The sequence below is a fragment of the Haemaphysalis longicornis genome, unplaced genomic scaffold (genome assembly GCF_048455015.1).
Source record: "Haemaphysalis longicornis isolate Haplotype H1 unplaced genomic scaffold, Haemaphysalis longicornis Haplotype H1 scaffold_3, whole genome shotgun sequence".
NCBI classification, from domain to species: Eukaryota; Metazoa; Arthropoda; class Arachnida; order Ixodida; family Ixodidae; genus Haemaphysalis; species Haemaphysalis longicornis.
This window is the reverse complement of record NW_027526335.1, coordinates 221,221,060-221,293,148: the sequence shown is the minus strand read 5'-3', so window position 1 is coordinate 221,293,148 and position 72,089 is coordinate 221,221,060. Positions and strand designations below refer to the sequence as shown.

The 72,089-nt window shown below is 48.9% G+C and overlaps 1 protein-coding gene across 1 annotated transcript; it reads left to right on the top strand.

Moving 5' to 3' along the window:
- Positions 1–13,765: 13,765 nt before the first annotated feature.
- LOC144175723 (endothelin-converting enzyme 1-like) lies at positions 13,766–50,722 on the top strand. Its single transcript, XM_077704756.1, has 7 exons — positions 13,766–13,847; positions 32,929–33,120; positions 33,616–33,733; positions 38,271–39,281; positions 40,634–40,959; positions 45,784–46,115; positions 50,233–50,722. The coding sequence occupies exons 1-7, from the start codon at positions 13,766–13,768 to the stop codon at positions 50,602–50,604; spliced, it is 2,433 nt and encodes an 810-aa protein (XP_077560882.1). The 3' UTR covers positions 50,605–50,722.
- Positions 50,723–72,089: the final 21,367 nt, after the last annotated feature.

Genomic DNA, 72,089 nt, shown 5'->3' with positions numbered 1-72,089 from the left:
GCCGTTTATTTGGGGAATCCCAAAGCATGCGAGCACAAGGCTCGACGGCGTTCACGAATCACGCCGTCCGGGTCGTGACCGTCCGGGTCGTGGCAGGCACTCACGGCGCGCGACAAAGCTCCCACCTGAGATGCATGTATCCACCACCGCCGCGTTCCGCCGATATCGCCCCGACCGGGTCTCCGACGAGACTCTCCCGACTCCCGCGCCGCCCGCGCCCGCGCGCCTATCCCCGCACACATCGGTGGTGCCACCTCTCGGGGGACGCCGACGAACCAGCGGAGCGCCGGACCGGTTTCAGCGCTCAAGCGTCTCTCCCGAAGCGCGCGCTGGCTCGGGATCGCAGGTCGCGGTTCTCCACGATTCCCACAAACCATTGGACAAACGGCACCCTCCCTCCGCAATGGCGGCACGCAGATATATCACTAATTCCTAAGCCCAACAAGCCAATCCAGCTCTCCAACCTTCGCCCCATCTCCCTCACCTCCTGTCTCGGTAAACTCTTTGAACGCATGGTTCACACCCGCCTCACTACTCACCTTGAAGACAACGACCTATTCCCTCACACCATGTTCGGCTTTCGCTCACACCTCTCAACTCAAGATGTTCTCCTACAGATCAAAGAGCAAGTCATCGATCACCTCAGCAAAATTCATCCCAGTGCCATCATAGCCCTCGACGTAAAGGGCGCTTTTGATAACGTCACCCATCAGGCCATCTTAGAAGGACTTCGAGAAACCCAGTGCGGTGCGTGTACATACAACTACGTGCGGGCTTTTCTAACCGACCGAACTGCCACCCTTGGCATTGGACCACTTCGATCTGACACATTTCGCACTCCTCCCAAGGGAACCCCACAAGGATCAGTTATATAACCCCTCCTCTTCAACATCGCCCTCCTCAAGCTCCCACCTCTCCTTCAAACCATTCCTGGCCTCCACCATGCCCTATACGCTGATGATTTAACTCTTTGGACGACCACCGGATCTCCTGGCGCACAACAAGATACCCTACAACAAGCCATCGACACCATTCTCGCTTATCTTCGCCCTCGAGGCCTCACGTGTGCCCCCAGCAAATCAGCCCTCCTCATCCTCCGCTCCCGAACTCGTGGGCGATGTCCAGTTCCCACACCCGATCCTGCTCTAACAATCGGTTCCACACCCATTCCTAAAGTACACACCCTTCGTATACTCGGAGTCCAATTCCATCAAGATGGCTCTGGCGCTGCAGTTCTTCCCCACCTTCAAGCCACTGTCACCCAACTTACCCATCTCATCAAGCGCATCACAAACCAACGTCAGGGCCTCAAAGAAGACGATACAATACGACTAATTCAAGCACTTTTAATTAGTCGCATCACATATTCCACCCCATACATCGCCCTCAAACCCACAGAACGGGAGAAAGTCGATATGCTAATTCGAAAAGCTTTCAAAATTGGACTTGGCCTCCCCGCTCAAACCTCTACCTGTCGTTTCTTCCAACTCGGAATCCACAACACCCTCGATGAACTCCTGGAAGCTCAACGCAACAGCCAACTCACCAGACTCCTCCTTACCAGCACCGGCCGACACGTCCTCCAGGTTCTCGGATACCCGACCCCACCTGCTTCACAAGCCCTTCAGCGCATTCCATCTTCAATCCGGTCCCACAGTACTGTATCCAAAATTCCGAACAATATGCACCCAGAATTCAACCAAGGTAGAAGGCTCTCCCGGGTTAAGCATCTGCGTTCACAATTCCACTTTCACCCCGATACTCGCTACACCGACGCCGCCCTCTACCCCGCACGCCAGGCTCATGCTCTGGCGGTTGTAAACTCAGGAGGCACACTTCTCACCTCCCTCACAACTCTCTCGACATCAACCACCACTGCCGAAGAAATTGCCATAGCCATCGCCGCTACAACTGGCTCCGAATACCTTACAATAATAACAGATTCCCAGCAAGCCTGCCGTAACATTCAACGTGGACGCATCTCACTTCCTGCATTACGCATACTCGCATCAATCAATCCCCTCCCCGACCTGTACATCGTCTGGACCCCTGGCCACTCATCCCTCGTGGGAAATGAGGCGGCTCATGCCGCTGCCCGCGCCCTTCCACACCGGGCATTTCCCTCGGGAACAGAACCTACGGTCCAGCCTCCTCCAACTCCCGCTGTTCCATCACGCTACCACGACATCCTGCACCATTATCGCAACCTTCGCCTAACTTTGCCTCAACCTCACCCTCAACTAACCAAGGAGGAAGCAGTCATCTGGCGTCGATTACAAACAAACACATATAACAACGCACCCATCCTCCATGCTATATCCCCTACCCAATACACCCTCACCTGCCAATTCTGCCCCTCTCTTAATACTACCTACCACATGGTGTGGGCCTCTCAAAACACCCCATCGCTTACCCCCAATCCAAGAGCTTCCCCAGAGCAGTGGGAGGGCCTGCTGACCAGCTCCCGTCACGCTGACCAGATCTTTCTGGTCACCCGTGCCAGGGCTGCAGCCAAGGCCCAAGGGTACCTGGACTGAGGTAAACCCACCCCACCGAGTGACAGCTCAACCACCACCGTCTGCTCTAATAAATGTTTCTTCTCTCTCTCTCTCTCTCTCAGGGGTGGATGGAAGATTGGCACGCTCATCCTTTTGACGACCGAGACTTCTTTTTTTAAAGCGATGCAACCATACAAAGCTTAGACTCCTACTTTCACCAAAATTTGATCCGTCATCACACAAAACGTTCGTGTCAGCGGCGCAAAGATATCTGCGCGGAGGAGCGCCAATAAACCAATCTGTGTTAAGAAAAACAAAAGCTGAAGCGATTACATGACTTGAAAAGCACATCGACTGCATAGCTGAGTTTTTTCTAAGTTTTAAACTAATTTCATTTATAGTCTCCTGTTCTAATTCTGTTGAAAATTTATTCTTATGTTCTGAATCATCTTTAAACGCCCCCGAGTTCTCGAAGGTTGCTTCGCGATCTCCTTCCACCTCCCGGTTACAAATGCATTCGATCAGTCTCCTACACGTTACACCGCTGCTTGTTTCCTTAAGCCACTGCCGGGTTAAAGCGCGTGTTTCAGGAGGCTTCGCGCTTCAACGCATTTGGAACCTCTGAAGTCGCTACGCACGCGAACAAAAAATAGGCGCACAGCCATGAACTTCTCGCTTTTTTGACGCCTCGCGCTTTAACATGCGCATAAAGTTGGCTTTGCCGCATGGGGTCTTGATGCGAGGGAATCGAGAGAGAGAGAGAAAATAGGAAGGGGGGGGGGAGGTCCATAGGGCCGCCGCGACGTCCAGTGCCCGCGAGGAAGGGCACCGAAAAATGTATGAAATCGTTACGTAATACAGCTATGCTATGAAAAAGTACATATCATTCTGACCTTAAGTGCGGCTTAGGCATCTTGTTCGTGCGCTGCATGCATAAGAAAAAAACCAAGATGTCCCACAATGAGATTCGAACCCATGAATGCTGGGTTGGAAGGCGGACACTCTAGCCGCTACACTACGTCCCATCCAGTATTCCGCAGCGGGCTTCAATTTCCCTGTGCCGCTTTTGGCACTGTTCCAATATTCTAGTTCACTGTACCGCTAGTATCACGTGTTTTATTTTTGGTGCAAAAAGCACCAAAAAGAAAAAGACTTAACAAAACATTCCGCGTAAGCGCTTATCAGGACGCGAGGAGCACTTGCGTAAAAGCCTTAGCAATTTTCACTAAATTAGGCCGCAAGTGCGCCATGTAGACATAGAATTTCTTATAATATACAGTGTAAAGAAACTCCGTACTTTTACGGACGAAGCATACGTCAAAAAACGTAAACTGCTTTTGTATTTGAGAAAACGTAGGGAGTGTCCATTAAAAAACGTAAACACCTTCCGCATTTGGGAAAATGAAAGGAATTTCCGTAATTCGACAAAACGAGCGAGGGAAAGAAAATTGAATCTGGCTTAACTGAGGTAAGATGTTAGCAGAACGCAATTGCGTCACCTGCAGTCGTGATGGAGACCTCCTAAATTTATTGTCATGTAGCCAAAAACGGCTCGGTTGTCTTGAAGGCAAAACATGTGTATTGGAGCGAACTTGGGCTCCCCTAACAACTCAATACACAGGTGGCGAAGCTGCAGTCAACAAGGGGACATGTGCAGGAGAGTGTCGGCGAATCTAATGCCGCGGCGTCTGCTCTTCGCCATTTATCTTTTGGCGAGGGTATGGCTCGAACCGTCGAATTACATCGAGAACCCTGTGTATCGTGTTCGTCGTAACAGGCGAGGAGACCAGTAGCTGAATAAACGACCCATCCGTCGTTTATTCAGTCGGTTATATAGCTGCGTGGGCAGCGAGGGGAAGGGAGAGTTGGGCAACAAAGTGAAAACTGCTATCGGCGCACATGCGCGATAGCCCGATCTGATACATCTTTTCTTCACACAATTGAGAGACTTCCCTGTCACCAAATAAGCTAACAAACTTGCTGAAAGTCTTCGTCGTAGCGAAGGCGTTGCTGCTGCATCCGGGCTCTGGTTGACCGGCGGCTTGCAGGCAATGCGGATTGGTCCACGGGAGTCTCTCATTGCCCAGCTGTATCCGGAATCTTCGGACTTGAGTGGTCTAAGTCCCCGGCCGATGTGCCACACGCGTAGTTTACCGGTTCGGGGTTTTCGATTGGTTGCATTGTGGCATCCGGTTGCGCCCCAGTGTCTTCCAGATTTCTCCGGTAGTCGTTCTCGCTGGTGCAGCGTTCATCTGTTCGCAGCAAATCTTGTCGATTGCGCCTCAGCTCTCTCTGGCTGTCAGTTCGGACAAGATACGAACGAGGCGCTACTTCCTTGAGCACCGTTGTTTTGCTTAACCAGTTATCCGTCTTGACCCTAACAACGTGTCCGGCTTCGAGAGGCTAGATTGGCTTACCCATCAGTGATTGCCGGTGTTTCGATACGGCGCATCCCGCATCAGCGCTGACCTCGGGAACGGTTGTTCGAAGACGGCGGCCTTGCAGCAGCTCTCCGGGAGAACGTCCGTCTTCTAAAGGAGAAGAGCGATACGCCAAAGGTCCCAACCAGAAATCTTCACGGCACTCGGTAGTTTTCTTGAGAATTCGTTTCACAACCTGCACACCCTTTTCAGCTGGTCCGTTTGGCGGGAAAAATGAGGGCTTGATGTGATATGTTCAAAATCGTAGCGTCTTGCAAAGGCAGCGAAGTCACGTGGCGCGAACTGGGGTCCATTGTCAGTGCATACCTGCACAGGGATACCATAGCGAGCGAATATGGCAGATGTCATCGAAATGGTCGCCGTTGCTGTTGTGCGCGCCAGCCTTTCGACCTCCGGAAAGTTCGACTGGTAGTCGTTGACCACCACGTACGAGTCCCCTGCAAACTGGAACAGGTCAATTCCGACACGGTACCATGGTCGCTCCGGGGTAGGCTGTAGCCGTAGGGGCTCGCTCGGCTGGTTGTATGAATATTTCTGGCAAACATGGCACGTTCGTACTAGGTTCTCAATGTCACTTCCAAGACCTGGCAAGAAAACTAGACGCCGTGCCCTCAATTTGCACTTGTTCTGTCCAAGGTGACCTTCGTGTATCCTTCGCAAAAATTCCGCTCTCATGGTCTTTCGTACAATAATCTTGCTTCCTTTCAGCAGTACGCCATCCACTTCCGTTAGCTCCGATGTGAACGGTTTCAGCTCCCCTTGAACGTACAGTCATGGACAATTGAAATGCGAACCGCGGAGCGCGTGGCCGAAGATACCGGTGCCGTCACCTGGCAGCGGCCGCGGAAAAGTCACGGACATGCGCAGTTGAGATGAAGGGAGCGAGGCTGCGTGTCCCACTCCGATATGTTGCCCTCTGCTTGCTCGCATGCTTGCTTTGTCGCCGCGCCGCAAGAGGGCTGAAATCTGAGCTGTTAGCGAGGCGGCCCAAGACCAGTATTTCTTTCTCTATGGGCAACTGCGGTTACTCAGCGCTCAGCGCCCACGATCGGCCGCTCCCCGCCTTTGCCAGCGTCACATAGCTGCGCGTGCGTGGCGCAGTGACTCGAACCGACGACGACCATTGGGACTGGCCCAAAGCCATGTTTAGTGCAGTCAGGAGTTGATCCTGAGGCGTCGCATGCATGCCACAAGGCCAAAAGAAAATGAATTAGCCCATTGGCAACGACGTCGTAACTCGGTTTATTTCGGCCACGTAGCAGCCGCACAGTGCCGAGGCATACAGATCGCAGCATGTGCTTTGTGCCAACAACAACAAAAACAAATGAGATGACGGTGAGCGACAACCTGAAAACTGCCAATTAGCCGTGGCATTATTCCAAAAAAAGGTTAAAGATGCAAGTGTCATGGCAAACAGTTGCCGGGATAGGCAGCAGCCCCTGGACAACAAAGGCAGTGGCGGGAGCCTTTTTGAGACACTTCAATACTTGGTGAAGTCCCCCTTGGCCGACACAACAGCCGCCACACGTCGAGGAATGCTCTCGAAAAGACGCGCCGCGAAGTCGGTAGCCCGGAGGCGCTGCCACTCCTCTTCGACAGCTTGCCACAACGCGTCACGCGAGCCGCCCTGTAGCTGTCGGCTGCTAAGGGACTTCTTCATTCTTCTGATGGAGGCGAAAAGCAAAAACGCCCGTGTGTACGAGATTTCGGCGCACGTTAAAGATCCCCAGGTGGTCCAAATTAATCCGGAGCCCTCCACTACGGCGCGCCTCATCACCTGCGTTGCGTCGGCGCGTTAAACCCGACAATCAATCAATCACTTCTTCATTGCTCCCCACACGTTTTCAATTATATTCATGTCCGCCCCATGCGGTCGCCACTCGATCACCATTACGCCTCGCTCTTTCAGTAGGCGTTTTACTGACCGAGCCATGTGTATCGGGCTTCGGTCATGCTGCAAATAATACAGACCATCCGCGAATGGACGGACCATCGAGGGCGTAGGGTATCACCACGCTGTCAACGATGTCCTCGTACGCAGCCGCGTTGAAGCGGCCCTCGATACGAACTAACGGACCGAGGCCATGGCTTGAAATCGCACCCCACATGCTAACGGCGCACCGGCCGCTACTTGAAATCCGCTGCAGGTTACACGACTCGAATCTGAGGAAGAAAGAAATCGCAGTAGGTTAGTGCCGATATCGTTCAGACGTTTGTTTATCTCTGGGCCATTGTCGACAAATGCACCCGACGCACAATTTCGCTCCGGGAAAGGCAGTGCTGTAGGCAGCTAAATGACTGCATATGCTCCGCCGTCGTTTTTCCATTGTGAGTCACAAAAGAAACTTGGCGCCCAAGCTTGGGAGCGCAATAGTTCTGACTGCTGGCGAGGGCTGCGCAGAACAAAGATATGAAATGACTGCACTACAAATCGCGCGGTGAGTGGCAACAAACCTTCACATAAACGAACATGCAAGCAACACGAAAGCTTGTCGTGGGCTCGTTTGCCTGGTCTATCTTTTAATTATATTCGCACTATCGCTGTGTATTCTATTACTATGTTGTTTTAAAAGAAAATGAAAAACATTTGCATCACTCATACCTGGTGTTCACGGCCCTCCAAATGCGTTGGCGCTGGTCCCAACGGCTTGAAAATGCGGATTCGTCCGTGAAGAGAACACAGCTCCAGTCTGCCGCCGTCCAGGTTGCGTGGTCTTCTGCGAAAAGCAGTCTCGCAAGCTTGTTTGCTTCGGATAGCTTGGGCTTTCTAGCAGGGATACAGTTTCGTAGCGGCACATCATGTAAGCGGCGTCGAACAGTTTTCGTGCTTGCTGAAAGGTCGAGCTCACACTTGATTTGTTTAGACGTAGGGACGGCTTTACTGCGGCGGCGGCCACGATTAACATGTCTTGCTCACTTGTGGTAGCCCGTGGTCTGCGTCCTCGGGGAAGATTCTCGATCCGGCCCTCATCGCGGAACGCTTGCAGGATGCGATTCACGGTGCATAGTGGTCGTCCTGTGGCTTTCGCAATATCGCGCTGCCTAATACCTTCTTGGAAGAGGTTGATCATGCGCAGTTGGTCTTCCTCCGGAACGCTTGGCATAATCGGTTTCAAATGAGGGCATGGCTGACGGCCTCTTCGCTTGTTATACAGTTTTGTTGACAAAACAGCGACACCAGGAAAAGGGTGACGCGTCAACAACAGGGTTATGCTTTGTCCCATTAGTTTGCGCAGTGTGGTTTTCAGGAAATACAAAGCCTTCAAGAGCGATATTTTCAGACCCCCCCCCCCAAAAAAAAATAAAGAAACAGGATGACAAACAAACAATGTGGCATTTTTGTGTTCTCTTCCGTCATGTGGGAGCCACTGTTCAAGACGTATGAAGCCCATCCCAGACATTGTGGACCACTTCAAGAATAGGACAGTCTGTTGTGCACTCTTTCAAAGGCTGTGTCAGCGTGCTGAGGTCAGCGGCTCATTTATGACCCACGAGTCTAGGTGCCACAAAGAAGCAAAGGATATATCAGTGAACTCTGACGACCTGAACAACAATATTGAAATGGAACAAGTAACTGCCCCAGAGCAATCACAGGGCCCCTGCCCATTTACGTTGATTCACGAAGAGAGTCCATTGTTACCCAGTGCAAAGATGTCGGCCTTATTAGTGCGAATTTTGCACTGTTTCACTCCAGCTGCAGAGCCAGCAACAAGCGCAGTATTGGCTGTCCAGATGTATTTTATTTAATATTCGCACAAGAAAAATACTGAGAACAAAAACAATAAATCGCAACCCAAAGGTATATTTTGCTGGTACAACATGGTGTTTACTTTGTTCTTTTCCCTCGTGCCCTCTTGCATCTCTTAGATCCCGTACTGCCGTTTCAGCTTAGGCTCTCCGTGAGGGTAGATTATCAGATCTAGTTTTGAAAGGAACTGTGTAAAAATGACTGTTAAAAAAGAACCATGGGAAAGGTCTCTGGGTCCCCGCACGGGGCACCTTGAGTATTCATGGTGACGGTGAGCAGCGACATCGCGGACCCCGAGCTCCCAGACATAAGCCGTGTACAAGCGTGGGAAGGTGTTGAAAGGTGAAGGGTATACAAGCCGTAAACGGTGGCCGTCGGAGCCTTGGTCAAGCTCCGGCCGATGGGCTCCCTGCCTGTCTACCAGGCAGGGAGCTCCGGGACCTCTTTGAGTAACAGGGTAAGGTCAAAGAAGAAAGTACCCCCGTCTCCCTGCTTTTATACTATGCTATATGGCATTTTCAACCCCCCCCCCCCAGACGTGATCAGCCTCCGAAAAGGGGCCGCACCGAAGTTTCTTTTCCACCACTTCCTGACTTGAGGCCTCCGAAACCGAACAACTATCCTCGCTTCACCGTGATGGTATCTGTAGACCAATCAAAACCTCTTGCTTCACAGTCGGTATTTCTCATTTCAAAGTTTCTTGACGGTATTGTTGGAGGGTCGTATAAGGCCAAAAAACATCGAACCGGGGAAATTCTTGTCGAGGTCAGTAGCCAGGATCAGGCCAAAAAACTTCTTGCTCAAAGCAGCATCTCCGATCTGCCAATCCGAGTCACGCCCCACCGCAGCCTAAACAGCTCCCAGGGCGTGATTTCCGAGTATGACCTACTAAATGAATCTGAAGCTGACCTGCTGGAGGGCCTTCGTAGTCAGGGCGTAACAGCGGTCAGGCGCATAACCATCCGCAGAGACGATAAACAAATACCGACAAAGCACCTCATCCTAACCTTTGACAAGTCCACCCTTCCAGAATTCATCAACGCAGGTTACATCCGATGTTCAGTCCGGCCGTACATCCCGAACCCGCGGCGCTGTTTCAAGTGCCAACGGTTCGGGCACGGCACAAACTCCTGTCGCGGCCGACTTACCTGCGCAAAATGCGCCCAGCACAACCACCCGTCCGACAACTGTAACGTTCAACAATTTCTTTGCGTAAACTGCCAGGGTCCACATGCGGCCTACTCCAGAAAATGTGAAAAGTTTCAATTAGAAAAGAAAATAATCAACATCAGTCACTGAAAACATCACCTTCCCAGAGGCGCGAAAGAGGTTCGCCTCTTTTCCCCTGGGGAGGTACGCCGACGCAGCTCGCCGGGGGGCGGAGCGGCGTCTGGTTTCGGCGGGGACCCAGCACCATGAGTCGGACTTGGTCCCGCCCCCGCTCCCCCTGGGTTGCCTCTGGCAGCCCAACCCGCCTCCGCACCGCTCGCTGAGCCAGCAGCGGTTGTGGTGGCAAACTCTTCCGTTTGGACCGGTGCCGCTCCCGTCCCTGCCTTCCCATCCTCCAGTGCGTTGGAGGTGCCATGGACACCACGGGCCCCGCACCGGCTCCCACCGCCACCGCACCGCCCGTGCCACTTCTGGTGCCTCCGATACCTGCGGCGGTGGCGGGTCAAACGAAGGGCCCCCGAAGGGGGGCCAAGTCCGGGGGGCCCGGTTCGACGGGCACACCCAGGACATCGGACGACGAGATGGACTTCGTGCCATTCTTGCCTGCAAAGATCGGCCTCCGACGTCCAAGCCTACAGAAAGGCCCAAAAAGCCCAATACAAGAGTCACAGCCCCGAAAGACGACACATAAACATACACACTCCAGTAGCTCTCACACTAAATAATGGGAAGAGAAAATATTGTTCAATGGAACTGCAGAGGCCTTCTGAATAATCTTGACGACGTGTATGAGATTCTGCATACCAATCAGCCAAGTGTAATGTGTGTTCAGGAAACACATTTGAATTCTAAACACACAAATTTGCTTCACACACTCTTCTGGCGGTGTGGCCATAATCGTTCGGAAAGCCTTAGCATGCCACCCTGTCACTTTAAACACTATCTTTGAGGCTGTAGCAATACGCTTAATAATATTTAATAGGTTGATAACGGTATGCTCCATATACATTCCTCCTGATGTTACACTTTTGAGCTCTGACTTCTAGGCGCTGGTTGACCAGCTGCCCGAACCATACATTCTAACATGCGACCTTAATGCTCACAATTCTCTTTGGGGCTCTTCTCGAACGGATGTCCGGGGTCGCCTGATAGAGAGGTTTCTTACATCCTCTGGAGCATGCCTTTTCAACAATAAACAGACTACATACCATAACATAGGACACAACACATACTCAAATCTTGACTTGGCTATTGGTTCGGCAATTCTCTTTCCATTTCTTGAGTGGGGTGTGGGCACTGACCCATATGGCAGTGACCACTTCCACACTTCACTGACATATATAGGTAAAGGCCCAAGCAGTTCATCTTCCCATGATAGGTTTAATGAGGTACGAGCTAACTGGAACACATTTACAAAGACATCGAAACTACACCACACATCCATAGGACACCTACACGTTGAAGAAGCTACCCAACTCCTCACGGCGCACATCCTCGACGCCGCCGAAAAGTCCATTCCCCACGCCTCTGGTGCCCCGCGCAACCAGCGGAGGCCGTGGTGGAATGATGACTGTAGGCGGGCGCGAGAGGCCCAGAACAAGGCGTGGGGTATCCTTCGTCTGTACCCCACGTCGGGAAACCTTCTCTTGTTCAAACGGGCCAAGGTGTTAGGAAAACGTGTGCGCCGTGAGGCAGAACAAGAGAGTTGGCACACCTTCTTGACATCCATAAACTCTTACACAGACACACACAAAGTCTGGACACGAATACGAAAACTAAAAGGACAACAGACACACAGCCTGCCCCTGGTCAGTACAACAGGGGACACACTAGAAGACCAGGCTAACACACTTGCACAACATTTCCAACACGTTTCCAGCTCTGCACACTACACAAACACCTTCCTGAAACATAAAACCGCTTGTGAACAAAAGTCCCTACTTGACAATAACAGCTCAAAATCTGGTTACAGTTCTGAATTTACACTCTATGAGTTGAGGGTTGCCCTGAGCACATGTGAACCTTCAGCTCCAGGGGCAGATAAGATTACATACACCATGATACAACACCTACACTCAGACACTCTTGAAACACTCCTACACCTATACAATAAAATATGGCTTTCGGGGCAGATTCCACACTCTTGGAGGGAGGCCATAGTAGTGGTTTTCCTGAAGGAAGGGAAGGACCCTTTGTGACAAGTGTGTGGCGCCCCCCATCCCTGATATTCGTTGGCCGCTAAGGGTCAGTCACCGTCACCACCAGCACGCTGCATGTCGTCTCTCGGCTGGAGGGTACCCCTACCCTCACAGGTTCACGAACGCGGGTCTAAATCGTGACACTGGCGACGAGGGAAGAAGCCCGCGGAGCGGCCGAAGCCACCGAGAACGCCGAGACACCGCCCCCTCAAGCCAGCCGCCATTACGCCATGCCGCTGTACGGGAGGCTCGAGCCGTTCGAGGGTGAAGGGTCCGCCTGGCCGGTCTACGAGGAGCAAGTCGGCGTGTTTTTCCGGGCAAACGACACACCCGAGGCGAAACAGCGCGACATCTTCCTAGCCAGCTGCGGGACCCGCGTCTTCGCTCTCCTGCTCGACCTGCTCAAGCCGGCCACGCCGCACGACAAGTCGCTGGGTGAGCTGCTCGCTACGCTACGCTCGCACTACAGCCCGGCTCCGTCGACGTTAATGGAGCGTTTTCGCTTCAATAACCGGAGCCGCCGAGACGGAGAGACGCTCGGGCAGTTCGTCGCAGCGCTGCGAGGGTTGGCGAGCGGCTGCGCCTTCGGGGAGCAGCTCGACTCGCTGCTCCGGGACCGTTTCGTCTGCGGCATCAACGACCCCGCCATGCAGACGCGACTCCTGAAGCTTCCCGACCCCTCGCTGGACGACGCCGTGAAGGCAGCGCTGGCGAGGGAGGCTGCGGCCAAGGACGCGGGCGAGCTAGCGCGTGCAGCCGGCTCACCGTCGGCGGAGGCGGCGGTGAACAAGATGGCGGCATGGCATGGCAGGTGCCTTCGCTGCGGTGGTGACCACCGCCCTTCACAGTGCCAGTTCGCGGAAGCGGAGTGCTTTGCGTGCGGACGAACTGGGCACATTGCTCGGGCGTGCCGAGGGGGGACGACGGCGGACGGACGGAAGCAGCAGCCGGCGTCGAGCACAGGTTCCGCGCCAGCCCACGGCCGAGGGAGTCGGCGCAAGGGTAGGCAGCGGGGGCGTGCGGCAGCGGCTTCGGGTGCAACGGCTAGGCTTCACGCCGTGGCTGAAGACCCGCAGATTTTCGACATGTGGCACGCGGCCACAGTGCAGCCGCCGGTGCCACCATACTGGCTGACCGTCGAAGTCTGCGGGCGCCCCATCTCCATGGAGCTGGACACAGGGGCCAGTGTGTCGGTCATGGCCGGGAAAGCCTTCAAGTGCACCTTTCCTGGCGTGTCCGTCGAGGCGTCGGGCGTCATGCTGCGCAGCTACTCCGGACAGCTCGCCCAAGTCGAGGGTCAAGCCCAGGTCAGCGTCCGCCTTGGCGACAGGGAGGCCACCCTTCCCCTGTACCTGACCAAGGGGCCGTCACCGACGCTGCTGGGCCGGAACTGGATCCTGGCGTTGGGCGTGAGGCTGCCGGAGTACCAGGAAGCAGTGCATGCAGTGGCAGACGGCCCGAGCCTCCTGACCAAGTTCGAGGCCCTGTTCCAGCCCGAGGTGGGGACATTCACCGGCACGGCGGCAAGCATTCAGGTGCCAGAGGGAGCACTGCCCCGTCCAGCCCGACTGCATGGACGGCGTCATCGAGCAGCTGCTGCACCGGCGAGAGGCCGGCACCAACGGCGGCGGGGTGCTGGGCACCAACGGCCGCCTGCTGCACCTGGTGGTGCTGGGTGCCAGGGCCAGCGCCCAACAGGTGGCGCAGGCTATGTGTCAGGCGCACCCACAGGGCTTCCGGCTCGACGACAAGGCCCAGTACGCGCTGGACGTCAAGGCCGACAGCATGAGAGGTAACCTCGGCATGCGTCGTACATGGGCTATTTTAAGGAACATGCTCGACCCAACCCACTCTAAAACGACTAGCCGAAATCGTCTAACTACAATCATACACAAATTTGACGGAACTAACGAGCAACTTCTATCAAGACTGCGGGACCTATACCTAGCACAGGGTACTCAGGAGCCCCTCCCTGTTTACGGGGGCTCTGAAAACACAGACATGGACCGCGCAATCACGGTTTCGGAGGTTCGCGCCGCATTAATAAAAATTCGCCCGGGCTCGGCACCTGGGGAAGACGGCGTTACCAACAAGCTCCTTCGCAACCTGGATGATCAATCCATCGAGATCTTAACGCGCTATTACAACCATCACTGGGAAGCCGGTACCATCCCCCCCGAATGGAAGCACGCAAAGGTCTCGCTCATTCCTAAACCCGGCAAGCCTCTCGACCTCGCGCATCTCCGGCCCATCTCCCTCACCTCTTGTGTAGGAAAAGTCCTTGAACATGTCATTCACGCACGCTTGGTTCAGCATCTCACCCACACAGGACAATTCCCCCACACCATGTTCGGCTTTCGGGCCGGACTCTCCACTCAGGACGTTCACCTCCAACTAAAGCACGACATTATAACTCCCCAGTCTCGTGTAGACTCTGCAGCGATACTCGCCCTCGATTTGCGAAAGGCTTTCGACCGAGTCTCCCACAAAGCCATTCTGCAAAACCTGACAGCCTTAGCCCCGGGGGCTCGTGCTTACAATTACATTCGCGATTTCCTCACCGATCGCACTGCAGTCCTTCAGATCGACGACCTGCGCTCTGACATAATACACCTACCCTCAATAGGTACCCCGCAGGGCGCTGTCCTGTCACCACTGTTATTCAATATAGCGATGATTAATCTCCCCCAGCAGTTGAATAACATACCATCCCTTCATCACAGTCTTTATGCCGACGACATCACCTTGTGGACGACCGGGGGCAGTGATGGGCACATTGAGGATACCCTTCAACAGGGAGCAGATGTCGTCGCTGCCTACGCTCGTGGCATTGGACTTGAATGCTCACCGGAGAAAACGGAGCTACTAATCCTTCCTGCTAAACGTGCCAGCAGAGGCACTTCTCCTCCGGACATTACAATCCGAGTTCACGAACAGCCCGTTCCCCAGGTGCAATGCCTGAAAATCTTAGGCCTATACATACAGAGCAACCGTGCTAACACCACGTTCATAGCACACCTCACTTCTCAGGTGAATCAAACTATCAATCTCATACGTCGTATAGCTACCCGAAATCAGGGGCTCAAAGAGGCAGAGCGCCTTCGGCTGATACAGGCTTTCATTATTAGTCGCATCACTTACTCTCTTCCCTACTTGCTACCTTCGCCCACCGAATTAGCTAAAATTAATTGTCTAATTAGGAAAATTTATAAAACAGCGCTGCAGGTACCTCAGAGCACATCCACTGCCCGCCTTGAATCACTTGGGGTCTTTAACACCGCCGAAGAGTTGATTGAGGCGCATCTCTTGAGTCAGCTCACTCGTCTCACAGCCACGCTCTCAGGCAGAATGCTTCTCCGACGGCTGCGCCTTGACAGCCCATTCTTTATCGACGCGCCCATTCCCCTTCCCAGCCACATTCATGAGCTAATAACGGTTAGACCCATACCGCGCAATATGCACCCGACGTTTCATCGAGCGCGCAGGGAGCACAGGGCGAGGACGTTAACCAAGCGGTACCCAATCACCCCCTCCACCGTCTACGTCGACGCTGCGAGATACAGAAGCCGTGAAGCTTATGCGGTAGCGGTCATTAATGGCCCTGACGCCCCTCCGCTTGCTTCCCTTACTCTGTACACTAACTCCCCGGCGACCGCGGAAGAGGCGGCAGTAGCCCTAGCCTTTACCCTCAGGCCGCCCCCCTCCATCGTAATCTCCGATTCCAAAACGGCCGTTCAAAATTTCGCCAAAGGAATGATCTCGCCTTTGGCCCTCAAAATCCTTCTTCAAAATTCTCCCACCACCCCAGTCGAGCTGGTATGGACTCCGGCCCATGCGGGTGTGGGGGGGAACGAGGCAGCACACAGGGCCGCTCGAGAGCTCACCGTCCGAGCTGGTCCTGGCCTTGAGCCCTTCCACGGAGCCCTATCAGCCCGCGACAGACTTGTTACCTTCAACGACATAACCTCGCACTACCGCCTCTCCCGCCGCCAACTACCCCCAGCCGCTCCGACCTTCTCCAACGAAGAGGAACGCCTATGGCGACTCACCCAGACACACGTACTCCCCTGCCGATATCGACTTCACCTTATCTACCCTTCTTTGTACCCCACCCCTTTGTGCCCCGACTGCGGGTCCCTCGATACCCAAGACCACTGCATGTGGCAGTGCCCCCAAAACCCATTCCCCCCCTTCACAGACGGAGAGCACTGGGCGAAGGCGTTGTGCAGCTCGGACCGTGAGGTCCAGGCTAAGGTCATTCAGCGAGCTGCAATGGTCACCGGCCGGTTACCACCGCCGGTCACCCGCCACCCAGACTAGCCCCATGGGGCTCAAATAAAGTTTTTCTCTCTCTCTCTCTCTGCCGCACAGCTCGTTCCACACGGAGCCCCTGCCCCACAGCTGCCTGTGCGTGTACGCCAGCCAGCCTGGACTGGAGTACATCCGCGAGAGCCTCGAGAAGACCCTGCTGGCCAACCTGGAGCAGGAGGACCGGCTGCCCTTCCACGGCCTGCCCCTGGTCATGGTGTTTGGGCCAGGGGGACTTAATGCGCGAGGGCATCAACCGGGCCAAGAGCCTGCAGTGCCCCTTCGTGGATGACGGCGGCGGCCTGGACCCCATGCGGCTGGAGCAGGCGCTGTGCGCGCTGGTGGAGAGCATCGAGCGGCTGCACATCTACCAGGCGCTGCCCGCGGTCGCGGGGCCCCGGCCGGACCTGCGGCTGATGGTGTGCGGGGACCCGTACGCGCCCGAGCAGGTGCTGGCGCCCCTGCTGGCGCAGCCGGGCTGCCTGGCCACGGGCCCACTGCACTGCCTCAGCCTGGACTCCTTCAAGGGGAGCCAGCTTCACCGACCGCTGCCAGCACAGCACCAGGGGCTGGTGCTACTCGCGCCACTGTGGCGCCACGTGCAAGTCCTTCGACACCGGGAAGGCTGACAGCTGGTGCGAGTGTGACACAGGCAGCACCTAATGCTGCCACAACGGCCTCGACACCTGTGCTCCGGCGGAGTGAGAGACTGCGGAGACCTCCGGACCGGTACTCGCCGGGGGGACAGGTGTTGTTTTGTGTTTGTGTAGGACAAACAAACTTGGGGGTGAGGGGTGTGACAAGTGTGTGGCGCCCCCCATCCCTGATATTCGTTGGCCGCTAAGTTCAGTGGCCCCACCAGGCTCGGTGGGCAACCTTGTGTGTGGCCGGGCAATAAACACCGCCGAGCACGGCTGCCCGAGCACGGTCAGTCACCGTCACCACCAGCACGCTGCATGTCGTCTCTCGGCTGGAGGGTACCCCTACCCTCACAGGTTCACGAACGCGGGTCTAAATCGTGACACCATCGCTTTAACAAACTGCCTGTGCAAGCTGCTCGAGAAGATGATAAATCGCAGGCTCGTGTACTTCCTTGAGTACAACGCTCTTCACGAAAGCTGCCAGGCAGGCTTTAGGGTGGGGCGATCTACCAACGATCAACTTGTTGCGTTGGAATCATTCATAAAAGATGCATTTGCTCATAAGCAGTTCTGCCTTACGGTATTCTTTGATCTTGAAAAGGCTTACGACACAGCCTGGCGATATGGCATCCTTAGCGACCTCAAGTCCTTTGGTGTGTCAGGTAACATGTTAAATACCATTTCTAGTTACATGTCCACGAGGACATTTCGTGTTAAGGTTGGGTCATCCCTGTCCGGGATACATGTGCAGGAAAATTGTGTGCCGCAAGGTGGAGTTCTAAGCTGCACATTGTTTATAGTTAAGATGAACTCCCTCCGAAAGGCATTGCCACCAACCATTTCCTGTTCCATCTATGTAGAGGATGTTCAAATATATTTTAAATCCTGTAACCTGTCAATTTGCGAACGTCAAGTACAGCTCGGTGTTAAGAAGCTTGCTGAATGGGCGGAACTTAATGATTTTAAACTGAACCCGGGCAAAAGTACTTGTGTTCTGTTCTCCCGCAAGCGCGGGCTTAATGCGGACCCTGAGATTGCTCTTGGCCGTGCATCTATTCCTGTTAAAAGGGAGCACAAGTTTTTAGGTGTCATATTTGATAACAAGCTCACGTTCATACCTCACGTCAAAGCACCTAAACATAAATGCCTCAAAACACTGAACATTCTCAAGGTCCTCTCCCATCAATCCTATGGCGCAGACAAAGAACTGCTTCTCCGGGTCTTTACCGCCTTAGTCGGGTCTCGGTTAGACTACGGCAACGTCGTGTATGGGTCGGCATCAAAAACGACACTAAAGATTCTTGACCCAGTACTCCATTTGGGCCTCCGCCTTGCTTCGGGTGCGTTCCGCACTAGCCCGGCAAAGAGTCTATACGTTGAATGTAACAAATGGTTCCTTGAGGACCAACGAACGTACATGGACTTGCTCTACGCTTTCAAAATTTCATCGATGAACAACCATCCTTTTAAACCTGTTTTTAATGATGCATCCACATCACCAGTGTTTGTAAATCGCCCGTCCGTTCCTTTGCCATTCTCACTCAGAATGAGACAGGAAGCTTCGGATTTCAACATCTCTTTTTTAGACGTTTACACATCTTCTTTTACTGACGCTTTACCACCCTGGCAGCTTCAACCTGTGCGTTGTGACTTGTTTTTCATGAATATTGATAAAACCAGGGTACCACAAACTGCAATTTTGCAGCACTTCTTGTCCCTGCAGTACAAGTATCAATGTGCAGAGTTTTATAGTGATGCATCAAAAACTGCAACCATAGTGTCTTGCGCTGCTCATGGACCAAACTTTGATGCATGCAGAACCATGAGCACATACACCACTATTTACTCAGCTGAAACATATGGCATCTTACTCATTGCACAACACATTCTTGAACACAAAATCTTGAAGTCCATCATATATACAGATTCCTTGAGCGTTGTGCGCGCATTGGCATCATACAAGCCATGCGAAAACAGAATTGTCCATATGGTTTTCAACACTATCATGTCTATATATGCCCAAAAACTTGTTCTGGTGTTGTGCTGGGTCCCAGACCATGCTGGGATTGCTGGCAAGGAGGTTGCGAATCAGAAGGCCGCAGTTGCTGCACTAAGGAACACAGTAGATATAACAATACTACCACAGAGTGACCTTAAGCCACAAATTCGACAACACCTTCGTAGGAAATGGCAAGCACAGTGGAATGAACAGACAGATAACAAACTACACGTAATAAAGCCACACTTGGGACGATACACAACTGACTCACACAACAGACACACGGAAGTCGCCTTGGGTAGGCTGCGGATAGGGCACACCCATGCAACGCACTCGTGTCTGCTGACGGGATCTTCTAGACCCCAGTGCAGCAGGTGCGGAGAGGCACTATCCGTAGTGCACAGACTAATCACATGCAAGGCACTTCGCACAACACGACACAAACACTTCAGAGAACTCTACAGACAACATATTCCCCTACATCCATCGTTTTTTCTAGGTGACGATGCCATTGTTTCCGTGAAACGTGTGTTTGAGTATTTGTCAGACGTCAAGTTTTTAAACCTCATTTCCTATCACGCGTAATCAAATTTGGCCCTATACACCAGCCATCACCATTGCCGTTAGTTGATTTTATTGTTATTTTGGCTTTAGTAGCCACTATTTTCTTTTAGATACTTTTGTTTGGCGCTCTTTGCCCCAGCTGGCCTTGCGCCAAAAAACTCTAACCATCATCATCATCAAGGTCTTTGGTTGTTTAAAATTAATTCGAAGCCCTTCGCAAAAGCACACCGCATAGTCCAGGTGTAGCTTTGATACAGCAAACCCCATAATATTTTTACATTTCTAAGGTTTGTTTTGGAGACTTGCTTAAATAGTGTATTGTGTGCGTGTTTACCTTCAAGCCACTCATAATAGTTTGTTGACCTGCCAGTAGCTTAGAGACAAAGGCATGCTGCTGCTGTGCACAAGGTCACAGGTTTGGTATTTGGCTGTAACGTGTTTCTGATGGGGAAGTAGTGAAAGGATTGTATACATGCTATGCGCACGTTAAAAAACCTCCAGGTGGGGCAATCGAAGGCCAACTGCACTCAAATTTCGCATCGGGAAAATTTATTTTGGACGTACAGTGCGTATAACCAAACCAACTGGGACATTACTGGTAGCCCTGTGAAATGCCTTTATAATCAGTTGGAAATGTTTAAAAAAAAAAAAAACTCCATCGCAGTGAGACCTGCCCGTGGATCGTGCAAACAGCGATGAAGCGGAAGTGACATTGCAGCCAACCAGGTGATTGGTCCTCCCAGGGTTCGCACAGGTCCTGGAGAACCTTGAAAATCCTTGAATTTAGAAGTGTGAATTTCAAGGCTTGGAAAGTACAAGTGTGCCGCGAATATTCGAAAACTTTGAATAATAATCGAATATTAATTAGGTCATATTCGTATTCGCTTCGAAAACTATCTATTCAAAAAACTTCAAATATTCGAACGGGTTCGAATAATAGGATATTGTCGAATATTTGGATTGATTACTTTAAGGGGGGGGGGGCATGTCTTTCAGCTTCCGGAAAGGGACCACAAGATCGTTTTCTTTTTTAAGCCACATATTCGGCTTCTATGTTTTCTATCGTGCGTGTTTGCAAAGTTTGTCCGCCGAAAAACGTCGCAAAGTGGTATAAAGAATACTTTTGCTAGTTGCGGTGACAAAATGTCAGCATAACTTGGCGAAAAAACGGCAATTTTCGGAGCGCTGTATCTCCGCAGTGGTGCCACCGGGCGTGGCCGTTTTGGTACCATTGGACCGGCCGAGCGACCCTCTTTTCGGTCCTTATCGTGTATTTTATCTTCGTTCATTCAGAAATGCATGAATGGCAGAAAAAGAAATGCGCACAAACGAAGCCAGAAATAGTTGCTGAAGCGTGGTTGGCCTTCCGGTCGGCGCGCGTTGAAACGGCCCTCCTGATTGGGCGTCGCGGCGGCAATGCAAGATGGCGGCCGTCTGAACTGTGTAGTGCGCGTTTCTGGGTTCATTTGCACTGTCTCGCGCGTCCAAGTTTCTGTTCGATCATTTTATCTGCTATGGTATTCAACACAGGCATTATAGCGACGCCAATTCCTAAGCTCACAAGCCGTATTACGTGAAGTTGCGTGGCTCGAAAGGCGGAGGTCATCGAACGCTTTGTGGTGCGCGTGATTTTACCCTGGTAGGTGAAACGCGGTGTGCGCGCTTGTGATAGCGGTTCACGCAGTAAACTTTTCGTCTTATTTGAGATGCTTGCACGCTTAGTTACTGCTCAGCTTGGCAGTGGGCTCGCTAGCCTTGGGAAAGAAAGGGCCAACGCGTCAAAAGCTTCGGCGCGCACGGCGTAGCCGCTGCGCGTTGGAGCATCGCTGGCTGCACAACCTGGTACGATTGAACGCCAGTAGTTGTAATGAACGCTCGTGACTTTAAATTTAACCTTAGGAGTGACCTGGCGGGCCATGTCAGGGATAAAGTATGACATGTTGCGGTATACGAGCGCTACGACGCGGTCGAGCCATATCGCTTTCTTGCGCAACGTAAGACTGCATTCCCTAGTGAATGGATGAGGTCATGACAGTCTTACTTGTTCAAAGTACTTTGCATTCCCTAATGAAGAGACGAGGCCATGACAAAGTACTTTGAACAAGTTTTCTATCATGTTTATAGGTGCAAGGTGGACAGAAAGAAGATTTTACGAATAAAAAGGTTTCAATACAAAACTTTGAAATTTTTATGGTGTTACCACAGAAGCACTGGGCTAATTTTTATCAAAATTCACAAAAAAAATTAAAAAGTTGAATTTGAAAGCCACATATCTCCTTAATTATTCAATATTCGATTCGATATTCGAAGCTAGATATTCGTATTCGATTCGTATTCGAAAAATTTGGTATTCGCACACCCTTACTGGAAAGTCCTGGAATTTTTGAAGGGTCCTTGAGAACCCTTGATTTTTCTGGAGAGAACCAATGACCCTATCTTTTCACAAGAATTTAAAGTGTTTGTCGTGAATTTTAGGCGTTAAAAATGTAAAGAAACATTTTAACCATCAAGTTTCAGTGTATTGCGTGAAATTACGAGTTGTGGATTCTCATTATTACGAGGCAACATTGGGAGCAGCACTCCTCAATAAAATTCATATCACGATACAATTGCGTGAAAGCCGGCTTCCGTTCTCTATCTTGCATCTTCCATCTAGTCTGTGGACGGCCTTTCGTTGCATGTTTACTGTGCCTCATACGCTCCATCTGCGTTTGCTTTTACGTGCAAATGGTGGACGTGTACATAGTTCATCCTGCCTTGCAGCAACACTTGCTGAGTTTCAGCTGGAACTCTTGCTGACAAAGCAGGAGATGCAGGCAACATTAACGAAGTTTTGAAATCGAACAGCCTCAGCAAAACACCAAGAAAAAAGAAAAACCTCTAAATACAAACTATGGTGGTGAAAAACGTTCTTTACTGAGCTCAAGGGGTAGGGAAAGGGGTGTGGTCAGCCTCCTTCGTCCAGGAGGCCGCGGGCCTGCGCTGCATCCGTGGCTCGTTGCACCAGCGCGAGTTGACGCTCCGGCGCCGAGCTGGTCAGCGCAGACTACAAACTATGAAATAAAAAATAAAGCTGGGGGAGCATTCATGAACCCATAGCGCCTATATAAATGTGCAATAATGTTATTAGGTATTGGGCAATAACAAAATTTTGCATTGTGTTGAAAAAGTTATAAATAATCCCAGATAAAACATAAGATGGGGACCTTGAAAATGTGTTTTCTTGTCCTTGAAAGTCCTTGAAAACCCTTGAAGTTTTGCTTTTGAAGCCCATACGAACCCTGACTCCAGCCAGCCAGGGGAGCCGGTCAAGCTCTTCTGGGTGCGCTTCCCCTGGACCTGCTACATATGTGAAGCTGTTGTGCGGAGGTTTGCTCTGGCTTGCCAGCTGCGACGTCACTTCAGCCTGGTTGTAATGTCTTTACCCTTCTTAGTTTTGGTTTCAGAGCCCCCGATTTTTTTGGTGGTCGTTTCTGCCATGCATACGCGTATTTCAGCTGTCATATTTTGTATCGTGCTGTCTTTTTAGGCAGACTAAATAGAAGTGAGGTTTTCAAGAGGTTGCATTTTTGAGTGCAGTTGGCCTTTAATCCGGAGTGTTGCACTATAGCACGCCTCATAGCAAGTTGTCGAGCGTTGAACCCAGGATTTATTTTTAATCAAATGCCACTACCCAAACACGGGTAAGGCAAGGTTTATCTCAAGTTTTTTCAGTTGCTGGCACTCAGCATGTATCAGTGGCGGTGCTGTTTTATGCGGGCAAGAGGCACTATACACGGAGCTGACGATCCCTGCTGCTACTCTTCCCTGCTGCTACTCGTGTGCTGTGGACTCGACCTGGAGTCTGCTGAGCCAGCAGCTACCACACTTGAATTTCTCCAGAGGTTATACTCGGTGACAACTTAAGAACGGCACCGGAAGTTGCCGCTGTGGCTTATCACCGTAGCTGGATGTTTCTCCGCGCGGCGCAAGTAGGGCGTTACTGGGAATATTTTGAACATGGCGTGAGCCGTTCCCGTGATTTTGTGGACTTTATATGCTTATAAACGACTCCAGTGACGACAAACCAAGTGCGTGAGACAAGGGAGACGATATCACGCATTCATAGCAAACCCCTTTCAAAACGCGCGCGCACTGACGTCACGGGTCCGGCGCTTTGGCGGACTGATACACTACATGATGTGGTGCCGTTGTTGAGTTGTAACCGAGTATAGTTACTTTTTCAGCAGGCCCAGCATTGTTTTCTTGTTTGCTGTATACTTAGGTGCTGAGTTCATTTGTTATCATGCCCTTAATTCTCTTGGTAAAGTTTGGACAAGTAGGGCAGACATGATTTTTTAAATTTTTTACAAATTTCCTTTCTTTGTCTGCCACGTCATTCAGTCCAGCGGTAGAGCGCAGGAATTTTGGTAGTTCCGATAGGGTTCGTATGAAAACTATAAACCACATAAAAAAATAACCTAGAATAACCTGGGTTGTCTAATAGGAAACCTGTTGTCCTCCTGAGCAAAACATAATGGGCTTCTCGGGTGCAGTGGGTGTATTTGAAAAACTTGTTCATGTGTTCATATTCATCGTCATCAGCCTATTTATACCCACTGCAGGGCAAAGGCCTCTCCCATAGATCTCCAATAACCCGGTCTTGTGCTCACTGCGACTAATTTATCCCCCCATACTTCTTGATCTCATCTGCCCATCTAACTTTCTGCTGCCCCTGCCATGCTTGCCTGCTCTAGGTATCCACTCTGTTACATTTAATGACCGACGGTTATCTTGCCTTCAGACGTGCAGTGTTCATATTATCCCATTTAAAATGGGACCTAAAATAATTTGGGGACAACTGTGTGGCAAATATCACAGGCTTGGCTCAAGGCATAAGAACTGAGATTTTATAAAAAAAGAGTGCCCAGTAGCGTATAGGGCGTATTCACTGTCCCCTAAAGTGCACAGCGGGGCTACCCTCGCAAGGGGGCTGACTTTATTTTTACAGTGAAACGCTGCCACACAGACAGCGCATTCTCCGACGCAAAACATGGTATGCAGCTTGGTGTTTGCAAAAGCACTTTGTGGGTGGCGCTTTTTTTCTGCGTGATTCGTCGGTTTACAAACGCCTTGTCGTAACGAGTAGCCGGATTTTAGATGCGACTGCATCTCATTCACTCGCCTTGTCCCTACATACGGCGTTGTTGTTCTCCGTCCACACCCCTCCCCCATTCTCCTCGCCGCGCGAGCTGCGCTCTCCGCCGCTCACCCCATCTCCTCTCCGATAGCGAACACTCTCTCGCGAGGGGCATTGGATTCGATTCGATTGGGTTGGCTTGGCATGGCTTGACTTGGATTGGATCGGATTGGATGTGGATTAGATTGGATTGGATTAAAGTGGTTTGTGTTTGATTGTGTTGCGTCATAGCCGCGCCACGTAGCGTCATAGCCGCGGTCATTCCAGCACCGGCGTTCCGATTTCCATCGATGCGTTGAATGGAGCCTAACAATTCTGCTATCGCCCGCGCAACCGTAACAAGCACCGATCACTGTGATAACAGGAATGCTAGCACCACTGAAGGCAAGGCTGCGAAGCGGCGTGAACGTGATGCTGAACGCAAACGGAAACACCAAGTGAACCCCCAAGATGCGTCGCATCTCCACAGGGTTCCCTTCGCGGGAACGTGGGGTAATTTTTTCTTCCGCTTCGGCATGCCAGACTGCATGTTCATGCTTCTTCGAACCGCAGTCCTGAAACAGGCTGCATGATGAAAACAAACGCCAGGTTTTCGACTGTTTCAAAGCAAAGAATAGGGTACTGTTCGAAGACGGTATCGCTAATGCAACGAATTCGCAAAGAAGGCATTCATGATGGGGTGAATCAATACGAAATCTGTGGTGCACATTTATTTGCAGGTGATGACGATGCAATGTTGACACTGTCATCTCATGCTGCGTCACATGCTTGAAACCTTAATTAGTGCTTAAAACTTTCACTATTTAGCTAACACAGCGTACTGTACGGATTATGCACACCCATTCGGGCACTCGGCATCACCCTGGGGCACGGAGAAAGGGGGTATTTTGAGTGTTTTGAAGTGAACGTGTTGCACAAAGCCACTGGTAATTGTGGGCTGGAGCCATTTGTTTTCGAATGTTCCCTAAAGACCAAGCCTATTCCGTGAGCTTGTTCTGTTTCTAATTTCTGCTTCGTGTGCATCGGAGAAAAAAAAAACACATGGAAACGATCGACGTAATCTTCGTCACCTCAAGTGTGCGAATTGTCGCCGCCGCATTTAATTACAATGCATACACACCTCACAAGAACTCCAACCCAGACCGTTTGCATAATCACTTAACTTCGTTTGAAACCAAGTTTGACTATGATCACGCGTTCAATGCATCAGAATACTGTTGCTAGAGCTCCCCAACCTCCTCACACTCCATAAGAAGCGCACAGCAGGCCTTGGTGAGATGGTAACATGAGCGGCTCATTGCACATGCCACTACCACGTACAGTATTGTCAAAAGCTTTGGTAGAAAAATTTTTGTAACTCCAGCATGGTCGTTTGAAGCAATGAAAGAAATAAGGAAACTGACGCTTAGGGATGATACCAAGCTAGCGCGAAACGACGGCGCTTTATCGACGGCACTGCTCGCGCACCTCTCCAACCACACAAATAAAATCGGTTCCACTGTGTGGCTGAGTGCCCAGTGCACACATTGTATAGAATACAATACAGCATCAATTTAAGCAGCATGAAGAAAATCAATCGTGCCTGCACTCTTTTCCAGGTGGCTGTTCAACGTCAACCCGCCACGGGTAGCAAGTCAACAGGCAGCGAAAGGATGTGCACTAGCGTGCAATCGAAGCTGACGGAGTTGGTGCAAAGGTTGCGGACCAGTGAATCCAGCTGACGGCAGGTATTTTACTTCTTTTATGGGGTGCTTCTTTTGGCAGCCATTCTTAAATTTGTACTTTTTCAAAGTTTGTAAGCTATTTGTCAGGCTAAATATTACAATTTAAATGAATTTTCAGTGTATAGCTCTTGAAGGTTCGCAGAAGTGCTTACAGAAGACAAGCATTCTGGGTCTTATTTATTGTCCATTGACATACGTCCGTTTCTGATACTAAGCCATATTCTTTTATGGCACTATAAGACAATTTTAGTAAGACAGGATAAGCATGTGTTTATCTGTGCCTAAATGAAAGGTCTGCAATCGGTTTTGTACAAAGACGTGATGTTATCAGCACTTTAGAACTTTGAAAAGACAGTGTCTGCCCTGTTGGTGTTCACAAATCTCAGAATTTCAGAAGCTGCGGACAAAAAACAAAAAACAAAAAAAAAACAAGCAGAGCACAATTCAATGTTGGAGAAATAGTGATTTGTGCCTCTATTTTGGTAAGCGTCTGGCCAAACCATTTATACACAAGATAAATCAACTTTCAATAACTTTAAACAAAATTTTAATCGAGCAAAAGGGCTTGACGTGGTGGTTACAAAAAGGCAATTCACCCCTGTTCTTTAGCTAGTCGGTCATTTCGTTTATTTTTTGTTGTGTTTGGTGTTATAGCATTCTGCAGCAACGAACCAACAGGCTCAAGCAGTGAATTCATCAAAACGGGGAAGCATATTACGTAAACATATGATGTTGCTGGTATGACTAAAATTTAACAGTTCTCATTATTACGTAAAACTACATTTCGCATCCTAGTCATGCCCGTAATGCTTAAAGGTTATACCATGCAAGAAATGCTGTGTTGGGTGCTAGCTCCGACTGTGCACATTCAACCCCTTCAGGGCTATCTGCCTTATCTGCTCATGTCAATGCGTTTTTTTCTGTTCGCATTGAGCTGTCTAGCCTTATTAATTTAGCCTTACTAATATTACAAGCTTTCTTGTGCACATGGTAGGCATAAAAAAAAAGTGTAACACAATTTTGTGGCCCTTGTTGACGTTGCTAGTTGAGGAGCCTTTGATTTTAGAACCAAGTACGGGTAACACATTTTACAGAGCATGAAGTTAAAGCGCCACTGGAGAGGAGGTCGGGCCAAATAGATTCACAGCACCTCACTTCCAGCACCGTGCACACTATGACCATGGGTGCTGTATTTAAGGTGTCTTCTAGATAGACCGAATATTTGTTAAACAAACCTTAAGACGCACCGACAACTTTTTCACTCTGGCTCTGCAGCCAGGCGGGCTGCCAGAAACTGGTTACACCAAGTCGAGAAATCAAATAGAATGACACCTTGAAAAACAGCGCAAAAACACACGGACGTAGAGAGGTTACACAGACTGTGTAACCTCTGTGTAACCTCTCTGTCTGTGTAACCTCTCTACGTCCGTGTGTTTTTGCGCTGTTTTTCAAGGTGTCATGCATACCCAACTAGCCCAAAGTCAAGCTTTGTTGCGTTACAAATAGAATGAGTTTGTTAAAAACAAGCTCATAGTTGAAGCATTGTGCACGATGGTATATGCTGCACCATCGTAGTCACAGTATGCTTATAAGACGGGGACAGACTGCCTTTGGATGGTTATTTACCAAGCAGCAGTTGATTATGAAACCTCTGGCTCGGAGTGCTCGGTTACAAATGCGAAGCAGCTTTTATGCCGCAATTTTCTGCCATGTGCGCTTTTCGCATCGGTAGTGTAGTAATAAGTAAAGCTGCCGACTTCAATGCAGGCTGGCCGTAACGTTGGGCTGGTCCAACGGCCGCAAGTTGAAATCGCACGTGGGGCACTTTTTGTTTGCTTGAACGGTTTTGTGCCATGTGACACAAAAAAGGTATGCTTCCAAAGAGAATTCGGCAAGACATAAACTATAGCAGGGAAACAGGCTACAAATCGTTCAAACAGCCAGTAGATCTGAGTTATGCCACAATGGTTGCCAGACAACTGAAGCGGTCATGACACCGGTCATGTCGATAGAAAACTGTTAATGACAATGAATAAAGGATGCAATATTTTCAAAACATTGGGTTTGCACTTGTACAGAACAATATAAAGATTGTTTAACTTCTCACTGTGACGTCACTGCTGGTTGCGCTGCCGACCGACAATGCGCGCATGTTCGCTTGCGGTGCGCCTCAAAACGAGCATTTCAAAGATGTCTCCAAAATTCCAGAAGATTTGATTTGTGAAAATATTTGGAATTGGTTTTTAATGGGTCGTTCAAGCAGACAAAATTAAGCAAGGACAAATGTAGTTTCTCTTCACGGCCCCTTTAAGACCAAATTTTGATTCTCCTGCTGAATCGTGTGTTTTGTGACGTCTGAGATTATGTATCCAGGGCAAGTCTTTAACGAACACTAGCAGGCTGACTAAGGCTGCAGTGTACAGTAGAAAGCCTAATTTAATTCCAGTCCTCGTAGGTTGCACCGCAATACCACTCGGGACCACTGTCTGCACTCGCTCGGTTTCTGACCAGGTTTGCACTTGGTTTATTTTTGTTACAGCAAAATGTAATTGTTTCGTGAAACATTGGGTAGGTGCGGCAAACAGGGTCATGTAAGACAATGTTGTGCAGCTATAACCAGCATAGTACATGCAGTGCCGACTGGTGCATTTATGTTTACATGTACTAGAAGCACCAGTGCGTACTACGCGCCTTGTGCTTTATACAGCTGCAGAGCGCAGTCCGGCGCTTGTGGGGGTGTCTCACATGACACTTACCAGTTGGCATAAGCGACATTGTCTTACATGACCCTGTTTATCGAGCATAGCCAATGTTTGGCGAAACGATTCTGTTAACCGCAACAAAAATAAAGCAGGTACAAATCCACTCAGAAACAGAGCGAGGGTGGACAGCGCAGTTTTGTAGCTTCCATTGTTGAGCCCCACCACTCTTACTGCTATAAAAATATTATGCATTTAATTTAATTCTAATAAGCTCATTCTGCAAGTTTATAAGCCTGGCCTAACTTGTGTTTGCTTTTTGCGGCCTCAGCCAATCACACAGCTGCCCATAATACGTTATAGGTTCTAGTGCGGGAAATGAGCTAGTGGGTTGCATAACCATTCTTTTTTCCTACTTATGTGAGTGAAGTTTATGTGAAGCTTATGTGAGTGAAGTTTGTGTTAAGTCACTGTTATTCTAACGGGGCATTCAGACGAACCAGAACTTGCATTCTACCTTCATGCCCCATTTAAATTAGAAACAATAATATAAACCATATGCGTAATTTGGCTCAGTTTCGACAAAAAAAAAACTACCTTTCAAGGAATAAAGAACCATGGGTGACCTTTACGGCTCGTTTGAATACTGGAAAACAGGGGTTACTGAATACGCTGGCTTCTCATTCGAATACTTTTGAGTGTGCTGATTTCGATGTGTAAACATGTCCGAAGCATCAACTACGTGCCATGTGTAGCAAAATGTGTGGTTAGCCTTTTTTCTGTCGTTTTGTCACTTTCTTGTTTGCTTAGTTGTGTGCAGCCATTGAAGATAAGGGAATTACATGTGATGAAAAGAAATGTATAACTGGAAGGTATTTATTGTTTTTTCATGTTGTCTTTGTTATAACTGCGTTTGCTTTCTCACGACACTGCTGTTGAGTAGAAAGGGGACTGCGGCCTTGTCAAGCTGTCTACTACACTGCAGATTTTTTCCATCGTTCCCTTTTTTTTCTATTTATGGCGGAGAGAAAGGTTTACTAATAAATTTAGTCTTAAATTTAAATTTGTCTGGAGTGGCTAATTGGTCTTGTGTTTTTTCGTTTCTCTTTTTTTAGGTGATGCCACGGAACAAGGCAGACGGTTCAGTTTGTAAAAAATAAATTGTATGTATTTGTGTTCAACTCAACACGTGTCAAAAAGTTTTGCAGACAGAGCTACAGGCTTTGCGTGCGTGCATACATATGGTGAACGTGCATGATCAAATATACTGGGCTCGCATGGAACGCCTGTATGTTTTCAACGCCTGGTCACTCAAGCCGCTGCGCAACCACGATTTATACATACCGGTTACGGTGTCCTTACCCGAGATCAAACACCTTACATTTTAGTAACGGAATCGTTGTTTGGACAGAACGGGTGCATTCCGTAAAATTTTAGGTTACAGAGTCTCTGTTAGCAGAAAACGGACGCCTTACATTTTAGCTTGGACGGAAGTTCTGTAATAGGGTCACATAGTCCGTGTTACAGACTGCCCGTTTTCGAAATCACGGAAAGTGGTCGGCAATACATTACCTCCGGGTTGTTCCATAAACTAGAGAAATTTGTTTACAGTGTACACTAGAACGGAATCTGGCGCTAGCGTATATGTGGCTCACATCAAGGCCGTCTGTGTCGTCATGGGCCGCCATTACACCATGCGCTCGCCCTAGATTCATCATTGGCTTGGAATGAAACGTTCCCGGGACCGCACATGTAAACAAAGTCCTACAAAAACGCGAAGAATAGTGTGCAATTATGTAAGTGGAAAATGAAATAGGGTGTTTTGAAACTAAGGAAAAAGGAAGTAAAGCGTATTTTTGCCGGGATGGTTGTGCTTACTAATGTGCAGACCAAGCTGGGAGTTAACAATGTTAATATTTTGTGGGAAACTTATTAGAGACTATTCTTTTATTAAGTTTACCATTATTTCTAATAATAATTTGTTTGACGAGCTTGGAAATGTTTTTGAGCATTCCTGTGAAAACGTCGCCTTCGTGGCGAACCGGTGAACCGATTATCAGCTACAGTTTAACAAAACTTGCTGCTGACCGAGTTGGTTCATACTTGAAGAAAAAAGTAAACGTGGCGCTAAGCAGTCAAGGGAGAATACAAGATATGGACGGCCGCAGGAGCCCGTGTCTGTCGTATCTTGTCTTCGTTGAAGTACGTTTTGTTTATTTTTTTTCGTCAGCTGCGAAATTCGCGCGGAGGCATATTATCCGCTCAGTCATGCGTCCTTCGAATGAGGCATGACCAACCTCAGGTACCATCACGCACTGCCTGCTGTTTCACCGAACACGGCTACCACAGAACAGGGAGGATTTCGGCTTCCTCGTAGCTCGTAGGCGTGTTAATGCATAGTGAAAAAAGCAAATACCAAAAACCGGTTAATAATCCAATTGTCATGCCAGGCCCAAGTCAAAAGCGGAGGTCTCCCCATAACTCCCCACGACGACGTGGATCCCCATGCGCAGTTTCCTCTCCAGTATACTTACTAAGAAACTCTGTGCATGTGGATGAAGGGAATGCTAAAGGCGACGCTCTGCGGTGCCTCAGTGACCATCACAACACCGCGGCAGGAAGCGAGAAAATCTGCCTGCGTGGGAGTAAAAAAAGGACGCGCATGCGCGCCGCGCCGGTCTCGACAGCAGGCGAGCAGGCGCCGGGCCTGCAGAGGGGGAATCGGCGGCTTTTGCGACGCTCTCGCGTGGTCCGGAATATAAAGTCCCCTGTACATGTAGGCATTTTGCATTGCTTTCCTGTGTTTGTAGTGTAAGGTTTTGTGTGTAAAGTACAATAAACTTTCTTTAAAAAGCAGACCAAAAGTTTCAGGATTACGTAGCCCAGAAAAGATTATTGTATTAAAAAAAAAACGGTGCATGGCCTCCTCAGTATCGCGTGCTGCCGCTGATCGTATTTATCGCGCGATGATACTGCGCTGCTTTTGCCGGTCCGAGCTGCATTCCAACTTCTCGCGGTTGAGGAATAGACAGGAGCAGGGTGTTGAGGGCACAGGAGGACGAGGTGGGCACTGGTGGCAGGAATGGGACAGTCCGGGCGGTTATACTCGATGCGTGAGGGGGAGATGTCGGAGGGGATGCTGGAGTCATACCACAGATGAACCTCAATTTAACGAAGTCACCGGCACCCTAAAAAAATTTCGTTAAATCGGGAACTTCATAAAATCAGGAGAACGACAAATTTATTGCCTCGAGAAAAAGCTTGTGATTTTCGCCTGCGCGGCCCTGAGCAGCGTGAGCACACACTCCTCGCAGCTGGCCAGTGAAGTTAAAGCGTCCTCGACACCGTCGTGTGCCTCAGTAAACCGCCTCAGAAGGTCGACGGCGTCCATCACCTGGCTTAGTACGGGCACGGGAACTTCGACAGTATCCGGATCATTCTCATCTTCGGATCATTCGCTTACGGCGTCAGTCCTCCCCCCGTCTTTCCTTCCAGACATAACTGATCCTCCTTTGTAACAGATATTCAAGTGGACATGCGCCAATCGCATGTCCACCCGAAGAGCATTTATTTTAACAGCCGAGCTGTCCGGGCTGACACAAATCTGTCCGGCGGAAACAGAAAACCCCGAGCGCACGTGACCGCGTGCCCCGAACCGACGGCCGCACCGAGCCGCACCGAACCGAAGCTCGCCTTCCTGTAAAAAAAGATACCGAGTGCACCGAGCGCGTGCATCGCAACGACCGCCCCGTCCTGCAGGCTTGCGTGTGGGCTGCGCGTTACATGAGGAGGTCCCGCCTTCGTCGTCGTCGTCGTCGTGCAGCGACCGCGGTGCGCCGTGGGTCCACCGCGCCGAAGACGATGACGACAAATCTGTGAAGCCATCCTTTCACAGCCCACACGTAGAGACGGCCACCGGACCGGCTGACGAAGGAGTGGAGGTCCACCCAGGCGAGGACGCGCTACAAGAGGATTTGCCCTTCGCGGCTGCGCCGTCGGAAGACGACGCCGAAAGGGATGACGACGACTGCTACTGAATAAAACACTGTACTTAATTTAATGGTCTTTGGTTTGCAGTGCCGTCTAAAATGGCTTTGCCCTGCTGGGGCCCGGCTGCTCCATCTCTCCTGGCTGCCGGTGTCAGTGTGAGGAGAAGCTAGCTCGACCCCCAGCTTTGCTGTCTCTCCAGCCATGCGCCCCTAGTGCGAGCTGCACCAATTTTTCCCCTCTTTGTCAATTCTGTGTGCTCTTTTTGTTAGCAATTGCAGTTCTTTTTCCCTTCGTTCTCTTGATATCATCGTATGCTTATCAATAGGGGCATCCAATTGCTCGGTACACGTGCGCATTTGGCGGCGAGGAGGAGGAAGAAGAAGAAGCAGGCGAAGGGAAGATGGATGCACGGGTCGGCGACAGTCGCTCGAAGCCTGGAACTCCCAACGATTCCAGTGGAGGCGGCCAACAAGTCCTGGACACGGCTCACCGCCGCTGGTCCCTGCAGCGCCTTGGGCACACCGTCATCAGCCAACTCGCTGGGGAGGAATCAGATGAACCCAGGAGCGAGGAGGTCAGGGTGTCATCTCTCTCTCTCTCATAACATCAATTGTGCACGAATTCTCGCCAGAGACTGTGCGGTACGTTCTGGTATAAATAAGGTATGTGGCGATTCGGGGAAAGCTACAGAAAGATGAGGGAGGGGGGCAGCTGCTCTGTGTTACTGCACAAAAGTAGTACCTGATAAACTGGTTTCGGTTGCAATGACGATACGCATTTGCTTCAGCTCGTTTCTTCGCATGAGTTGCTTGGTTGAGTGCACCGAACTACGATCACCAAGCATGCAGGCACATTCGCGTCTCCTTCCCTACGCTTCATTTGTTTCTCAACCCAAGCAGTGGCTTTGGTTGAGAAACAAATGAAGCGAGTTGGCTTATGTTTCTCGACCCACGTCAACTCGGTCCTACGTAATACATTATACCATGTCCGATACCGCCCAACCCTGCATCGTCCAGAAATGACGTAAATTTTGTCAGCGCTGCAGTTTTTATGGCATGATATGTAAGTTTTTCTGGGTATGAAAACTGGGCAGCACCATGAGCATGTGTGGTGTGCCCAAATACCGCGGGCGCGCAAAAAAAAAAAAAAAAATACAGCCCGCATGCACTACGGCGGGAAGTGCAATGTTGACTTCGTTTAAGGGTGAAACTATCGCACCGCTGCAGTTTTTTCATTGGTAGTGTCTATTATCCCGGCAACCGTCAGAATTCCCGTCAGAAATTTCTAACGGCAGTCGCCTCTCATTGGCTGAGCCCGCTATGCGGAGATTCTATGCGATAAATATTCCCTAAAAAGCCGTGTCACAGCGCTCCCCCTGTGGCGTGTGGTATAATACTGGTTTTAAACGAGAAGGCTCAGGTTCCAGTTCGCCATTGCTATGATTTTTTTTAGTTTCAGATTTTTTGGGTCATCGTGATTTTGTTAATACTTTTTTATTACTATGGTTTTAACTATATCAAGAGATCGACGCAGACTTCTAGAATGGATTCAATTACGTTTAGTATGGGTTGAGATGTATGAAGGATGTCGTTGGGCTGGGTTAGATTAGGTTTGTTGCAGTTGGGCTGGATTTGAGTAGGTTATGACGTGTTCGGTTAGGTTACGCTAGGTTCGTTGAGGGTATGTTGTGTTTCGTTACGTTGGAACGTAATATTATTTAGCAAATTTTAGGCCAGCTAGCTTTTATGAAAACTGCTGTGACAATTTTCCGGAGGTAATTCTCAGGGCTGCCGTAAGATTAGACGCAGCCTTTGTCATTCCGTAACTTTAGGTGCTCTACTAGTGGCCAAACGAAGGGCCCATAAAGCAGTGTCTTGTACATTGGAAACTCAATTGTTTATGGCAGTCAGTGGATTTATTAATCTTGTACACGCCATTTTTAGAGGCTCGTAAATTTGTTTCTAAATATCGTGCTTATAAACACTGTTTAAATTTTCCAAACGCTCGATGTCTTGCATATAACTGTGATGAACCTCGATATTCTCCGGCTACAAAGCCGTCGTGGGAGGGGGAAAACTACACGTCAGGTTAGAATGAGGGCTTTAAAGGAGCCCTGAAGAGAAAATGCAAGTTGGTTTTATTCGAAAGATTTCGTGTTTTATAGTGCCCCCAGCGCTTGTCCGGATACAAACGGTGCTTTATTCACTGAGAAATTAAACAATATAGGTTAAAATTTTGATTTTCCCGCTCAATCGTGCGTTTTCGTAGTCCCAAATGACATCACAGGAACCGACCGCTCTGCAGCCTAGAGTGCCTTCATTCACGCATCCGCCGTACAGGGTAGAGACACGTATACGCTGGCGCCGCCATTTTCGGTTGCTCGCTCGCCGCCGAAGCAAGTCATTGTGTCAAAACCGCGCTAAAATTATCGCCGCAACGCGGTTTACTGAAGAAGTTTGAATCATATTGTCTGTTTCGCGTTGCTAGGTCTCGTGGGAAACGAAAAGAATAACGCGTTGAGCCCGTTGGCCCCATTGCGGCGGCACGGGACCGTCCAAAGGTTGTCTCCACCCTGTACATCGGTGTTGGTTTGTTCCCGCGTTTCTTTACGTTCCGTAACCTAGATGGCGCCACCATACCGTGGCAAGCGTTTGGTTTGTTTTTGCCCGCATTTAAACCTGGCTTGTTTTTGTTCTGGGAGAAAATATTCGTTCCCTGAAACAGTGCTCGCTCGACAAATGGGGTCACGTAAGACACCGTTGCTTGCGTCAATCGGCCAGTGTCGTCTGAGACAACCCCAAGCCCCGTAGTGCTGTGCAGCTAAACCAAGCATGCTGTGCGCAGTACGAACAGCAGAACGCATCAGTACTTCTATGTTTACATGTGCTTTCGTAACTTCCACTGTTTGTCCCATCATTCTTATTGCTTTGTAAAGAATGTGCCCTAAATTTAAGCGCAAATCGCTCGTTCGTCTAGTTTGTAAGTTCTAGCTAATTTGCGTCTGCTTCTGTCAGCCTCCGCCAATCGCAGAGCTTAGCTCATGTGACGTCATAGGTTCTGTTGCGGGAAATGAGCTGGTGGGTCGCATGACCATTCCCGTTTTTCCTAATTATGTAGCTTATTTGAGCGAAGTTTACGTTAAAAGTGGTGTCAGTATGATTCTAACGAGACAATCTTTTGAATGAACCAAACTTGTGTTTTCTCTTCATGGCTCCTGGCGTGGCTGCAGCGCGAGGGCATGTCACCGCTCCGTCGGTGCTGATGAGACTGATGATGGTGCCGCATTGTCTGCTACAGCTAAGAGGAAGGAGGTCCAACAATTGTCAATGAAGTAGGGAGTCGTTGGACACGGCGTCAAGACGCCAAGAAACGCGAGTAATGACTGTAAAATTCCTGTTACAAGCTCCAAGCTCTTCTAATACACGATTTACAATGTACATACGCACCTACTAATGGGAGAAGTCGAAAGAATGCTTACTTACGTGCAAGAGAGAGAGAATAATTGGGCATCTATAAATAACATTTCCCCGACTAGTTCAAGGGGCCGTGCAGGCAAAATACAAGTTTTATTCGAAAGGTTCGGTGTTATTAAAGCCCCCGGCGCTTTCCTGGCACCGAACGATTCACCGCGAAATTAAACAATTCCAGCCTTACTTATGAGTCATTACTCTCCAGCTGAATCGTGTATTTTGTGACTTCTGCGATGTCGTACCCAGGGAAGTACAGTATGCGGACTAAAGCTGCGGCAAACTGTGGAACGCCTTATTTGCTGGCAGTCTTCCTATACTCGGGAACAACTTAACAACGACAATATCTGTAGCACTCCGTCGAAGCGACGAACCCGATGTCAAAGGGGATGTCAACGCGCATTTTGAAACGAGATTGCGCTTAATGCGTAACATCGTCTTCTCTTTCACAACTATGTAGTCTTTTTAGAGTCGCGGCAGGAATTTAAAAGCAGAATAAGTGCGAGAAATCACGAAAAAGACTCGCGTCGGATTCAAAATGCCCGCAGTAAGGTACGTTTTGCGGTGCGCGAAGCAACTATAGACTGCCGGCTGCGGAGCAACTACTGCAGTGATGAGGCGCAGGAGAAAGTACTGTTGTCGGTCTTAAGTTGTCCCCGAGTATAGGTGGCGCCACCATACCGCTCGGAACCGCGGCCCACCCTCGCTTGTCTTCGACCAGATTTGTGGCTGGAAAAATTTTGTTACAGTTGACAGTACTCGTTTCGTGAAACATTAGGTATGCTCGACAGCGTCACAGATTACTATGTCGCCTATGCGCCTTGTCCAGTGTAAGCTCAATGCGCTGGACAGCTGTGAGCTACCACCGGCATAGTATACACAGTACGCACATACGGCATAAAGCGCACAGTATGTTTACGTCTGCGTTTGCAACTTTTATAGCTTACCATAACCGTTCGTATTGCTGTAAAAAGAATATGCATATAAATTTAAGCGAGAAAATCTTGTTCTGCAAGCTGATAACCCCTGCTTAGTTTTCGTTGGATTTTGGCGGCCGCAGCCAATCGCACAGCTCCCCAAATACGTCAATGGTTCTACTGCGGGAAATGAGCTATAGTGGGTCGCATGGGTATTCGCTTTTTTCGCATTATATAGCTGGTTTGAGTGAAGGTTGTTTTAAAAGTTGCGCCAGTGTTTTTCTAACGAGGCAATCGTTTGAATGAACCAAACTTGCATATTGTCTGCATGGCCCTTGTTGTCTGTATCAGCTTGGTCGTGGCTCATATTGAGCGGAAGAAGGTGGGGTTTGAGAATTTAAAAAAAGACGTTCAATTAACTGAGAAAACTGGGAGCCGGTTGTGGTTTCAAGTGCATCGTGCTCTGGGCACTCGGCGCGAGAATTGTCGGCGCGAGAAATATCCGACGCTTCGGAGACGGCTGACATCTGCAAATGCCTTCAATGCTCTTGCAGTGAGCTTCAAATCACTTCATCGCCTGCGCCAAGTTAGTGCGACCTGCACCTTGATAACTGCGCTACGAGCTCTCAAACCAAGAAGTTGACTAAGTCGAACTGACGGCGATTATACATACTAATCGCGCGCCTGCTGCAAATTATAAATTTCAGCCTCACTTCTCGCATGGCAGGGTCAAGCGGGGCATGATACTGTCGCTGATTGCCGGCGCGGTCCTGTCGATCGTCATGTACGGCCTGTGGCACGTGCTCGAGGTGTCCTACCGAAACAAGGCCGGTGCCCTGGTCCAGGCGGAAGAAGAGAGGACCACACGTGTGCTGGCCGACGGGGGTGGCTTGACGAATTCCTTTGCACCGTCCAATTTCTGCGACTCTACCAGCTGCCAGCAGTTTTCCAGCATGTTTCAGAGCTCCATCTCATACGACGATTATCCCTGCTCGGACTTCTACAACTTCGTCTGCAAGCGCTGGATTCTCGCACGGCCCCAGGAGTTGAGCGTCAAGTCGGAACACCGAAAAAGGATCATCGGCCTCATGCGCAATGTGCTTAGTGTTCTGCCGCACGCCCTGGCCTCGAACGCCTCGGAAGCGAAGGCGTTGGCGCTGTACAAAGCCTGCATAACGCCGCGTTGGGACGTAGAAGCGCTGAGAGAAATTCTGCGAATGGAGGGAGTGACCTTCGGCGAAGACCCGGGCGAACATCCGCTGAGACAGGTAGTGCACTTCAACGTTCGCTACGGCGTCGATACGCTCTTCCACGTTCGTCGAGGCCACCCCGGCTCCTGCCGTGGAAAGAACGTGTTCGTCTTCGAGAAGATCGACTTCCATTCGTATGCACCCTACATCGAGAAGCTGTCTTCCAGCATCGAGTACGTCAGAAAAGCGCTGGCCATTGCCACAGGGAAGAATATTTCAGAGGCAATCGTTGAGGACATCGTCAACGTGGACTCGTTTGTGACGACTTCGATCCGTGGCCTGCAGTGGTTGCCCAGGAGAAAAGCATTCGTGCTAAGGCACGGTGGACCCTTTGCCGGCAAGGTGTCGGTGGCCGACGTGTTCCTTTACCTCGGCAAGGCCTTGGCTGTGCAGTTTGAAGAAGATGACTGCCTAATAGTGGCGTCCGACGACGTCATAAAGCTTCTCGATGAGATATTCACCAAGTTCAGCACGTTACAGCTTAACAGGTGAGCACTCTGTGCCGTCTGTAACCTCAGATCTTTTGCAAACGAGCAAAGAATGGAAAAAAAAACACGTGTGGCACTATTTGATTTCATGAGGAAATCTTTACTCTGGCAATGAACCCTCTTGGATGAGGTTATCTGAGCGAAGAAAGCATGCGGGGCCAGCGCACATAAGTTCGGTTGTGTCCGAGGATCATTTTTGAGGAACAAAACGAATTTCGTTATAGCGAGTATTTCTTGTATATTGTTGCGTATCAAATCGCGCTGGAATCCACATGGCACATTTCCGCCGTTAACACGATGACGCAAGTGGACTGAACTAAACTCGTACGCGTCCGTCATGAGGATCATTTAGGAGTACAGAAATGGTTCTGCTGCTCTCACACAACGACTGAAACGTGCAACACTATAATACTCATTATCCCGCTTACGGCAAGCTGTAATATCCCTCCGTTTCTGTAACGGTTCAGCCACACAGTGAACAATCTCTGCTCGTTTTGCAAAGTATCAAGCAGAATTGATAATCAATATTTATTTACAAACAGGGAAAGCTTAATTTTCGCAGTTTTTTTAATGTCAATTCAAACCTTTTTTACCAACTCTCCTCTGTATGCGCCACCACATACCCATGGTCATACACCAGGTCGTAAACTATACAGTTACCACAGCTGAACATCTAAATACGACAAGACTATAAAGATTTTGCAACACACACGCAAGCAATCCCGCCGGCACGCGCGTACGTCGGGATTGCTCCCCTGCCTTTGCTGAATACAAGGGGACAACGAATGCCTCCCCGTAATATTAATGAGTAGAGAGACATGGACTTTCTAGGCATGCGAAATACGAAAACGAATAAAAATTAAGGATAACGACCAACCCTGCACTACGTCTTGCGTCAGCGGTAAAATAGATAATTGGCTAAGTACAATCGCTATAAATGTGTAAATTTACATATTTGGCAAAAAGAAATATAACACGCAAATAATGAAATAACTCCCCGTATCTGCGTACTCATACCAAATCCCTAAAGCGCCTAACAGTGTAGGCAAGCGGCGTACGAATGCTGTGCATAGACAATTCTCTGTATGCTTCCAGATTTTATTCGTTCGGTCCAGGCGTGCTACGTAATGTCTTCACCGATGTTTAGGCTAAGCGCAACTTACAAAGGCATTCGAAAAACTGCGGCAACATAGGGTGCATCAGATTCGCTCTGATACCTCTCCAGTTTTCGGGCAACTAAGTGCACGCAATGGTCACACATGCTAGATCTTGGGGCGGGGGGGGGGGGGGGGGGTGGGGGGACGTGCAGCAGCGATCCTTCCGCCTGGCTCTTTGTACTGGCGTTGTTGCAGGTACGTAAGTTGGACGATTCTGCGCCGGGCGGCTCCCATGGCCGACGCGTCGCTGGTGCAGCCCGAGTCCCTGCGGCACTACTACTGCTTCCCCCTGCTGGAGCGGCTGACGCACTACAGCCTCACGCGGCGCTACCTGGAGACCGTGGTGCCGCCGAAAGGGCGCGTGACGCGCGAGGCGGCCGCCATGTCCAAGGCCATCATGCGCTCGTTGCTCTTCTTCGTCGACGCCACCAGCTGGCTGACGGCCGGCCAGAAGCTGCGCATCCGGCAGCAGCTTGACGATAACGTCCAGCTCATTGGCTACCCGGCGTCCAACGAGCCCGGTGCGCGACTGGGCGATTAGGCGTAGTAGCCACGAGTGTAGACGTCATTCTCTTGATGCGGATGGGCTTGTTAGAACGCTTGTTAGAACGCTTTTACGACTCTTGTTGCGTGGCCGGTGGTCACGCCTCTTGCGTTGGCTTCGAGTCGGAGCAAGCATTAGGATAAAGCGGGATGACGAAAAGGAATTTAAGCAGTATCCCAAGCAGCATTGGCCGATAGCCAATCATTGGACGCCCCTTGGCTTCCCTTTCGCTTCCGATAGCTTGGCCAGACGCCGGCCTGTACGCAAAAGCCATTCGTGGACAACGAGCGCTATACGACCGGCCTTGAGGACACGCATTGGCCGGTGCGCAAAAAATCACACTGGACAGCGCGCTCATACAGACGTAATTTTTGATCATAAAATTTTATGAAGAATAGTAGCCTATATGTGACGCAGGTATTTATGAGTGCCTTTACGCACGTCTTGGCATTTTCTTGTTAGTTGAATGACCACTCAAGTTCACTCAAAATATTACTGAAGTTTGCGTGTTTTTGAATTTGTTTTCACGCGCAGTGCACAACAAAAAAGTAGTTCCAAATCATTTTCAAGCTTGTGTCAAGTATCACATTTAAATAAAAAGTATTGGCAGGTGTAAATGCCGACAGCCTTACCTGTTGTTGCATACCGCTGCATGAAGTCTCACTGTAGAGCACTCGTGTGCGTTATTTTGCGTGTGTACATGCGCACTTGGCGCGCAAGCAGCACCACTCGAGGGCAGCACTGCGGTCGTTGCCCGCGGCGGTCCCCCAACGGATAACGACGGTTAGAGCGCAGTGAACAGGCCACAACGCAGCAAAAAGTAGTTACCTAAAGAGCCACAGCACGGTGCCACGAAACAAAGCGTACTTAAACTAAAGTGCAGCTTATTCAAAACAGCGTGAGAGAGAGTGTTAAACGTTCAGTAGGAATGGGTCATTTGTGTGTCCTAACGCAACGGTGACCGTCGAACTACTTCAGCGTTGTGCCTTTGCGCGTTCTTTGAACCAGCGGCGGGGCCGGTGGACGGACGCGTTGCACCAACGGCTCCGTCTCTTTTGTGGCATTGAAACTGCGGTAGTACTCCTGTACGTGTCTGTGAGGTGCGTTTTGGTGTCGGTGGCTCTGTGAAGTATACCTGACTGGTGGAATAACATCGTTTGCCTGCTGTGGCCGCCGCTGAAAACGTAAGCCACCATTTTATTTTTCCTTGCGCGGTGCGGGAGATCTCGCGCTCGTTCCCGCTAAAACTTCAGCTGTCGTTTATAACAACTGGCGCCCGTGAGTGTTGTTGGTTCTTGCGAAGAAAGAAGCGGTCACATACGTGTACTTCCATTTGTGTGACGGCAGTTCTAGCTATCCTTCTTCCGGCTTTGTGTTTTCCGAACAAGCGGCCGTGCTCCCACTGCAGGTTCACGACGTTCAGCATTTGTTGAAGCAAGACCCGTGTGCAGTATAAAAGTTGCGGATGTTCTAAGTTGACTTACTTAAACTCTAGCTATAAATCAAGCTTCCGTTTCATTATTTTCTTGAGCAAAGTAAAGATATTGTCGAGCGACAAAGTAATTACACTGCCGCTGGGCCTCTCCGTCGGTTCCGTTCGCATCTGGCGCGTCTGACGAGACAGATGTGAGCGACGGCGACAGCAACACCGTAACCCCAGTTTAATACTTTATTTGTGGCTTTGTTTTGTTACCCCTCAAAATATAACGCATTCAAAGGTCACGAGGTTTGTATTCAACCTCCAAGTTGGCATGGATGCCTTGCAAAAAAAAAAAAAAAAAAAACCCTGAACGTTCGTCGTTCCGAACTCATTGTGTAGTGCATTGCCTTGTAGTCTCTGGGTCCCGCGTTGTTAGCGAACAAAACTTACGCTAATAAACCGTTGACGGCACGACATTTCAGTCGTGATTAAATGTTTATGGGGCACAGTAGCCACAACAAAATTTCGCGGAACCGCTGCCGTGTTGCTTTGTGTATTGGACTTTTTTAATTACCTTGCGTGACTGAAACAAGAGTGAAGCCCATTTTCGGTGAAATTGCGGACTGTTTTCTCAAGAACGAGCCAAGTAACTGCTACCGTAGAACGCAGTATTGAGAAATGAATAGTGCAGTACGTTTTATGTTTCATAGCGAGTGTTAACAAGCTAGGCCTTTAGGCACGGACATATTTTGACACGGACATGTGGTAAGGCTGGTACAAAGTGCTGTATTTAGTAAGCAGCGTGCATTTAGCATTGTAGTGAACTTTTTTTTTTTTTTTACTTATTGTAGGCGCTACGACGTAAAGGTGTTTCCCGTGGACAAGTGGCGGATCCAGCCGAGACAAGCTTTCCAAGCTGGGCTATTCTACAATAGTGCTGTTGAACAACGTATCGTGATCTTGGCAGGTCGGAGAATTACCGGGGATAATGGTCCTGTTTTCATTTACCTGAATGCTTCTGTTTTATAGGCATCTCAAGCAGTTAAACGAAGCATAATCGGTTCGCGTTTCATGAACAGCGCTTTTTAAATTTTTTTTCTCTACTATTTTGTGTGCTTGCTTTCGTGTTTGTGTTCGTATTATTTTTACTGTTAAGCCAGATTTCTTGTAAATTTGATATGCATAATAAAAAAACTACAGAGAGAGACTCGGGGTGTTGTGTTGCTCAATTGTTTTTGACAAGTCACGTAATTGCTTCGCAAAGTTGATGCAGTTCGTTTATTGTGTCTCGCGGTCCCATTTCTGTTTTATACATGTCATTGTACAAAAAAATTATTTAACGAGTGCGCTATAAATAAATAATGCGCACTCGTTAAATAATTTCCTGTACAATGGCATGTACAAAGCAGAAATCGGGCCGCGAGGCAACTCATAAATTAGGGATTGGTCATAAGGACTGGCCACAAAGCCAAAAATGTGCATGAAAATAGCCTGGGGTCCACCTATAGGCAATATCATGGCAACATACTTTGCCAAGCGTTGTCCAATATTGGCCTTCCAGAGCTTGGCCAATTGTTGGCTTGTCACCTTTCCCAAGCGCCAGCCAATGATGGCGGCCGAGGTATTGCCAAGCTCGGACACATTGGCCACTGATGATTTGCCATGCTTGGTATTGGCAATTTCTGCTGCTTGGGATGCTGCATGGTTCGACTCTCAGTGAGCAGGGTGGGCGCTATCTGGTGTGCCGGAATAAATAAACTTGTTCGGGTGCACCCTTCTATTCACTTAACCACCGCGTGTCCAGGAGCGCACCAATCAGGAAGGTATCGACAGCAAGAACATTTGCAAGGCACTTGAATGAGACGTCACCATCTAACATTGGTGACACCAATGTTAAACACCTTTATTAAAGGCAGACTGTCGTAAGAAAGGGGATTGGGGGTGGGGTATTACAACGACACCCTTGTTGCAACATCTTGGAGGCTTTATAAATCAAGGCACCAAAGGAAATATCCCTTCCTCGACCGTCGCAGCTACATGGGTTCGATCACGGCCGCGGCGGCTGCTTTTCTGGTGGCGAAAAGCGAAAACGCCCGTGTGTCGAGATTTCGACGCCCACTAATGATCCCCAAGGGGTCGAAATTCTTTCGGAGCCCTCCACGACAGCGCGCCTCATATATGCCTCGCGTAGTTTCGGCCCGCAAAACCGCTGAAATTTGAATTTTATACATGCTAAGCACTAAAGGAACCATGAATAAAAAAACACAACATTGCTCTGTTTTAAAGAATCAGCCTTGCGTAACTGATTTAGCTGTATTCCAGACCCTTTTTTTTTCTTTAATGCCGGTCTTCGACACAACACAGAAACACAAAACAAACTTATTCACATGAGCAACTCGAGCGGCAAGCCACCAACCTATATGAAGGCTGATGTCTCTCTAAAATTCCCTAAGCATAGTCAAGGCTTCTATCCTTGACAGCCACTCAGGAGTGTATGCCTTGCGCTTCTGGACTTCTACGTACTGGGATATAGACTCACGAAAACATTGCCGTGTAGGTCGGGCGTCCACATCACCGTGGAGCCAGGCCATGCGCGAGCGCCATATGCTATGCAAGGCCACCAACATAACGAGGTCCAAGGGCGCCCCCTCCTCGTTTTCGACCGCTAGATAGCATATGCCATAGGGGCTCAGCGGGAAATCTTTATGAAGGGTCCTCTGGAGGACATCCCACAAAAATACCGCAGCCCAACAATGCAGAAAAACGTGCTCTATCGTTTCTGTTTGTATACAAATGGAACACTGAGTTCCCCATGGCACAGATATTTTTCTATCCTGCTAAAGCGCGTCAAAAGAATGGAGGTTCACTCTGGTGTGAAAACCTTTTTCTTCAAATTACACACAGGCACCTTGTCTGTTGGAACATGTATTCCAGACCCAAAACGTACTTTTTAAATACAGAGAAGGCATAAACGGAGGGAACTTTAAAATTTCGGGCCACAGCGTGTCATATAGGCCAGCACAAAAGCATAGTTATCAGTGTATCGCAGCGGAAAAGAGGCCCAAAACTGTCGCCAGTCGTGTTTACTAGGGATGGCTTTGTTGGACGGTCACCGATAGCAGAATGATGACATTTTGTGAGGCCATGGAGACCTCTCCAGGATGTCGCCACTGCTTCGTCTGTTTTTAAATGCATAGCATTTTAGTAACTCAGAATGTCACGCGGCGTTGGCGTGCCTTGTCGTAGTCCGCAGCCAGGCCACTACACTTTAGTAACTCAGAATGTCACGCGGCGTTGGCGTGCCTTGTCGTAGTCCGCAGCCAGGCCACTACACTATAAAAGAAATGACAGTTTCCGGCGCCCGGTTTCCGGCGCCCGCAGACTGTCTGAGGAACTTCACCGAGCACGTGTCTGCCGACAACGCTGTCGAGGCCTGGGCCCTTGCCGCGTCCACGGTCAGGACGTGCCAGCTGGGCGAGCCGAATATGCAAGAGCCCCTGGTCCACCCGGTCAGCACCCAGGTGGCGTTCAGCTCGGACGAGCACTCACTCTCGGTTCCGGCAGCGCTGCTGATGACCCCGTTCTTCGGCTGCGACGGCCTCCCCGGAATCAACTACGGGGCTCTCGGGTCCGCCGTGTCCAGCGCGTTCGTGGGCCTGCTGCAGCTCTACTTCCAGAAGGAGGAAGTGCACGACGAGGCCACCAAGCGACTGGTGAGTCCCGCTTCCAACCGGACGTATATGCAGCTAGCAGCCACTGAGAGTCAAACGTAAACGTCCACGTTTCGTGGTTTAGTTGCCCTAGGTGACATGACACTTCCGGTCCTTACGACACTTGCCCACGCTTCATTGTGTACAAACATTGTATTCAAGGGTCTCTTGAGACGAGGGAAGATCCTACCGTGGCAAGACTGCAATTTCGATGCGTGCAGTGGGTTAGTAGCCATTTAGTGAGGGGTGGAGAACACAACGTCTATAGGTGAGCTTAAGATAACGGAATTTCGTAGTATTTCTCAAATACGTCTATTTATGGGCTCTGTTCGCTTCATTTGCGCCTGTAGCGGAACCGCAACATTTTTTTCGACCTAAAACATAGTTTTTACGGCTTCTATCAAACAGAAGACTTGCTCAATACATAGCTTGGTGTAGCGTACAAAAGGAGGCAACCTCAGAAAGACGTAACACGTATAAGCGCCGACATCGTGCTTACCTGATCCACACAGTTCCAAATTTAAACACGGACGCGGGCATTATCCTCGACAGCAAAAGAAAAATAAACGCTGGTTGCTTTGCAGAAAATGTCGTCCAAAAGTCTTCTGCCCCGCCTGCCACGTAAATGACGTTCTTCTCTTTCCCGTCCACCTCTCACGCTTCCATCGCGCTCCTCCCACTACCAACACGGTGGAGGTTCGCCCAGCACATTTCAATTTTACCGCGTTCCACTGCTCCACTGAAACTTTTTGTTACTCCTGGACTTCTTGGAATGCCGCCCCCAGGGGGCGCACGTTTTGACCAAAAACTACAGCAATCTTTTAGTGGTGCTTTTTTGAAGGCGTATTATTTTATTTGTTGTCGCAGCTATCGAGCAGCCCCGTATTCTCAATTACAAGAACGCTGCGAGCACCCATTGCGCATTGATGTTTTGCCTAAAATATGCCTAATGTTTTCTTTTTGCTCAATGATGTTGAAAGAGTTACTTAACTTTTCGCCGAGCGGCTGCATCGAGGGACGTTGAAGCAGTTAGACAGACAGACTGAAATTTCCGGGTTTAAGTAGCACGAGAAAGATTATCGTAGTTAATAATAAAAACAAGCAAAATGCACTGACGATTACAATACTCTGTAATACGATATTTTGGCGCAGTGCGAGCTGCACTCTCCTAGATCCCGGCGCATATCTGCTGCGCCGCAGGAGGTGATTGCGCGACCAGTGAACGCTGGGCGGCGCGCGCTACCCTGCCGTTATCGCGCAGCGCGCCACCGCCGCCGGCCAGCGTGTCGTTGCAAATAACGTTTGAACCTCCCGCGCAAATGTCACGCGGTTCAGATTAGCCACGGAAGGGAAGCAGAAAGTATGTTGTTGCAAATCGAATTTTAACCTCCCTGGCAAATGTCACGTGGTTTTGGTTAGCGGCGAACATAGTTTTTTACCACGGAGGAGCGCCGAGTTCGCTCTCTCCAATGGGACCTTAACGTCCATCACTCGCGAAGCACAGTGTGGATGGCGCGGCGAATGGGCGCTGCTAACCAGCCTTCCCCGCGTGGGAACGCTCAGCCCGGCGGGCGCGACGGCGGAACCCAATCCGGCGGCTTTGTCGTCTTCGTCAGCGGCAGTTGTCTTGGGCCTGTTTTGGCGCAGCTGAGCGTCCGTTTGAGGCCTACGACGCACGGGATGATGAGCACGTTCGACAGCCCCTCCTGGGTAACCGCTACCTCACAAAATGAATTGGGCGTACGGCGAAGATACCGCCAGGATTGGTTTGCAGGGCGGAAACAAAATTTCGAGACCACATACAGACATCTGGAAACTAGAGAAACGCTATCTCTTCCGAACTGCGTACCATTTTGCTGTACGATTCTCGTACCCTTTCCTGTACCATTCTCGTCTCTCGTTTTTGAAGCACGAAGCTATCTAGCGCGAGGCGTAAACGAGTGTCCCGGTGTTTTTCTTCGAACGCGTTAGGAAGCGCTCCAGCACGAAGCGTAAACGAGTGTCTCGATGTTTCAGTACCGTGGCTACATGAGACGACGATTAGGACGACGACGACAGGAGATGCCAAAATCCCCAGCTGCTAAGGAGCTTCGCCCCTAAAACTTCAACTCCGATACGACACAATTTATTTCTGTCATCCCCGTAGACGTTCGTGGCGAAATTTCGGAAGCGTGCCACGACGACCGTTCTCGCGGACATCTCGACACAGCATGGACTATTGGAAAGAAATCAAGACGAGAAACGCTGCCGACGAGACCTGTCCGAATTCTGCAGTTTATCGCCGTCGAATGGAGGCCCTTCCAAAAGATCGGAATGGACCTTCTGGGCCCGTGCCTTCCGTCACGAGCTCTGAGAACAAGTGGATTGTCGTAGCGACAGACGACATGACGCACTACGCAGAGACCGTCGCTCTAACGAAGTGGCCTGCACAAGAAGCCGAAGAGTTCTTCATTCACCAAGTTGTTCTGCATGATAGAGACTCTGAAGTCCTAATCACAACCGCGGAACGACCTTTAACGCGGAGTAAGGAATCTTACGCTACAGCAACACGGATCACCGAAGAACGACAGCGTACCACCCCCAAACGAACAAATTAACGGAACGTTTGAACAAGACAATCCCGGACATGCTATCAACGTATGATGACGTTGAACACAACACGGGAGGCGAAGCCCTTATCTCACGTTCGCGCGCAACACAGCTATGCAGGAAACTACATCTTGCTTATGGAAGACGGCCGACTACGATGTTCTACGCCATGCGGCTGCACGTAGAAGACACCGACTTCCACACCGACGTAAAGCAGACCTACAGCGTGCGGATGAGGCTTGTCAGCTTGCTTGAGTTCGTACAACAAACCCGTAGCTGGTCGATGCCGGACGCTATAACATCCGACACCAAGACGCCGAGTATCACACATAAAAACTTGTGTGTTTGGAAACCCATTTGTCAACGCGGACTCAGTAAGAAGCTCCTGCGATGGTATTTCGGACCCTACGAAATTTAGCGACGTGTTGGTCGACTTATCTACACGGTTGCCTCACCACGACGCGCGCAGCCCCAACTTTTTCCACGTGGTTCGCCTGAAGCCCTACTACGAAATATGACGGGCTTTTGATGTGTTGACAATCGTTTTAATTGTAGCATCGGGTTGATCCACTCCTGGAGGGGGAAGGGGATGGTAATGGCCCGAGCTATAATACCCTAGCGTCTGGCCAAACCAAGCTGTTTTATCTAGTTCAAAGTGAGGCACGCGTTTCTGTCTCTTTTGTATGCCGCGTAGGCAACAAAATTTTATATTAAGAGTGCATCGCCTGTTGTCCCGAGAATATAATGTTCGTCTTTGATCACCGATCTGATTGCATGCTTTTCGAAGGATTCACTTCGAAAGATAAATGCTCGCACGGCGGAAACAGCGGCATTCGATTCGCCGACACTCGCCCTTTCATGTCATTTTGTTGAGGGCTCGTTCGTCGCTTGCGTATTTTTTGAGTTCATAAAGGAGCACAACTTCGTTACAATAAACTGTTGTTCAAGAAAATCTGGGGCGTCCTTGGCTACGTGGCAATATTGCGGCGTAACATTAATGCATGAGTGGTGTGTACTTTTAGTTAAAAAAACATGTCTGCTTGAGTATTGCGTTAGCATATAAAGAAAGGTGTTGAAAGACATGTTTCCACCGAAAAATACAAAAAGGGCGCCCACTCGAGCTTTTACACGTCGTGGCGACATTCCAAGTTCAGCAGTAATGACGAAAGATTCCCAAGTGAAATCAAGGGAAATTAATCGACTTGAGCTAACTTCCTCCGTGTTTATCGTGTGAGGGTTGAGACGGGAGGAGAGGAGATCCAGGAGTAGGCGGCGGAGAGACGAAAGCCATTTACGTGGCAGGGGCGGTAGAGGACTATCGCCTATCGGCGATATGTGCAGTGAAGTGTGCAGGTAAACGGCCATTTTTGTTCGCTCACGTAAAATTGACATCTAAATGCACAGCCGCATAAAGCGTCGCTTTAAAAGGACACTTCGGGTGCCGTTCCCTGCCCGCAATGCTTGAAGCTCGCGTCACGTGATGATGTTGATTGAGGAGTGTGACTGCCTTGCCTCGACTCACAATGCGCAGGAGTGTATCAAGGACGCCTACCGCACAGCCATGGCCGCGTCCACTGAAGACCAGCTGGACACGTGGGCCGCCCTTCGCGATTTCATGGGCCTATTCCCGGCCTACCGGGCCTTCGTCTCTGGCGCCTCCGGACAGCAGCTCCAGGGCCTGGATTGGCTGAACGAGGAGCAGCTCTTCTTCGTGGCCTTCTGTTACCAGCTGTGCGACAAGAGCGGGCCGCAAGTGAACCTCCTGGAAGCGACGTCCACCGCCAAGTTCCGCTGTAACGTCCCGCTGAGGCACATGCCACAGTTCGCGGACGCCTTCAAGTGTTCCAAGGGCTCACCGATGGCCCCCAAAAGCGTGTGCCGTTTCTGGGAGGCGTCTAACTGAATGGCGTGGGGGCGTTCGGGAGGCTGCCCATTTTCCTTATATATTAAGCTGCGCGGCTTTGCATGGCCTCAGAACAAACCGCACCTGCATTTTCTTTTTCTTCTTGACTGCTTTTTGGTCCAACCAATTATTTTATTGGCAGTCGTCATTGTTTATTACATTTTTGTTACGGAATTAAACCGTGCCTTCTACGGAGGATCCTTACCACTACTCCGTGGTGTCTACTCAGCGCAGCACAACTGGCGTTCAATAATTCGCCGACGCGGAGACAGGGCGCGAGTAAACGCGGAGGTAACGAGTGCGCGCCAAAATAAAGAAAAAATGGCGCCCCTTAACACGACGTCTCCGGCTTTAGTTTTTCAACTTTCCCACAGGACGTGGTTGCGAAAACGTGATACTGTCACAGATCTCGCGCGGAACCTATTTCGAGAAGAGGGCCGGCCGGCTTCAAAACAATGAACAGCCTGCGGATTTCGCTTGACCTTCACACTGCAGGGGGATTCGCATCTGGTTATTCTTGTTTATTCCTTGCCAATCTCCTTCGTGACGTATTTTGAAGGCGTCGCTATTTAAAGGGACACTGAAGTAAATTTGTCGAGCTCCCAGTTTTGCACCACACTTTTCATCGTTTATCCTGTTGATAAGTCGGTAATTATTTTATAAATCGCGAAAGAAGAAAATCTACTGTGCACGGTTTGCGGTGGCCGCACCAACTAAAGGCCGTGACGACAGGAGGAGATGCACCTTGATTGGACGACGTCCAAGGTTAGCATCCAAACAAGCTTCGGTTTCGGTTCTGTAAAACAACATGCTTGACATCCGACGTCATTGTTGGATGCGCATTCTCGATATCTCAGTAATCGTCGTACTGTGCTTCTGCCATGTTGTCGGCTGCAAAATGCCTAAGATAAGCCTCCCAGGACGTCTTGGAACCGTAGCAATCATTAGCCGAGGCCTACGCAGTGGATGAACGCCCTCAGCGTCACAGCAGACGCTCAAATTCCATGCGGTTTTCCATCATATTTGGAGCTTGCCTCACTGATGCCTGTATCGTAAAAAATGTCGCAGAAGGGCTCCAGCTACGCAAGAAATGTATATGCGCAGGCGAGAGCTTGGAACATCACCCTCGCGAGGGGCACGATCAAATGCAGAGCATTCCCGGGGGCGCACGACGTTAAGTAGTTTGCGTTACGTTAAGGTTGTTGCACTTCTGTCAACTGCTGACGAGAGAGCGCTCGTCAGCAGTAATTTTAATGAGTCAAGGATATAAGGCGCGTTCGTAGCCTCCCATTCTGTGTCGGCTTTGTGGCGCAGTGGGTAGAGCACCATGTACATTGCGTTCCGCCCGCAGGGTCGAGGGATCGAAACCAGGCGCCGGATAGTATTTTTTTTAGTGTAGGGGGAGGGGTGCGGACTACGACTACGGACGCCTACGGACGTCAACGCGGGTGACATCGTGAGTTACTGAAATGCTCTGCATTTAAAACAGCACGCGAGAGGCAGGAAGATGGTGAAACGTGCCGTGAACCCCCTGCCGCGGCTATGACGCAACGTGGCGCGGCTATGACGCAACACAATCCAACAAAATCCACTTTAATCCAATCCAAATCCAAACCAATACAATCCAAGTCAAGCCAATCCAAGCCAATCCAATCGAATCCAATCCAATGACAGACCGACGGGGAGCGATGCGAACGTCAACGCGGGTGACATCGCGAGTTACTGAAATGCTCTGCATTTAAAACAGCACGCGAGAGGCAGGAAGATGGTGAAACGTGCCGTGAACCCCCTGCCGCGGCTATGACGCAACGTGGAGCGGCTATGACGCAACGTGGCGCGGCTATGACGCAACACAATCCAACACAATCCACCTTAATCCAATCCAATCCAAAACCAATCCAAACCAAGCCAAGCCAATCCAAGCCAATCCAATCGTATCCAATCCAATGACAGACCGACGGGGAGCGATGTGGACTACGACTACGGACGTCAACGCGGGTGACATCGTGAGTTACTGAAATGCTCTGCATTTAAAAGCGTGTTCGCACCTGGCCAAGGGTCTGTTGATTCCGGCCTGTGCCCGCTGCCCGCAAGCAGTCGGTGCTTATGGCAACAGCACCCCAACGAGAACTCGCTAGCGCGACAGTGTCAGCCCTCACGTGTTCTGTGAACTAGTTCGTTGAGCAGTTTACGTAACGGCCAAAAAATGGTGAACTCAGAATAAAAAAAAACATCTGCCGGAAAAGAAAAATTTCCCGGCATTTCCCCGAGAGGAAGAATGTGAAAGTGCGAATGCAAGTTGAATTTGCGCGGTTCGGTAATGTTCGCGAAAGAGAGATCACACACACACACACAACTACAAAGAAAGAAAGATGCATTTATTCACAGACACCTCTTTGTGTTGTCGTTGTACTTGATTGCTAGAGCGGATCTCAGCTTTGAAATTTCGTGTCAGTACTCCTTTAAGCGGGTGCATTAGCCCTTCTCACGCCCGATTCCTGGCCAATCCCCCACGTGGGTATGTGCCATGCACAGACACCTATTTGTGTTGTCGTTGTACTTGATTGCTAGAGCGGATCTCAGCTTTGAAATTTCGTGTCAGTACTCCTTTAAGCGGGTGCATTAGCCCTTCTCACGCCCGATTCCTGGCCAATCCCCCACGTGGGTATGTGCCATGCACAGACACCTATTTGTGTTGTCGTTGTACTTGATTGCTAGAGCGGATCTCAGCTTTGAAATTTCGTGTCAGTACTCCTTTAAGCGGGTGCATTAGCCCTTCTCACGCCCGATTCCTGGCCAATCCCCCACGTGGGTATGTGCCATGTCAGCGGCCAGGCAGCGCGCGCCCATCTCCCCCCGTTGCCAAGGAAGACGAGGAGATTCCTGGCCAATTCCCCACGTGGGTATGTCCATGTCAGCGGCCAAGCAGCGCGCGCCCATCTCCCCCCGTTGCCAAGGAAGACGAGGAGCGCGCGCACCCGCAGCTGTTGCTATGTGGACGGACGGCGGTCACCGGAATTCAGGGTCGCTTATAAAGTGCATTCGCACTTAAAAAGTCACCTTACAAAAAACAACAATGTACCCTCGGGGATTCGAACTTGTGACTTATAGAACAACATTCCTAGTGCTCCAGACCCCTCGGCCACGCGTGGGCGCTGCCAGCGTTTGAAATATAAGGTATATAATGCATAACCAGCTTACACTTCTATTTAGTTTTAGCATTTCAAGCAGCTTAGGTGACTATTTGTTGTATAGCGCTCGTGCAGTAAGCATCCCCCAAATTTCTACAACATCTCACGTCTAGCAATTGCATTTCTTAGACGGAAATGCGTTCGCAGATGTGTGGTCGTGCTGCTGACCGCTGTGCTTGTTCTCCCAGCGCAAAAAGGGCTTCGTGCTCCCTAGTTTTACGCTGTACGGTAAAAGTATCAGTTGATTTTGTTTCCTTTCTACCTATATTGACTTCGCTGACTCTTCTCCGTCCTTCAAGTTGCCTTAGATTTTCCTACTAGCGTACCAGTCAGCGACGCGTCGCATGTGCGCTTGTGCAGCGCTTGTGTGGAGCGACCTTGACTTGGAGCTCGATACACTGTACAAACTAACAAAGTAAAGAAAGGCACATTCTTCCATGCACAAACGTGTCGTGGCTTCGTTTAAACTGAGCGAACGAATTGCGACGATCCGTCGGCGGCCGGCGGACTAAACGCGGGGCCGACTGACTCTGCCGGAAGGTCGGCGAGCCGTGCAGTAGCTCAGTCAATGGTCAAGCCTAGTCATCTCCTCCTGACGTCACACGAAAACGCCACAGAAAATGGGTGAGGATGCAGAGAGGAGGACAGCATTTTCGAATTGATTTTTCTACTAAATAAATTCGCGTAAAGGCGCTCAGAATGGTGGAAACATGGCCTGTGGACTCCGGACTACAATTTGCGCTAGTAATCCCGCAATGTTTACAAATCCCTTCAGTGTCCTTTTAATGTAGGTGTGCTAAGTTATGGGGCATAATCGTTTGCATGGATTCCAGGCACCGATGTGCACATAGGGAGGGTGTCGGCGGGGGGCGAGGGCAACGGGGCTAACGGCACTCCCTGACCAGTAGAGGAGGGCGCAGAACTGGTTATGACGCCTTAAAAAAGAGAAACTTAGTTTTCGTTATGTCCTTGCAGCCGCTAGCTTTGCATTTTTTACGAAAACACTGCGGCGGGACAGTCTCTGATCTATTGTATACCAAACGTACACTAACCTCCAAGGTGTGGTGGGAATTTTTCTATTCAACCACAAGCTACAAAGACTTTTATTTTCTATAGCACCAATTTTCCGCAGATTTCGCGATTTGAAAAATTTGCCGACATTCGCGCAACGCGAAAGTTATGCCTTTTAACGGTTAAATTACGCTCTAATCGCTGACTACGCTATCATGCCACTGCCAAAGGTAAGTACTAGTTGAGCGTCCACGACGGTTGTGGAAGCTACCGTGCGAAACATAACATTCGGCAAAGCGGGCATTGACAACACTCAGTTTTTCTCTCACCCGCCGTGGTGGCTCAGTGGCTAAGGCGTTGCGCTGCTGAGCACGAGGTCGCGGGTTCGATTCCCGGCCGCGGCGGCCGCTTTTCTGATGGAGGCGAAAAGCAAAAACGCTCGTGTGTACGAGACTTCGGCGCACGTTAAAGATCCTCGGACGGTCCACTACGGCGCGCCTCATCGCCTTAGTTGCTTCGGCGCGTTAAACCCTACAATCAATCAATCAATCAATCAATCAATCAATCAATCAATCAATCAATCAATCAATCAATCAATCAATCAATCAATCAATCAATCAATCAAGTTTCTCTCTCTCTCTCTCTCTCTCGTCTCCCTGTCTCTCACTGTTGGCGCAATAGTTCGAGGAGACAACACGTACGAATAGGACCCTGCTTTTACGGTCAATTTGGCTGGAAAGTGCAATTTTCCTGCACAATGCAGGGGTAATTTTCAAGGGGGTCGTATTGAATATGCTCGAGATGAGAACTGCCCCTTCTCATGCGGGACTCTCCGCTCGCATATGCACTAAGTCAGTGTTCCGCGAATCCTTGAACAGCACATAAACCGGCCAACACTGTGGCACTCGCGAAGAAGGCTCTTATCACCATCCCTTACTTTGCCTCTGCTATTAGCACGCGAAAAAAAATGGAGACATCCCCCATGAGACTTCGCTTTTTTGCTTCACCCGAATGGAGGGAAGAAAAAAGATTTCAAGATTTCAAGACGAAAAGGCCTCGTGCAAACGAACGATATTTCTAGACAAAGCACTGTGAGTTGAGAAATATCGCCGTTTCGATAACTTCGATTTTATCAATGAACTCGTCCAACAGAGACACTTCCCATACCACCAAGGTGTAACGGGTAAAAAATACAAATTTTATGTTTCCATTTCAAGTCGAAAAGCAATGTAAAAAAAGGTACAGATAATTACCAGAAATCGGCGTAATATAAACACACTAGATAATTACACAAGATGTCAAAGTTGAGTTATGTGCCGCTGATCTTCAAAGTTCAAAGTTCATTTATTCACCATTGTATCTCGTACAAAGTTGAAATAATAAGGGGAGAAACAAAAAGCTGCTAGAAGAAACTTGACAGGGTTTCTGCCCCGTTTTTTGACGGCGAAAAGAATAGCTGAAAGATTAATACAAATGGTTGAACTTTTACAGAAATGGGATAAAAAGAGCATACACAAAAGAATAATGTACACGTCTATGCATCTGAATACAAATAAAAATGCACATAAGAAATCATTGTACACTCGGATATACATATATAATAAGAAAGTACATACACAAACACATTAAATTTACGTTACGAACCCAATTAAAATATTACAAATGTTTGCTTAATGTACCTGAGCTCTGTATACCCGGTGCAGTGGTTGGTAGCAATGCACATAAATAAAAGGGGGAAAAATACTCGGTGGAAGAACAAACAACCGGTGTAGTAAAACATACAGCCAGAGAAATAATAGGCTTCGGAGCAAATGTTTCGGAGAGCAATCCATTCAAAAGAATATAATTGCGGTGTGCATGGCCGTCAGAAATTTATTAGTGTTATAAGCAAATACCCATTTCTATGACGTGCGCTTTCCATTTCCTGGTGGAGATAATATTTGTCGATATTTTTGCTTGCTAAATTATTTCAGAGACTGGGCATACAGTACTGTAGCCTGCGAAATCCATGGTTTGTACGTGAGAAAAGAGTCGTCGAAGGATTTTTATGTCTGATATACAGAACTTCCCAAGGTGGTGTAAGGTTGGACAATGTCAGGAAACATTTGCTATTGTAACGGACAGCCTGCTTGTATTTCATCCAAAGATTGTAATTATATAAGCCCGACAGAGGACGCACCTTAAATTCTGAAAAACGTTCTGCAGTGTGCTCGTCGTATGAAACGTTTGCAATACGAGGAAGCGCTTTCTTTTGCAGTAAAATTAATTTAGTTATACAGTAGACTCTCGATAAACAGAACTTCAAGGGACCGGAAAAATTAGTTCCGTTTAACAGGAGTTCCGTTTACTGAGAGAGATGTTCTAAGGTGCACATTTATGTGCGTACACACTTCTAAGGGCATTTCATGGAACTCTAACCACTAGAAAGTGACTGTAGCTGATAGTTTTCAGAAAGCAAGAAAACTACAAGAAGCGTAGGCACAGCATTCACAAGTTGATTTGGCAACAATGAGTCGCTGTGCACTACAAAATGCGTCAATTATTTTTGTTTGAGTCCTTGCATCTTCACGGAGGCTAGATGCCTCAACTTCGCGAGTGCTTACGAGCCACCGAATTTAGAAGACGGCAACGTGGTAATGAAGGACGAATAGCACAACGATGGCACGAACGATGCGACAGGAGGTGAGCCCTGTAGCCTCGGCGTCTAGAATCGAGACCGAACGACTGGAACAAGAACTGCGATGCTGCATTCGTTGCGCTAACACGGCTAACCCCTTACGAGACGAGGCTTACGAGGCCAACAAGGCTAAAAAAGCATGGAGGAAGAAAAAAAAAGAACGAAACAGCCGCAACCGTAAAAAGCTGATTCTCATGCCAGTGGATTTCACAAGAAGTTCCATTTCTGGTTCCTGAGTGGCTAAGGCGTTGCGCTGCTGAGCACGAGGTCGCGGGTTCGATTCCCGGCCGCGGCGGCCGCTTTTCTGATGGAGGCGAAAAGCAAAAACGCCCGTGTGTTCAAGATTTCGGCGCACGATAAAGATCCCCAGGTGGTCAAAATTAATCCGGAGCCCTCCACTACGGCGCGCCTCATCGCCTGCGTTGCGTCGGCGCGTTAAACCCTCCAATCATTCATTCATTTCTGGTTCCGTTTACACAGTGATGCGGAAATTTTAGTTCCGATAACCGAGAGTTTTTTTACATTATCTGAATACAAAACCAACCAAATTCCAGGCAACTGTTCCGTTTAAGCGGCAATTCCGTTTAAGCGATTTCCGTTTATCGAGATTCTACTGTATTTGCTTGAGGTGTAGTGCCCCATACAAGATGGCAGTAATTTAGGTGGGGGATATAAAAGCAGTTTTGTTTTGGTGGGGATAAGACGTCGCAGTCTGGAAAGAATACCGCAAGCCTTAGCCAAACTTCCTCCTGCGCGTTGAACGTGTGTATCTTAAAATAAATGTTCATTGAAGGTTAATCCCGGGGTTTTGACTTCTTTTACAAAGTCTACGTTCTCGGATCCAAGTTATAGGTTCAAATTCGAAGTAATGTTTTTTGTGCAGTACAAAATAGTTCAGCTTTCGTTTTTCTCATGTTTATTTCTAAGGCGTTTACCTCACACCACTTCAGCAAATGTTTAAGGGTCGTATTTGTTGAGTTTGAAAGTTTATTTATGTCATCAGACCCAAAAAAGAGGCTTGTATCCTCACATTCACTAATATTGAATATATGATTTGTAAAAATAATAAATAAAACAGGCCTGAGAATGCTACCTTGGGGAACTCCCGCTGTTACGTTCCTTAGCGAAGTAGATTCTTTGATCCTGACACATTGCTAACTGAAGTTCAAAAAAAGACTATAAATTCTAGAGTATCGCCACGAAAACCGTAGTGTTCTAGCTTGGTTAACATAATTTCATGGTTTACCCTGCCAAAAGCTTTCGACAAATAAATAAAAACGGCCAAAGTAATTTTTTTTTGTTTTTGAAACCGGTAAGTACGTTCTTTTTGAGTTAGCAAGGCGAGTGCTGTAGACATACCTCTTCGGAAGCCAAATTGATTCCGTGATATAATGAAATGTTTCTCACAGAAGGACACAATGGGGTTACAAATTAGTTTTTCTAATCCTTTCGAAATTACAGGTAATACAGAAATACGTCAATAATTAGAAAATTCATTTTTGTTTCCAGATTTAAACAAGACCGTAACGCGTGCTGCACATTTTTCGGGAAAGCACCTGCGGATAAAGATAGGTTAAAAATATGGCAAAGCACGGGCACCAACAGGTCAAGTACAAATTTTAGCGGTTTTATTTGAAGGTCATCAATGTCGCTCGCTGAATATCCTGCGCTGAATGAAGACTGAAGAAATCTCAGAGGGAGTAGTTGGCTCGGAAAAGGTCGAGTAACTGCTTGGTGCACCCAAAAACTCTTTCGAACCGGTTTTATTAAGACTCATTGAGTAGAATCGTTGCGCAGAATCTTTATACTAGAACACGGTGGCAGATTTCGACACCCTGTTCGGTTAACGGCTCCCCGATTGCCTGTCCAACTCTGCCCAGCACTTCGATCAAACTTTCCTTGTTTTTGGGAACGGCCTTAATTTCCACATTGTTATTTCGCGAGCACCGATCTTGGGCAGTGATCCGCAACGAATCTTCATGCACCCTCGCCTTCAAAGCTGCGAGCTCGAGCGCCAAGGCCCCGTGCGAAGCCCTCAGATTGGCGTTTGCAGTGTTTGTAGTCCGCATCTTGTAGTGTGTGCGTCTGTAGAATTTTGCCCCGAAATATTTGAGGGGTTTGTAACGTTTCAACACGAAAGTGTTTTATGCCCGGGTACACCAAGCCTTCACCCATTTTGTAACCCAATTTATAACGTTTTAACACTAGCGTGTTTTATGCCCGGGTACACCAACATTTCACCCATTTCCGTCACGGAAGGGACGTCGTCAGAAAAAGTGCAATTGACGCTGCTGCGCACGGATTTGACCCATGCCTCACGAGCCCTCTCGCCGCAACAGGAGGTATGTGGTGCTCTACCGACTACGCCAAATTAGTAGAAACGTGAGAAGCTGTACGAACGCGCCATATGTCCTTCCCATGGCTCATTCAAACGGTGCGGCCGTCTAGGAGAGGCGAAGTGAAGTAGCGTATCATGACGCTAATGAGCGCCGACAGTTGGCGTCCTGATGCCAGCTCCTTCCTGTCGGGGTCGTGTAGGCGTTCCCTAGTCAGCACAGCCAAGCGACGCGTGGCGCCATCTAGGGGAATGTTTGAAGCTATGTCCACGTGCATGTGGCCCTCAATTTAATCGCTCAGAACCGCTTGGTCACTTCCGGTCACCGTAGAGGACGGACGTGAAATGTCTAGCTCCCCCAGTGGAGCGGTGTTGGCGGGCCTTTCGGCCCGCGGTAACAGGTCTTTTGCCAGTGTAGAATCTGTCAACGAGGAATACCAAGTCATTCTGCCCCACCTTCCCAGCGGACCGACCACCCGGAACACTCTGTTTCTGCATGCTGACGTGAAAGCTAGGCCTTACCGGGTCGAAGAATTCCGCGACATGTTGGTTGGTCTGGCATTGCTCCCCGAAGTTATCGCTTTGGGGGCGTACCAGATGAACCACTTGTGGGCGGTCACCTTCAAAGATGCGGAAGGACCGAAGAAGCTGCTCGCTTTGAAGGAAGTGACTGTGAAAAACCGCCGGTGCATCGTGATTGATCCGCAGAATCAAGAAGTGCGTCTGAAACTTCACTGGGTTCTTCACAATGTTCCCGACGACGAAGTGCGGAACGCCCTGGAGCCCTACGGAAAAGTGATGGAGGTCACCAAAGACCGGTGGCGTGTGCAGGGCTGCACAGCGCAGGCCTCCACGACGCGCCTCGTGGCTCTCAGGCTGAAAGCCGGAATAACCATGGACGACCTCCCGCACCAGGTGCGAGTTGCCGGCGACCAGGCGTTGGTGGTGGTGCCTGGAAGGGCGCCGCAATGCTTGCGGTGTCAGCAAAAGGGCCACGTGCGACGCCAGTGCAGGGTGCCGTTGTGTGCGCTGTTTCGTCAGTTCGGCCACGAAGAAGGTAACTGTGTTCGCACCTACGCGAAGGTGGCCGCACCGGCAAGTGGCGAAGATATTGCGGAACTCATGATGGACGAGACCGAAGCCGAGGAAACTGCCGGGGGAACGCGCGTCAAGGACAACAACCCGGGCGAGACAAAGGCAGCGTCGCCAGACGCGGCGGCAGCCGCGTTGCCCGAGGAACCTCGTCCTCGGGACGCGACGCAGTCTCTTTCACCGGTTCTTTCCACCGACAGTGACAGTATGGAGGAAGACCAGGGAGCAGCTGACGAACCAACTGAGGTGACGCTCACCAACACCGACGGCGAAGGCGCCGACGACGGGAACGCGAGCCCTGTGGTTGTGAAGCGTGCGCTCGATGACGCAATGAGCGACGGAAGCACCGCAGCAGGTGACAGCGTGGCCGCTGAGCCGCCCACAAAGACGCCTGCTTTACGGCGGTCTCTGTTGCGTCCTGCTCCAAGCGTTCCTCCCGAAAGAAGTGTGAACTGAAATCGACGGACTTGACTCCCTGTACCGTCGCACGAACGGCGCGATGCAATGGTAAGCGCCACGCTGTCGCCTTCTCTTCACTAATCGACCACGAAGCTAATTAGAACATTGCGAATTGCCACTTTAAACGTGCGAGGGCTAAGCACAAAAAAGAAGCAAAACCAGCTATACCGCCTCGCTAATGAACTTGACCTTGACGTATTGGCGGTTCAAGAAACTAAGGTCGATGGTGATGAGCAGACGGACAGTATGGTGCGCCGCTTTACGACGCAATACAATGCTGTTGTAAGCCGCGCAGTCGGAGTGTCAGCGGGCTGTGTGTTGTTTGTGCGCCAAAGTGTGGGTGTTCAGGTCAATGAGGTGGAGACTTGCCATTCAGGGAGGCTTGTGGTTTGCGATTTCTCGCTGTCGGGTTTGGAATGGAGGATTATATGCGTGTACGCTCCGAACACGGTAAACGAAAGAAAAACATTCTTTGAGGGCATGCGCCAGTACTGTGACAGCGACAAGGTACTCATCGTGCTAGGGGATTTTAATTGCGTGCTAGCCGCCGGTGATAAAACAAGCACCACAGCCTACAGAGACGCAAGCACTTTAGCACTTGGGGATATAGTAAATGACTTTGCGTTAGAAGACGTTGCCGAGTGTCTCGAGGGTGGGCGAGCGGTCACATTTACGCATTTTCAGGCGGCCAGTCATGCCAGACTAGACAGAGCGTACGTCACGCTCGATTTGGTGCCGTTGTGTCAGGATTATTGTGTGCGGCCGGTCACGTTTAGTGACCATTGTCTGGTCGTATTTTCGATAAAAGGTTCGAACAAGCAAGACAAAAAATTTAATTGGGATCTGTGGAAGATGAATTCTAAATTATTAGAGGATGAAGTGTTCAGTAGCAACTTAATGATGCGTATAGAAAAACATAACGCTGACAACAAAATAAGGCCCGGTGTGAAATGGGAAATGTTCAAAGAGCAAACTAAAATCGACGCGATAGAACGATCGGTAGCAATAAAAAGAGAGGAGAGAAAGAAAGAAACTATTTTGCGCGAGAATCTAGAAAAATTAACGCGGGAAGAGTGCCGAATGCCAGGCGAGTTCACGGCCGAGATACGAACAGTGAAACAGAAGCTAGATGCACTCGAGACTGAGCGCTATCGCGGAGCGATGGTACGGGCAAGGGCCGAAAGAATTAACGCCGATGAAGCGCCGACAAAGAGAGCGCTTGGCACCGAAAAGTGGCATGCGCGTCGAAATCACATTCCTGAAGTTGAATGGCAAGGGGTTGTTACAAGTGATAAATACGAAATAGAAAACTGCTTTCTCCAACACTACAAAAAATTGTTCGCATATAGCCCAGTTGATGTTGAGCGCTTCAAAAATGATTACCTTCATCTTTTGCCCAGACTTAGGGATGAAACAAAAGAACTGTTAGAACTCCCAATTTCAATAGAGGAGGTTACGAATGCAATTAAAGATCTCAACCCTGGAAAGTCACCTGGGCCTGACGGCCTCAGTGCAGCCTTTTACAAGGCCTTAAGAAATGAATTAGCGCCAATTTTGACAGATGTGTATAATGAGGCTTACGATATTAATGTTGTGCCAACGTCTTTTACCGTTTCACACACAGTTCTTATTCCTAAAACCGAGGACCCCGCAATGCTGCGTCAGTCCACATCATATAGGCCAATCAGTTTAACCAATGTTGACTATAAAATATTCATGAAGATACTAGCTAAAAGGCTCCAAACAGTAATGACAGAACTTGTGGGACCACACCAAACGTGTGGTATTAGGGGACGCACAATCTCCACGAATATCCACACAGCCCGTTGTGTGTTGGAATGCTGCGATGCAACAGGAACCAACGTAGCGATGCTTCAACTAGACTTTGAAAAAGCATTCGACAGAGTTCCCCATGAAATATTGCTGTGCATTTTAGACTATGTGAATGTTGGCTCTGTTATTCGGGAAGGTGTGGCCATGACGTACAGGTGTTGCAAGACGCGGTTAATAGTAAATAAGGCTGTGGGAGAAAGCATAGAAGTACAGCGCTCTGTACGCCAGGGATGCCCACTTAGCCCGTTACTTTTTTGTTTATACATTGAATCACTTTGTTTAAGTATTATACGCAGCGACAGCGTACACGGATTTAGGCTGCATGGGGCAGAAGTTAAACTCTTAGCTTATGCGGACGATATTGCTGTTTTTTGTTCAGATGTCGAAAGCATCAATGCGGTAGTGGAAATCGTCAAACGATCCTGTGCGGCGAATGGGAGTGCCGTAAACTGGAAAAAATGCCTGGGGTTCTGGCATGGAAATTGGCCATCAACCCCTAGCATCTTCGCTAACATGAATTGGGTCAGCACACCGGCAAAGTACTTAGGTGTGCCTTTGGAATTTTATAAAGACAGCGATCCGTATTGAAGGAAGGAAGCCGAAGTAATGAAAGAAAGGGCAGAAAAGTGGAAAGGGTGGAGCTTATCAATATTTTCAAGAACGACTGTGTGCAACTTATTTTTTGTAAGCAGACTGTGGTATGTCCTTCAGGTTCTTCACTGTTCCCGAGCAAATGTTCAAAGACTGCATCGTGTATTCGCTGTGTTTATATGGGGGTCAAACTGGGAACGGACAAGCCGGACAAACCTGTTTCGTAGGGTCAGGGACGGAGGTTTGGGACTAGCACACTTGTTTGTACGTCAAATTGTAAACCGTTTCTTGTTTCTCCGCGATGTTAAGGACCCAACGTTCAGAACTATCTGTCAATTGCGCTTGGGTAGAGCGTTACCGGATATTATAGTCACGTCCAATATACCTGGCGGCCTGCATGGTTTTATGAGAGAAGTTGTACTGTCATGCCGTTTCTTGGCAGTTCGATTTTCTTGGGAATACTTGTGTCAAGTAAATAGGAAAAAGTTGTATAAAGACGTGTGTGATGTAGTCCTCCCTGAACCAATGTACCGGTTGATTTATAGAGTAGGTAGGGGTAAAGATGTGCTTAAAAGAGTTAAGCGTATGCAGGTACCCCCTAGCGTAAAGACTTTTTTCTTCAAACTGCATACTGGAACCCTCTCTGTTAAGACGTGGATGGCAGAAAAAGACTTGTTCGTTCCATGGGGAATTGACTGTAACATATGCAAAAAAGCTGAAACTATTGAGCATGTATTCATCGATTGTTGGGATGCTGTGTTCCTGTGGGATGTGCTCCAACGAACTCTGAAAAAGGATCTGCCTGTGGATGCCCAAGGCATACGGTACTTGCCTGTTGAAAACGAGGATGGTATGCCTTACGACCTGATCATGCTTGTTGGATTGAGCTCTATTTGGAAAGCAAGAATGACCGCAAGGTACTCTGACATCGATGCGCGAAGCGCGAGACAGTATTTTAGAGAGGCAATGAGTGAATACGTGGAAAATCAAAAATATGTGTCGAATCCGCCCGAATGTCTTGCAGACATGGAATCGTTGGTACACCTAAGGGACTTTTAAACACATGACGTCAACCAAAGTCAGGTTGACGGCTGTCTGTGAATGAATGTCTGTGTTCTGTATGTGCCAAAGCAGGCAATAAAGAAAAAAAAAAAGTCACGTAGTGTAGTAGTTCCGCTCCTGAGAAGCAGACATCATAACCTGGGTTCAAATCCCGTTACCGCTTCTTTTTTATTTGTCAAATTTTTGTCATATCTGAATATTAACATTTGTTATCACGCATATAATATATTTATGACATCTTTATGGAATATAAATGGGATTTATAATATTTTCGTTGCCTTTTGGTCCGTTTTATCTACTGCTTCTTGTACGTTTTGGTGAGTCTTCCCCTTTCAGACCAGTTTGGGCTATTTCTGTTGAATATTTTTGTACGCCCGGGTTCTCAGCCATTGCTGGTCCATTTCGGCTGTTATTTATTTCAGCTCGGGTGATTTTCCGCGCTGGCGTTGTTCCCATGACCGTTGTTTGAAGCTGCTGTTTTTTTGCATGTCATTTTTGGTTGTGTTTTCCGGGAATAAACCGCTCTCTTTTTTTTTTGTTTCTTGCGTGTCGGCGTCACTTCGTCTGGCGGGGTCAGGCTCGCGAACCCTTTGCACCTTTAACATTCAAGTGCTCTTGTGAAGGAACCTTTCACGTTCCTGTTTTACCCATTCCTATGAAAGAGGGATCAACCACAATTTTCGTATTTTTATTATGTCGGTTTTTTTTTTCTTGTAAGGTTATTTCTATAAACGGTAAGCAAGGAAGCTTGCACTCACGCGAAAGACATGAATGGGGAAGCTGTTGTAGGTGAACATTGCCGAACACAGAGTTAAGTTTCAGTATCATTGATTATTTGCATTGTTGCTGTACTACTAACCGTCATCATATGCATCCAAGAAGTCGTCTTGCTCTTTAGGGCGAGTGATGGATACAAAGTCATCCTCAGCATAATAGACTTCCACCAGTTCTTCATCGACTCGAAGCAGTGGTGGCGGGGCCTGAAAGTTGTCTCGGGAAGGATTGGCGCACTTGTAGCTATGTGTTTCATTATCCGTGATGGCTTCTAGAGAATTCGGCGGCCACGGTGACCTCTCCCAAGCAGTGTGTCTTTTCATCTTTTGCATTAGCGCTGCAGTTTTTTTACACGCGCGCAGAGCTTGAGGACAGCGCTGGGGATTTTTTGTTTTTGCTAAAGCCACTGCGCCAGTCGGGGACACGGTGGTCGCCGGAGCTAGGGCACGCGCTCGCGAGCGCTGGGCATTTTCTATATATTTTTTTTCTTGCAACGGCGAACTTACGGCTCATACAACAGCTCCGCTGTTGAAAGTTCCGCTGTTGTTTTTTATGAGGCAGTCCTGTATGTGGCGGTAAGAGCTGTCTGCTTCTAGGTTACAATTATATTTGCTATTTCTAATAACAAACCTTTCAAAATAACCGTGTCCAGTTATAACCAGAGAGGTGTATTAGTTTGGTTGCAACCGGAATTTTGAGAACATTTTGTATCAACTCGAATATGTAACTTCTAATTCCGTTTTCTTGGTACTAATAGTCCAGTGTCTTCTTCCGTTGATATCGAGCTGTTCATTGACAAATTCTACTGGAATAGGCCAGTCTATTTTATCGCCATATTTTGCTGCTTTATCAGCCATTTCATCCGCTGTTTCGTTGCCAACATTGCTTCTCTGACCTTTACTGTGAGTTAACGTTATTTTGAGTTGGTTTTATATTTCGTTTAGCATTTATTTACTGCTAAATATAGTTGAGTTTGGAATATTTTAGTGCTAATTGCTTTTAGGGTTGACAGGCTATCAGTAAACAACTGCACGGTCCTGCGTTTGTAGCTAGTTTGGAGGTATTGCTTTCAAAATAGCGATTTCTTTTGCCTCAAAGTTATTGCTGTAGTCCGGAAGTGTGCATTGTTAGGTTTCTCTTATTGTGCGGGCTTTATCTAATATTATGGAAGCTGCTCCTATGTCTGTCTTTATTATGCGAGCCGTCTGTAAAGACTGTCAGGGTAACCTGCAAAATTGGTTGAGTAAGATATGTTAAAGATTACTTGTCTGCTAAACACTGCTGGTATTTATCTACTTATTGCTTAATTGGTATCCTGTGAAGGCGCGATTTTTCCATGAAAATATCTTTCTTGCAAAGAGTGCGTTAAATGCTTGAATTTATTTTTCAATCGTTAAGTGAATTAGTGGGACATTTGCTGTGACCTGTAAGGCCGGGTTGGATACAGTTTTTAATTCTTTGGTAATTTTAATAAGGCTAGTTCTTTCAATACTTCTTAGTTAACTTCTTGAGCACATCATCCACACACGTATCCCTATCCACCTCAAAACTCGCTCCCTCTTGCCAACTAACATGATTATTTTCAGACCAGTCATATCCACTCAAGACGCCCTAATCCAAATTCACTATGATATCATACAGAACCCCCCGGCTAAAGACAATGCCGCTATTATAGGCTAGATCTGCACAACCAAAAAGTCTTCGATAACATACGACGTGAGGCCGTCCTACACACCACCAGCAGACTCAACCTTGGCAGCAGAACATACACCGATATGGAAAGATTCCTCACAAACCCCGCCGCCTCCCTCTACCTTGACATAGCTAGGTCAGATTCATCCACCATGCCCAACCGCGGAACTCAACTAGCAGCCGTTATATTTCCGCTAATTTTCAGCTTTGCCCTTCTTACCCTTGTACACGCTCTCAACAAAATTCCCTCGCTTAAAAACACCACATATGCGGACGACTTCACACCCTGGGTGTCACGGGGTAGCGAGGCACTCACAGAGAACACTCTCAGAATGAGCTGCTACAGTCTCACAGTTAGCGCTACAGGTGCTCACGTACTCCGTCAACAAGTCCCGGCTCTCATACCCCTTCCTCCACGAGCCGGCACATCCCCTAACGCTCCCATAAGCATCCAAGTTGGTGACCAACCCGTCCCCCAAAGTTAGCCACTGTGTGTCTTGGGCCTGCGTACACACACACACACACACACACACACACACACACACACACACACACACACACACACACACACACACACACACACACACACACACACACACACACACACACACACACACACGCGCGCACGCGCACGCACACACACACACACACACACACACACGCAAGCACGCACGCACGCACGCGCACGCACACACACCCAATTAACCTATTTCGTACACACTTTGTACAGGCACTGGCCTCTTAAAACGCATGAATATCCACACTCTGGCTGTGAAACTTTGTAGAGGAGGGCTCCGGATAACCATGTGAGGCTCTAACGTGCACTGATATCACGCGGCAAACGCGCGTTGCATTTCGCCTTTATCGTGAAGGAAGGAAGGAATAATGGTAAAGGAAAGGCAGGAATGTCAACCAAGCTGTGGCTTAGTTTGCTATCCTGCACCTGGGGAAGGGGAACAATTGGACAAAAAGATGAAAATAGTAAAGGAAGGGGAAGGTAAAGACAGAGCGTAAAGAGGTGTGGCCAGCGTTACGACACTATAGGCGATATAGTTCATTGACTTCATGGAGAGTTGTCTTTTTGTGCCAACAGCCTTCTGTGCAAGTTCGTTATTTTTAGGAAGCACAGCAGCGCTTTTGTGGCCTTGTGCGTAGATGACGGTGAAGGCCAGTGGCCCAGGATTTTCTCCTCACAGAACGGCCGCCCAGATATCACTGCACCTGCTACCGGCATCGAGCATGCGTCTTCCGGCTCAGCGTAGCCAGGCACCCTAACCACTCAGCAGTCATGGGCACGTTACCAGCAAAAAGTAACAGTGTTGCAGTTGCAGTTACCTAAGCCAAAGAAGTAACTCCCTTACAGTTGCAGTTCGAGGGTTTCCAAAACTAATGTGTTACAGTTCCAGTTACTGCGAAAAAGTATAACGCCGTTACTTTCCCGTTACTCTACAAGCTAACGGGTCACAAAGCAAACGGTTGTGGTTATTTATTAAAAACGTACGAAGGCGTGTGGTTAGTCAAAATTGTACGTGGTGAAAACCTATACGAAGGAACCCTAAAAAGGGCGCATTCAAGCTCAACGCCAACAGTTGTTGTGTACGCATAATTTCGTTGCATGACCTTTTTTGTTGATGCACCCTCGGTGTCATTATGGATTACCCTTCTCGGTAAGACCCTCTGCGCTAGCCTTTCCTTACAAGGGTAGCCCAGCTTTCTCCTCTGTGGAGGCCTCATTGCCACAATCGTTTTTTTCCCGCTCTACACAAGACAAAGGAAGCGTTCTAAGAAACCTCCTTAAAGACTGATCTTTGCCCTCGCTCTTCCGGAGGGAAGACAACTCTCTTGGCGGCCTCCTCTCCTAAATTGCGAGAGGAGCCTTGTTGCGGAGCAGTGAAGGGTGCAGATGATATAGTAATAATGAACATATAATAATGAACATAAAGTTGACAATAGAACCTGACTTAGGTCCTAATTGAATTAATTTCCTCGTGTTATAGGGAATTTTGGTATTTAAAAATATGAGACGAAATTATCACATTTTTGGACAGCCTGATGTTCTGAGAAAGTTTGCAATGACAGATGATTTCATGCTGCTAAATGCGTTCATTATATCTGACGAGATGACAATATTACCGCTTTATCTACTCCTGCTTCATCAATGTTGTGTTTTAACCGGGTAAAGCAATGTGCGTGCTATGCGTGAATCCGAATTATTTTGTGTTGTCGAGCTTTTCGTTTCCTTATTTTTCTTTTCAGTATTTTTTGCCTGATATTGAGTTGGCTGTATACGCCTCGAGCGCTGCCTGTAGGGGCGCCACTGAAATCCCCCTAGCGGCCCGTTTCGGAAGCAGTCGCGGGAGTTGCCGGCCCGCTCACCACTGTCGCCGTTGCTTTTGAGGCACGTTCGCGACTGATATTTTCCGTTTGTATACGTTGGAAATACATATTTATGTGGAGCAGTCACTCTGTTCGCAAACGTGGTGCATTTACGAGAGTGTAAATGCTGCTGACGCGATCTTACTGTGGCACATTCGGTCCGCATAAGCGCCAGATGTGTGTCACAAGCCGACATCACGAAACCAGCATATATGCGTGGATCTGATTGTAATTTCACTGCCCTGAAATTTACTAACAGTAACTCCGTAAGCAGCGTTCGTTCAGATGCTCATTCTACGGCTATACACTGCGATGTAAATGGGTTTCGTGTGGTTCCATCATACCTGACAGCCCGCCAGTTACGCTTCATATCTCGGATATAGATCACTACCCTGAAGAAGCCAATGTGCCATAAATATCACGGGCTTTCTACGCAATAAGTAATATTGATAATGCGAAATTACATGCGGGGGTGATCAGCACAAAGAATATACGGCTGGGTTGTCTTGTCGCGAGGTGAGCTTCCCCAAACAGTCATCGGTTACATATTTCCTCCGCTATATCCGCGGCCGTTAATAAACGCTTTTTCGAAACATCATCATATATGACACAGGGAGCCTGCAGAATTTAGCACAAAAGTGAAATCAGGGGACCTTATCAGATACCACATTCAATCCAACGACACCTTTTATCGCTTGTGAACTTCCTTACTGTACTTCAGAAGTGTGGCCGCCGAGTGATTCCCTGTTAGTTAAAGTCGAAAAACAAAATCAAGGTGAACGCGCAGCTGTGTGTGATTTACTAAAATGGCCTAGGCCATTTTAGTAAATCACACACAGCTGCGGAAAGCTTTCCTTGATTTCGCTCCGCATTTGTACACAACGATAGTTAAGCGTCCCCTCCTCCCCCTCCCTGTCTTGGAAAACATCAGTGCATTTCGCATCTAGTTGGTCTAGGGGGTTCAACCTTGCTGAAGGTAAGACGAATGTCTCTGGGATTTGCGAAGCCGCACTTTTTTTTTTTCATTCTCGCACGAGCTTCCGGACTTGGCAGACCATTTATTTTCTCCTGGTTTCATTAAGGGAAGCTGAAGCGCTTTCCAAAAAAATTGAGTTAGATTAACAGTTATATAGTGTCTTGCGCGCTGATTCCGAATATCACATTGAAATTTATCGTGCATGAGTCCAAGTGGCATTTATCTTGCAAAAAGCGCGGCCCCGTTTGAAAGACGCGCGCTTTTCGTCTTTTGACGCCCCTGATTGGTTGCGCCCGTCATGACGTCAAAGGAGGACAGCCTTCGGCCGCGCGCGTTGTCAGAAGCATTGCGAAGGATCGCACGGTTGCCTTTGCGGCAATTTAGCTTGCATTTTAATTTTCGCACATGACTGGAAGTTTGTTTTTTAATTTCCCGTGCTGTTGGTTCAATTATCTTGGAGCTTAAATTTGCTTTACACGACAGAGAACCCGAAAGCAGTGACTGTGACGTCGACTAGTGGGTTCCATCAAAATATTTTTGAATTAGGCAGCCAGCAAAGGGGAATTTTATACCTTATGTTAATATTAGGTACTGCCTTAACTGTTTCTTATTACACACAAAACCATTTATGCCGAAGATTAATGGGCGTTTTATAAACAATCTACCAGCGAAAAGCACGTACGTGCAGTGCGCGAAAAAATAGCGTTCATGCGCTGTAAACGTATATGCGAGACACATCTTGCCGGTACACGCATAAACCAACAAGCAGACTCTGCTTCCGCATTTCCTTTGTTCGTTGTCGCCCACCCCACCCCGTTACTCATCCCCGTACACAGACCCACACGCGCGCGCCATTTCGGCAGCGGCGCTACGGCGTCTCCGCGATTGCTAGCTGCACTTCGATGAGTGGCGTCTTACTGCTTCACATGCATTTATTCTGAAAACACTGCAGCATACTAGTGTCTGCTCAGCATTATTGGCTGTAGTAGGGCTTGATTTTCGCTTGTGCGTTGCGCATTCTGCTACAATATTACGGCCACCTCGTTATAATTAACAGACCAGTCGGACAAGGCAGTTACGTTGTAGTTACGTTACTTTAGGTAACAAAACGTTTGTGATAATGAATCGTTGGCGTGTTTCAGCATTTCTAGATTTAAGCATTTACCGCGCTAGTCGGACAGAGGCCGTATATTTACTCTTCGCTCCTAATTTTTTTAGTATCATCATTATATATATCACCGACTATCACTGGAGCACACTTGAGGTTCAGTGACAACAAGTGCTTGCCAGGTTATAATATGCAGCCACACGGAATCTTGGGCAAAAAATTAGGCCCCCGCAGTCAACACAGATTATGGCACGGTGGTGGTTCGGAGTGGTGTTTTTTTTTTAATTCCAGACAAACATCACCTTATC

What these genes read in the sequence shown, in the direction of transcription:
- LOC144175723 (XM_077704756.1), top strand. Translation starts at nt 13,766, where the DNA reads ATGTGTCAGGCGCACCCACAGGGCTTCCGGCTCGACGACAAGGCCCAG. An exon ending in AGCACGTTACAGCTTAACAG is followed by an intron (nt 39,282 to 40,633) that starts GTGAGCACTCTG and finishes GCGTTGTTGCAG; the next exon opens with GTACGTAAGTTGGACGATTC. An exon ending in CCCGGCGTCCAACGAGCCCG is followed by an intron (nt 40,960 to 45,783) that starts GTGCGCGACTGG and finishes CGGCGCCCGCAG; the next exon opens with ACTGTCTGAGGAACTTCACC.